At 46.1% G+C, this 71,389-nt stretch overlaps 2 protein-coding genes across 2 annotated transcripts in view; both read left to right on the top strand.

The window, feature by feature from the left end:
* The first annotated feature begins 14,829 nt into the window (after positions 1–14,829).
* LOC309516618 (uncharacterized protein) lies at positions 14,830–50,613 on the top strand. The gene is made up of 16 exons (XM_082195378.1): positions 14,830–15,640; positions 17,609–17,691; positions 17,847–18,003; positions 19,623–19,784; positions 19,906–20,031; positions 21,244–21,464; positions 22,848–22,882; positions 24,386–24,478; positions 37,381–37,982; positions 42,894–42,976; positions 43,754–43,910; positions 44,715–44,876; positions 45,003–45,128; positions 46,846–47,066; positions 47,408–47,448; positions 50,220–50,613. Exons 1-16 carry the CDS (start codon positions 15,134–15,136, stop codon positions 50,315–50,317), a joined length of 2,874 nt encoding a protein of 957 aa, XP_082051504.1. The 5' UTR covers positions 14,830–15,133; the 3' UTR covers positions 50,318–50,613.
* Positions 50,614–63,467: 12,854 nt separating this feature from the next.
* The window catches only part of LOC309517779 (keratin, type I cytoskeletal 19-like), a 10,044-nt gene continuing 2,122 nt past the window's right edge, over positions 63,468–71,389 (top strand). Inside the window, exons 1-6 of the mRNA XM_082197289.1 lie at positions 63,468–64,267; positions 65,206–65,288; positions 65,944–66,100; positions 67,341–67,502; positions 68,263–68,388; positions 69,741–69,967. Coding sequence (XP_082053415.1) covers positions 63,524–64,267; positions 65,206–65,288; positions 65,944–66,100; positions 67,341–67,502; positions 68,263–68,388; positions 69,741–69,967 — 1,499 coding nt within the window. The 5' untranslated portion in view covers positions 63,468–63,523. The remainder of the gene's footprint in view (positions 64,268–65,205; positions 65,289–65,943; positions 66,101–67,340; positions 67,503–68,262; positions 68,389–69,740; positions 69,968–71,389) is intronic.

Genomic DNA, 71,389 nt, shown 5'->3' with positions numbered 1-71,389 from the left:
ATCGCGGCGCTTAGGAAGCACTCCTCAGGCGTTGGCTTTGCCTTCTTACGAAGGTTAATTCCGAATGCATGGGAGGGTGTGGGTCACGTGACCCTGTTCTGGCTGCCTTTTCTGCACCGTGCAGCAGCAGCTTGGCGCCACCTCTGGGTAGGGACTGGTACTGTATGCATGGGCTCGCATCTACGTTCCCGTCAAGGATAGCAGAAGACAGGGCAAAAACGTGGAAAGCAAACAGAGATGCACAGCAAGGCGGATAAACAGCAGGTAAACTCTTAGCTGGCACACTAAAGCAAATACCTTATTTTTCCGTGTATAACACGCTCCCATGTATAAGATGACCCCTATTTTGGGGGACCACAACAAAAAATTTAGGGGGGGAAAAATTTGCCCAAAGTTGTTGAGCTTCTTTTGGGGGAAGATTGCCCAGAGCTGTTGAGCTTTCCCCCTTTTTTTGGGGGGGGGGCACCACACCAATCGCTCTATAGCCTGCACACCACTGCAAATCGCGCACATTGCCACGGCCACCAATTGCTCACCACCAAAACCCCACCTGCCCACTTGATGCAACTGCAGCCGATTGCATGCAAGCCTCGCAACTGCCATTGATCGACCGTCCAATTGCCACAGCTGCAGCCAATCGTCAGCAGGCCCTGCTGCAGCAACCAATCACATGCTCATTTGCCACTGCCAATCTCCTGCTGGCTGCTGCAACCAATCGCCTGTCCCCCCTCTGCTATCTGTGTATAAGATGTCCCACAATTTTTGCCTATTATTTCTAAGGAAAATATATCGTCTTATACACGGAAAAATACAGTACTTTTAGGCACAGCAAGCAGCTAGAATCCTAGGGACAGGACATTGCATTCATGCATAGAAGGGATGGGAAATCACAGATCCAGAGGCCAAGTACACCGCCCTGGCTGTTGTGACTCTCCCCAAGCTGCACTCCTCTACTCAGGCCACATCTCTCACCCATCGGCCTGTATGCCCTCCTTTTTCTTGGCCAGGATGGAATGCATCCTTGAGCTGTGGTAAAGCTTCTCGTTTGCCTGGATAGAGGACTGAGAGGGGTGTCTGAATGTGTGCGGAAACTGGCCGACGGCCACAAAGGTGGAATTCGCATCTGTTCCTCTGCCCACATTTGCCTCTGGCCCTGGCCACCACAAGCATGCGGCCCCTGGGAGATTGCCCAGATGGGAATGATGCCCTCAAGCTGAAAAAGATCTCTGGTTTTCCCCCTGTCCCATTGATTGACACAGATGCAACAATGCTCAGAGTGCCAACATTGTTACAGTGGTAGTGAATCCTATGGACCAGCCTTCCCTCCAGATGCTCATGGACTCTCATCAGCACCAGCCAGCATTTACCATCTCCAACCAGGGAAGCAAGAGCATAGCCAGCTCAGACCCTCCAAGTGTCCCTATTTTCCGGGGACAGTTCCATATTTACAGAAGCCGTGCCGGTTTCTGATCTGATCCTGGAATGTCCCACTTTTCCTGAGGAGGCCCCTATTTTCATTGGAGAAATACTAGAGGGTATAGTAGGATGTCTCTGTATCTGATCCAGTATATGCAGAGTCTGTTCCACTCTAGTTCATTGGTATTCAGGCCTGGCTTCTCTTTTGGATGCTAGGGCTTTCCTTGTCACCATTATGCCTGTAAGTAGGATCGCCACCTGTACTGTATAATACGGGATTGTCCCATATTTCAATGTAAAATGGTACATCCCATATTGATTCAATACAGGACACAGTTTGCCCTGCGTTTCTGCTCCTCCCCATCTCTCTCTCTCTCTCTCTCTCTCTCTCTCTCTCTCTCTCTCTCTCTCTCTCCAAATGCCTGTGTGAAAGGGTAGAAAAAAAGTCATGTTTTTAAGCTCTGGGTAGCAAAGCACAGACAGATTTGCAAACTTGTGTGTGTGTGTGTGTGTGTGTGTGTACCTGTGTGTCTGACAAAATCCAGAAAGGCCATCCTGTTAGGTGCCAATAGATTGTAATGGATTGCTTTGAAGTCATTTCAGCACCAGATGAAAAAGAAATTTGGCTCCTAACCCTACACCCCGCCGCATCCTGTATTTTGCAAGAACCAAGATGGCGCCCCAAGATGGTAAGTGTTCCCTAGGAAGCTGGGCGGGGCATTTATTATTTATTTGTTAAATTATCTCCACTTTTCTTCCAACGTAGTACTCAAGGCTGTGTACATGAGGTCCTCTGGTGGTGTTCCCACATCCAGATGCTGACCAGACCCAAATCTACTCAGCGTTAGTGAGATGGCTGCATCATATACCCTCAGCAATATTTGCCAACGACTTGGGAAATCAGCAGAGAAGAAACAGATGTGGCCAAATGTACAACTCCCTGGATCTGAGCATGTGGCAGGCTGGAGTTCAAATTCATGCTCAGCCATGGAACTGGTCTTCAGTCACTTGCATTCTCTCTCACTCTCGTAGCTTTCCCATCTGTAAAATGGGCACAGAAAGGGACACCCTCTACTGAGACCATTGGCCCATCTAGTTTAGAACTGTTTAAATATTCTTACCTGCAGACAGTCTTGAGGGTTTCAGACAAGCGTCCTTAAATATTCATTAGCATTCATTTTGTTACAATTTTTTAAAGCTGAATCACAAATTTGGAGAAGTGTGTGATCTTGTGTTTCAATCCACACATTAGTAGGTGGGGTGTGGATCAGATCAACTGGACCTGACAAATAAATTATTCAAGCACCCCTATATTTAGGCACAACAAATGGCAAACACTTATTCTGAAAATGGCATGTCAAGTCATATTTAGAGATATTGATAGGTAGCGCCCAGGACATGATCTGAACCTACAATCCCAGGATGCATATTAAGAACACACTCTGAACCAGCATATGTATGTCAAGAAAATTGCCAGGGATGTTAATTGCTCCAGTAATTGCAACCTTGTAGGGTGATTAGATCTTATTGACTTCAAAGTGACTTCAAAACACTTCACTGTGTGCGGTCTTTCCACTGTTTCAGCAGGCGCCCGAGATCGTGTGAAATCGTCTCACCGATTTCACTTATGTGGAAACGTTCATGCACAGCTTCTCTGCCGCCAGGTGAGGGCACCTTTGATACACTTTTGGAAGATGCACCTCACCTACAGGTGAGTAGGCAGACAGACAACAGGCACGGCTTGAGCTTCCTGCCTGCTTCTTTTGCTCTGACAGGTGATGACGGGTACCAGCTCAATCTCATCCGTAGCATAAAGGCGCACACAGGACCGCAGCATGCCTGAGGAGGTCTGCCTCGGATGGGAGAATGGGCTGAGAAACCCACGGGAGTAGTTGGAAAGAAGACCAGAGCCCTCCCCCAAAATAAAAGTACCGTATTTTTTGCTCTATAAGACTCACTTTTTCCCTCCTAAAAAGTAAGGGTAAATGTGTGTACGTCTTATGGAGCGAATCCAGGCTGCGCAGCTATCACTGAAGCCAGAACAGCAAGAGGGATCGCTGCTTTCACTGCGCAGTGATCCCTCTTGCTGTTCTGGCTTCTGAGATTCAGAATATATTTTTTCTTCTTTTCCTCCTCCAAAAACTAGGTGCATCTTGTGGTCTGGTGCGTCTTATAGAGCGAAAAATACGGTATATTTTTGTTTTCGAAAAATTCCAAAACAACAAATTTGCAAAGCTTGTTTCTACCAGTAGAAAGCCTTCCTTTGGAATGAGAAAAGATTTGCCCTTGTTCTCTCCACCTTTCCAAGCAGTGTGCTTTCAGTGGCTATGGGAGGGATTGTTTGGGAAAGAGCTCGTGCTTTACTGTCTTGGGAACAGCCACGCCTCGCTCATTTCAGGGCTGCCCGCCTCAGTTTCTCCTCTGGAGGTGCTTCAGGCCATCCATCCATCAGGTCACAGGGACTGATTGCAGGTGGAACTTTCTGACAGATACTCACACAAAGCAGAGCAAAGACGGCTGTCTCCTTCTCTGGGACTGGAACACACACCGTGTCTGCCAGTGCTGGCGTGTGACTGATGCAACCGAGCTGTGCTTCAGTGAAATCTGACACAAAGGAGGGATGACGTGTGCCGCATGTGATTATGCGCCCCCTTTTCGTGAGACACATACCATGCAGTTCTGGGAGAAGGCCAGCTTTGCAATGCGCATTCTCTTCTGGACCACAGAAAACCTCTGGGGCAGATATGCATTGTCTAGCAGGGTGGGGTTCAGCACCCGATGGCAGAACGGAACGCCGAGGTCTGCGGGTTCAGAAAGGCAGAGCGAAATATGCAAAGCTAGAGACAGACGGATTACCAAACACAGAGCCGGTCAAAACTGGGAAACTTCATTGGGAGCAGCAGCAGACAGAGCTTGTGAAACCAAGGAGGCTGCTGAGTACATAATGCAAAATGACTCAAATGAGGAAACTGCACACAGCAGGTTGAGAGTGTCAAAGGAGCCCAGCTGAATCAGGCCAAAGGCCCATGGAGTCCAGTGTTCTGTTCGCAGAGTGGCCTACCGGATGCCCAGATGAAGCCCACAAATAAATCTTGAGGGCACCAGCCAGGGAGCCAGTGTGGTGTAGTGGTTAAGAGCGGTAGTCTCATAATCTGGGGAACCGGGTTCGTGTCTTTGCTCCTCCACATGCAGCTGCTGGGTGACCTTGGGCTAGTCACACTTCTCTGAAGTCTCTCAGCCCCACTCACCTCACAGAGTGTTTGTTGTGGGGGAGGAAGGGAAAGGAGAATGTTAGCCGCTTTGAGACTCCTTTGGGTAGTGATAAAGCGGGATATCAAATCCAAACTCTTCTTCTTCTCCCAAGCCAGTGGCAGAGGAAGGGGGTGCGAGGGGTGCGGACTGCCCTGGGTGCCATCCCTGAGGGGGTGGCCAAAATATGAGTTTTAAAAAATAATAATTAAAAAACTGGGCAGACGAAACTTTTTAGTTCAGTCAACAAATGTAGATGAATGTCAAACAGCTGGCAGTGGGCGCCACACTGCGGGGGCTGGCACTTACATGGTGCCTGCAGTGTGCCCAAGCCACACGTCTCTCCTGGGAGTGACGTGGTGGCTTGGGCACCTGCAGGTTCCGCGCTGCCTGAAACGGCAGTGTGGGGATTGCGTCTGCCCACCTCCTCTCCCTCAGCTGCCCTACAGCCGAGGGAAAGGTGGTGGGGAGGCTCCACGCAGCGCACCCTGCCTTGCCTCTCCCCACCCCCATGCACTGCTCACCCCGCCCCAGGCTGCAGGACGTGTGGGCCGCATCAGGCACCCAAGCAGCTAGCTAAGCTGCTGTTCCCAGCAACTGGTATTCAGAGACATGCTGGCATCCCACACCCTTCAACATTTCTCGGATGAAAATAGGAACGTCCTATTCCACAATAAAGGGATGCGGGTGGCACTGTGGGTTAAACCACAGAGCCTAGGACTTGCCGATCAGAAGGTCTGCGGTTCGAATCCCTGCGATGGGGTGAGCTCCCATTGCTCGGTCCCTGCTCCTGCCAACCTAGCAGTTCAAAAGCATGTCAAAGTGCAAGTAGATAAGTAGGTACCACTCCGGCGGGAAGGTAAACAGCGTTTCCGTGCACTGCTCTGGTTCACCAGAAGGGGCTTAATCATGCTGGCCACATGACCTGGAAGCTGTACGCCGGCTCCCTCGGCCAATAAAGCGAGATGAGCACCGCGACCCCAGAGTCGGCCACGACTGGACCTAATGGTCAGTGGTCCCTTTACCTTTTTATTCCACAATAATATATAATATAAGAATGATGATGATTATGATTTTATTTATACCCGCCTATCTGACTGGGTTGCCCCAGCCACTCTGGGTGGCTTCCAACATATATAAAAACACAACAAAACATTAAGCATTAAAAAAACACTTCCCTATACAGGGCTGCCTTCAGATGTCTTCCATAGGTTGTAGAGTTACTAATCTCATTGGCTTGGGGGTTGCATAACTCCATACCCTCCAACATTTCTCCGAAGAAAGTAGAGATGTCCTAAGTCAAAGCGGGACATTCCAGGATCAAATCAGAACCTGGGATGGCTTCTGTAAATCCGGGACTGTCCCTGGAAACTAGGGACACTCGGAGGGTCCGCCATCCTGACACTCGGAGTAGAACATAGTCATCATGCCTGCTAGCCGTGGATAACCTTGTCATCCATGAATTTGTCTAATCCTCTTTTATTTTTATTTTTTATAATAATTTTAAATAAGTTTTCAATTTGACATTTCAAAATAAACATCTTACAAACTTTATTATATCCAGTGACTTCCCTTCTTCTTCTTCCATGGTTCATTTTACATATCATACATTCCTGCATATTTTACTATAAACATTCAAATCAGTTCCCCACTTTTACATCCATCAGAAATTATTTACTCTGTTGAATTTATCTTAAAGCTGCCAGCATTTTCAGCTATACAGTGGTACCTCAGGTTACATAGGCTTCAGGTTACATACGCTTCAGGTTACAGACTCCGCTAACGCAGAAATAGTACCTTGGGTTAAGAACTTTGCTTCAGGATGAGAACAGAAATTGTGCTCTGGCAGCGCGGCAGCAGCAGGAGGCCCCATTCGCTAAAGTGGTGCTTCAGGTTAAGAACAGTTTCAAGTTAAGAACGGACCTCCGGAATGAATTAAGTACTTAACCCAAGGTACCACTATATACAGTTATTTTCCACATATTCAATAAATGTTTTCCACTCTTCTTCTAATATATGTTCTTCTTGCTCTCTTATTCTATGTGTTAAATCTGCAAGTTCTGCAGATTCTGTCAACTTAAGTTGGCAGTCCTCTTTAGTTGGGACCTCACTCACTTTCCATTTTGGGGCTAACAAAACACAGGCTGCAGTTGTTGCATACATAAACAACCTTTTTTGAAACCTAGGAATTTCTGTCTGGGTTATTCCCAACAAAAAGGACTCTGGGTTTCTTTTGGGGGGAAAGTTGAGCGCCACAACCCCAGAATTGTTCACGACTGGACTTAACAGTCAGGGGTCCTTTACCTTTTTAATTTTAAACATTTTCCCCCAATTCATTATAAATCATTTCCTAATATACTTCTACATTTTTACATGTCCACCACATGTGAAAAAGGTTCCCTCTGCTTCTTTACACTTCCATCACATTTCTGATTCTGTTTTATAAATCATAGCCAACCTACTCAGAGTTAGGTATCATCTATGAATCATTTTCAAATAATTCTCTTTCAATGAGTAACATGCAGTAAATTTCAGGTCTCTTTTCCAAAGTTTCTCCCAGAGGTTAAAGTCTATTTGTTGTTGTTTAGTCGTTTAGTTGTGTCCGACTCTTTGTGACCCCATGGACCAGAGCACGCCAGGCACTCCTGTCTTCCAAACTTAATGCATATGTAGAAGGAGTCTGCTGGATCAGGCCAATGGTAACAGCAGCCTGTTTTAACAATGGCCACCCAGAAGCCTGTCCAGGAGGACGTCCCCTCCTCCGATGTCCAGAAACTGGTCTTGAGAAGCATTGCTGGCAGCGACTGTGGAGGCAGAGCCCAGCCACCATGGCTAGTAGCCACTGGTAGCCTTGCCTTCCATGAATTTGTCTAATCTTCTTTAACACCATCTGAGGGCCTCCTGAAGAAGCAAATTCCATAGTTTTAACTATGCTTTGCATGAAGAAGGGTTTTCTTTTGTCTATTCTGAATCTTCCAGTGTTCAGCATCACTGGATGTCCATGAATATCTATATCTATGTGTGTGCATGTATGTATGTGTACACACACACACACACACACACACACACACACTCATTACTTACTCATATTGAAATACTGTCCCTCTTAGATTCAAACTTAGATTCACCAAATGTTTAGGGGTATGCATACCCCTGTGTACCCCCAGGAAAAAAGCACTGAATTTTCTGTTTTACAATTTTGAATGCTCATTAAAACATCCTTAAAATATCAGTGATTTCTTTTCTTCTCTTTCCATGGTTCGTTTTGCATATCATAAATCCCTGTATATTTTACATGAACCAAACCATTCAATATTCCTTTATTATAACCATAAAAACTTATTCACGCTGTTGAATTTACCTTAACGCTGCCAACGTTTTCAAGTGTACACAATTCCCACCCCCCATATATTCAATAAACATTTTCCCAGTCTTCTTTAAACGTATGTCCTTCTTGTTCTCTTATTCTATACGTTAGGTCCGCAAGCTGCGCATATTCCATCAGCTTAAGTTGCCATTCTTAAGTCACTCATTTTCCATTTTTAGGCTAACAAAATGCAGGCTGCAGTAGTGGCATACATAAATTGGGTGTCTGTGAATTCTGATGTTATGAGAAGTGGAGAAAAACATTCCTCTGGTCACTTTCTCCATGCCACACGTGGTTTCGAACACCTCTTTATTATGTTGCCTCTCGTTTTCCTTTCCTCTAAGCTGAAGGTTCCCAAATGCTGCAAGCTTTCCTCCTAGGGAAGTCTCTCCACGATCATCTTCTGGTTGCCCTTGCCTATTGTTTTCGAGGTGAGCCAACCAGAACTGCACACGGTATTCCAAATGGGTTGCACCATATATTTGCATAAGGCAGGGGTGGCCAACTCCCAAGAGACTGCGATCTACTCACAGAGTTAAAAAGTGGCAGCAGTCTACCCCCTTTTTGGGGGTTCAGGTCAAAGTTGTTGAGCTTTTTTTGGGAGGAGGAAAGCACCTTTTTGGGGGTGCAGGGCTAAACTGTTGAGCTTTTTTAGGGGAGCCAGTGATCTTCCTCAGATGTCCAGTGATCTACCAGTAGATCTAGATCGCGATCTACCTGTTGGACGTCCCTGGTATAAGGGAATCCCGTGTGAAGTGGAAGGAAGCTCACAGTATATCAATGATCTGGTTTCCTAAAAGCAGGTGTCCACCATTTGGAAGCCCCAGCTTAGGCCCAAGATTTGGAGGGGGGGGAGCTAGTGCCACAGTTTGCGTGCGATATCGTGTGCACGTCACACATTAGTGACACCACAAGCACGGCATGCATGGTGTACGCATCGTCTGGAGGAGGCCTAGCCCAGCGCTGTGCAGCCTCAGTGGCCACCGTTCCACCTCTCTCATGCTCGGGAGGAGCCTGCCACTGATGCTGCACTGCTTTTGGCTTGGTGCTCAGCCTCCTCCGCCCCCTCAATATTGCAGGAGGCTGAGCCCCTCACTCAACAATATTGAGAGGGCTGAAGACACCTCAGCCCTAAGGAGTTTGTGCCTCTGCCACCAGTTAACGTGACTGCAGAGGTGGGAGGGTACATTTGCTGGGGTGGAGTGGCAGGTGAAAGGGGGTGCTTAACCAATTACTAAACCTACTAATTCCACCACCCCCAAATTCCTCGCCTCTGTCATTTTTGCCCCTGATTTTGCTGACTTTGTGTGATTCAATTACATGCCCCCAAATTCAGGTTGCTGAACCACAGCTGCTTGGGATGTCTTGTGCAACACATCCGCTTCTCGCAAAAGACCAGATATTTTGCAACAAGGACGGTGACGGGAAAACGGATTGCGAAGTGTGGGGTGAGATTTGCTCGAGGCAACGCTGTCTAGCCTCCCTGCAAACAGGGAGATCTATTGAATGCTCAGGAAAGAGGTTGTCTGGAAGTGTCCTTGGATCTTGTTGGAGGATGAATTCAGAAGGAAAATGAAGGCGTTTGTAGGGAAGACTTGGTCTTAGGGCTATCCTAAGATATTTTGCTGGCCTGGGGTTCAAACCAAGGGCTCAGCTATATTAGGTTTTTTTTTTCTTTTAAAATGTTTTAAATGCACTACAACACTGTGTCACCAGAGGGCACTTTAGAATTCTATCCTTCGGCGACATGATTTCCCATAATGAGATTTACAACGCGTTTTCCTGAAACGTTTTTTTGATGTGTCTAGATCCAGCCCAAACTGTACCCTTGCCTTCTCCACCTCCAATCAAGATAGTAAATAATTTGCGCAAAGAAGATCCTAGGTCCAATCTCTGACATCTTCAGGTAGGGCAAGGAGAGGGCCAGCCTGAAACCCTGGAGAGCTGCTGCCAGTAAATATACGTGATACTCGCCTTGGTGAACAATGGTCAGACTCAGAATAAGGTTGCTCCCTACCTTTCTAAGGCTGGGCAATTTGTTTTGGCACATGAGGCAGAAAACCCCCAAACTCCTCTCCTTGGCAGTAAAAAAACAAACCCCACCATGATAAGAAACAAACCAGAATTTGCTGCCCTTTTGTGACACCAAATCAGCTGCCCAAGGTCACTGCCTCACTCTGCCTAATGGTAGTGTCAGCCTTGGATGGGAAAAGAGTTAAGCACTGCCATCATGCTTGCTGATTCTCCCCTGCAAATGCAAGAAGGTCTTCAAGGACAACAAAGAGGGAGCCTGTCTAGCTTTTCTAGGGCGGGAGTTCCGAAGTCTGGGAGCAGCCACCAAGAAGGCCCCGTCCCATGTTCTCACGGTGGCAGGACCGAGAAAAGGGCCTCCCCCTTGGTTGGCCAAGTGTGTCGGGAGGGGGTTAGCAAATAGGTTGGCATACTTGGTCAGAGGAGCCAGCAGAAAAATACGGTATATATCCAGCCTTTTCAGCCTGAGGCCCACAAGGCAGCTAAAATAACATGTAGTAGAAAAGAATACATAAAACAAAGATTAGGAACAAATACAAAACAAAACACAGGATAAATATGCAATTTATAAAGTGCTAATTATTATTTTTTTTTTTAAAAAAATCCATCTACTGATGGCTCTTGCCAGGAGAAATCCTGGCACAGTTACCTAGTAAAAATAAAGATAATAAAACCATAATGAAAGAGAGAGAGACACCACAAACCAAAAGTATAAGTTATGGTTGGCAATGCTGCCCTGAGGCTATTCACCCAACAGAAGCCACGTAATTCCTTAAGAAAAGGCGCCAAGGTGAATAGGATGCCAGGAGTCAAGTCAGGGCAAGTTTTATTGATCCCCGAGTACACAGAATTGTTTCCACCTTTCTGAAGGGCTGTGAAAAGAAAAGGAGAGGAAAAAAAGAAATAATTAGAGCTTGGTTAAGAGCCAAAGCTGGCAACGCGTGGGAAACGCAGGAGCGAAGAAACAGAACGCGCCAGTCACAGTGTGACAACGTGCATTTGGCACGCAGTCCCCTTGCGCATGATGTGGCAATGACTGCCAGTGCTCTCTGGCTCTGATGCAAATGCTGTCCGGACTGGAGGGTGGAAGGCAGGCAGGTATCCAGGGAAATAGCCCTCCCTCAGAGACAGGGGTCGTCATTTCAGATTTGTGTGTGTAGGGGATGCAGTAGGGATGTGGGTGGCGCTGTGGGTTAAACCACAGAGCCTAGGACTTGCTGATCAGAAGGTTGGTGGTTCGAATCCCCGCGACGGGGTGAGCTCCCGTTGCTCGGTCCCTCCTCCTGCCAACCTAGCAGTTCAAAAACATGTCAAAGTGCAAGTAGATAAATGGGTACCGCTCCGGCGGGAAGGTAAACGGTGTCTCCATGCGCTGCTCTGGTTTGCCAGAAGGGGCTTAGTCATGCTGGCCACATGACCCGGAAGCTGTATGCCGGCTCCCTCGGCCAATAAAGCAAGATGAGCGCTGCAACCCCAGAGTCGGCCACAACTGGACCTAATGGTCAGGGGTCCCTTTACCTTTACCTTTAGGGGATGCAGTAAAGTCCATAGGTCTGCATTCCAAGCGGCATTTGCCTTCAGAATTCACTGCCAGAAGGTGTGGCAATGGGTGTAGGCCCAGGAGGGGTCTTGATTTGGCCCACCAGGCTGTTTTCTCTCTAGCCACGCTCAACTGCCCTATGCCTGATGTCATCCATGCTGTCAGGTGCAAGGCAGGTGAAGATGCCTCTCTCTGCAAAAAGCAGAGGGCCTGTAAATTCCAGAGCTTTTGCCTGCATGGTTTTATTTCAAAGGTGCAGGATGCCTATCTGTTAAAAGGAACCATGGGGAATTTGGGGGAAGTCAGGATCTGGCTTGCTGACTGGAAAAGGTTTGACAGCCCCCAGTGACACATTTTCACAAAGGATAGGCTGTTAACCATGAGAGTTAAATGGGACCCCTCTGTTTGGGGACACTCCCTGAAGTGTGAGGAGGAAGAGGGTGGTGATAAGATGAGCTTCTTTTGGCTCAGCCAGGTTCCTGCTTCCTTTTGCTCCTCACTTCCTCTCTGAGCACGAAACCCCAAAAACTCCTTCTGGGTGAGCAGACGCAAGAAAGGGCTCCTTCGCTTTTCCTTCTTGAGCAGAACAGGGAGTTTCAGCAAGTGTGTAGGTTGCCAGCAGCTGTGACTTGCATGACAAACCATCCCTGCTTGAAAACCCCTCTTTCATGACTCTACTAAAGTTGCAAGCGACCTCTCCTCTTTTCCACCTGGCCACCCTAATTATTAATATGTTGTTGTTGTTGTTTAGTCATTTAGTCGTGTCCGACTCTTCGTGACCCCATGGACCAGAGCACGCCAGGCACTCCTGTCTTCCACTGCCTCCCGCAGTTTGGTCAAACTCATGCTGGTAGCTTCGAGAACACTGTCCAACCATCTCGTCCTCTGTCGTCCCCTTCTCCTTGTGCCCTCCATCTTTCCCAACATCAGGGTCTTTTCTAGGGAGTCTTCTCTTCTCATGAGGTGGCCAAAGTATTGGAGCCTCAGCTTCAGGATCTGTCCTTCCTTTGAGCCCTCGGGGCTGATTTCCTTAAGAATGGATAGGTTTGATCTTCTTGCAGTCCATGGGACTCTCAAGAGTCTCCTCCAGCACCAGAATTCAAAGCATCAATTCTTTGGCGATCAGCCTTCTTTATGGTCCAGCTCTCACTTCCATATATCACTAAATTATTAATATAAGGGTTTGTTTGTTTGTTTTGGTTCCTGGCTGCATAGAGCAGATTCACTGCTGCCATCTTTCTCAAGCCCATATATTTGGAAGTAAATTTGGGAGGAATATAAAACAGTGTTTCTCAACCTTTTTCCGACCATGGTCCCACCTTGTTTCCTTCCTGTGCCCCCTCCTCCTACCAATAGAAAGGTAGCTATTTTGTATTTTGTTTATAAATAGAACATTTTTTTATATATTTGTAATAATTATACAAATTATATAATTTCACCTGTGGCTGCCTTGGAATATCCTGGGGGCCCCCAGGGGGCCATATGCCCCCCAGATGAGAAACACTGATCTAAAGAACTTCCACATAGGTTGGGGTAGGGGAAACTGTTAGTCCTCCAGATGTTGTTACAATTCCCACCACACTCCTTGGCTATTTGCTGTGTAGGTTGTGCCTGATGCAGACCCCTCAACTGTCCCAGAAATACCGTGAAATCTGGGTTATTTTCCTTATGAGAGAACAGTGGCTATTTTGGGCACTGTGATCTTGTGTGATTCTGTGCCACGACTCCCCCAGAAAAATGACTTTTTTTGCAGTGCGGAATTATGCGAGATCATGGCACCCAAAATGGCCACCATGTTTTTGCAAGAAAAAATGGGAAGATGGCACCCTGGAAGATGGTATTCTGCTTTTTGCCTTTGATGTTTTGGAGGGAGCACAAGCCTGGAGGTCTGCAGGTTCCCCACCTCTGGTATAAATCAGTGTGGGATGAAATTGTAGTGACAAATACCCACTTTTGCCACAAAATGCCACAGGGCTTTCAAAATGGAGATTTGCAACCAAATACTTTTGTCACCTGATCTAAGGTTAAACACTCATGGTTTAGCTAGCAGAAAACAACAACAGTTAATTATCAACTCATCAAGGAGTTCAGGGACCACTTTGTATACTCCAGTGGAATTTCCTTATGTTAAAGCCTTCAGTACATTTAGGCATTCCCCATTTCAGTGGGGCATAGGAGTTCACCCTACAGTTCTGACCAGCTCATAACAAATTACAGTGCCTAGAAATCTTTGGAGAGGGAGATGTGCTTCGAATGTGCTTTAAAGGTGTAGTGTGTACACAGCCTTAGGAAGAGCACAAAAGTTGCAGACTGGAGAAAAACAGAAACTTCATACTGGTTGTTTATTTTTTTAAAAAAACAAGCTCTCCCCAAAACCTTTTTATGCCCTTGAAATGCACTCTTTGTCCTGAAAATGTCCATGGGTACAAATTCATTCCAGTGCAATTAGGAAGTGGGGGGCCTAGATTACTGGGTGTGACTTTTTCCAGTTAGGTGTGTGTGTGTCTCCTTGCACAAGGGCACAGCAGGCTTAGCTCTTGCTGTCACTGTGGCACCCTGCAGTTGTCAGAAGGAGGTGAACAAGGCTGTGAACTGCCTGACTTTCTAATTGTGACTCAGCTGCACCAGAAATGAGAGCCTGGTGTGATCATGATTGGAATAACTTGGAACATGTGGCATTTTGAAGCTCCCATGAACTTGAACAATAGTCCCAGGCCTTCCCTTGTTTCGTTTCTTTCTTTAAGACGTAAGAACTGCTTAACAATCAGAAACTCCATGGATGTAGTTTCCTTTCCCTGCATCTTTGTTCAATCAAAGGACATCACATACTGTGATATTGGTGAGAATTCCCTTCTGGTGCTGGGATCAAAGCTCCCACGGGTATCGACTGACAAATCTCCCACCGCACATCCATGCAATGTGAACCTGCAATCTTCTGTGTAGGACTTTTTCCTTCATTTCTTGCACTCCCTGAAGCAGCCCCTGGCCAGAACTTTCAGGTTTGTGTCTCCTGCCAGAAACAGATGTGCAAGGCATTTAGAGCTTGGACTCCTGTATGAATATCCCTTTGTTTTGTAATGATTTCCCCCCTCTCCCTCAGATTTCCAGCTCTCAAGGGCTCATTGTTTCTACCTGGGCACGCTGTTCGTTCAGGGAAATGAGGTGGCAATCTTACACCGTACCCTTGAGCAATAGTCCTCCTGTTTTCTGAATCACACTACCTGGGAACAGAAGTGGAAACACAAAACCGCCCTTTGTAGGGCAAGGTGTATCTGCTGGAATGTGACACACGCATGAATAGACCTGGGGAGACAAACGATGAGCGTGGATGTTGGCTTTTGATGTCTGTGATGACGAAAGCCCTGGGGAATGCAAAGCAGAGAGAAGTAGGGCTTTTCCAAAGCAACGCCCCCCTCCAACCTTGGAGATAAAAGGAGCATGGGGTATGAGAGAGCCGTTAGTTCCCTCGGCTGTTTAGAAAGCAGCAAGAACATCTCTCTGGGCTTGAGTGTCTCCATTTCCTGGCAACCATGACCACCACCTACAGGCAATACACCTCTTCCTCCTCGATGAAGGGGCCTTCTTTTGCTGGGGGATCCTCCCGGCTTTCCTCCGTCCATATGGGCGGAGGATACAGAGCCCCGAGCATCCATGGCGGAGCTGGTGGCGTCTCCATCTCTTCCTCTCGCTATGTCTCTGGGGTAGGCAGTGCCCTTGGTGGTGGCTATGGGGGCAGCTTCTGCAGCAGCAGCGGCCTTGGTGGTGGGTTTGGTGGTGGGTTTGGTGGAGGCTATGGTGGAAGTTTCGGTGGAAGCGTTGTTGCTGGTGGTGGAGAAGGCCTTCTGGCCGGGGGTGAGAAGGAGACCATGCAGAACCTGAACGACCGCCTGGCTAACTACCTGGACAAGGTGCGGGCGCTGGAGGAAGCCAACACCGAGCTGGAGTTTAAGATCAAGGAATGGTACAAGAAGCAAGCACCTGGTCCAGACCGTGACTACAGCTCATATTTCAAGACCATTGAGGATCTGCGGAGCAAGGTATGGTGAAGTGACTCTAAGGGGGCTTCTTAGCCTAGATAGCTCAGTTGGTTAGAGCGTGGTGCTGATAACGCCAAGGTTGAGGGTTCGAGTCCCTTATGGGACAGCTGCAGATTCCTGCACTGCAGGGGGTTGGACTAGATGATCCCCAGGGTGCCTCCCAGCTCTACAATTCTAGGATGGAAAACCATAGCAAACTGGCTCTTAACAAGCCCATGAGGAAAGCCTGAAAGGTTTGGGGAGAACCCCCCCTTTTAAAAAAAATCTGCTTAGTACCCAGAGACCTCAAATCCAATTCTTTTAGTCTGTGTAACATGTAAGTAGGCATTAGGCAAAGGATTTTTAAAATCCAAGAACACTTAGCTGATGATGTCAGAATAATATTAACCACAATCAGAGAATACTATTAAAGGGAAGTTCCAGCATGAACCTGCTGAGCTAACATTGATCAGCACATTTGATGTCCCCCCCCCTTGAATTTAGACTTAATCAGAACTGTGTGTTTCTTTCCCACTATAACTGTTAAATTTGTAAAGCAAAGATTTTTAAGATAGTGCTTGCTAGTGCTGTGAACGGGTCACAGATCTTATCTTGCCGACGATTTGTCCTTGCATAGAAATGCCATTGAATTACCCGTCTCTTACATTTCATTGCCATTGGGTATTCCCCTCCTTCTTACATAGCTTTCTTTAGTTAAATGCTACCACAGGACTCTTGGCTGTGTAGCTGCAACTAGCCCAGTTATCGTCCAGAAATACCATTATCGCCACTACTGCACTACTATTGTGGTACTACTAGTGGTATACTACTTTCTTTTGTGCCTTAATTTAATTTTCATTTTCATTTATTGAGAAGACTGTGCATACAGCCTGCAAGCTTCAGCCTGGCAGGAGCCAGCTGCAGATTATTGCAGAGACTCCCTCTTCCAATTAACTTCCATCTCCAGGGCTCAGAGGTGGGAGGGAGTGCAGCGGAAGAATGGCCAGGGCCCACCTCTGTGACCTCACCAGGGGATGCCTCTAAGTCTAAGGTTTGGGCCCTGAGATCTCAGGGTCTGGGATGCTCCTAGTGTACACCCTGTCTGAAGATGTACACTTTCCCCCTACACAGGACCAAGGACCTATGTGAAGTAGCCCAAGGTCCAACACAACCTCCTAATTGGGAGGGATAATTATTAACTGTTGGGCTATGGAGGCTGTGGAGGAATGACATCAGCCAAACCAAAGCCTCTTCTGTAGTAAAATTAACTAGGATTTCCTTAGTGCGGGAAGTTAATTCATTTCGCCCACTTTGATCCCTTAAAACTGATCTCAGGACATTTTTTGTTCCTCAAGTCGAATCCAGAGGGTGACTAACCTGTTCTTCTCCAGATGTTGTGGGACTCTAATTCCTATCAGCCCCAGCCAGCAATGCCAGTGGCCAGGGCTAATATGGGGGACCCCCAACAGATTCTGGATAGCTGTAGGTTAGACCCTGTACTCTAAATGGTGTCCCCACTAATTAATACGGGGCACTATCTACTGGGATGTTCCCCGGTACAAGCCCTAGTAAAAATACATCTGGAATGCTGAAGGATGAAGATGTCACATTTAAATAATAATAATAATGATAATTTGGTGCATGCCATGCTTCTCCTGGAGAGCTCAGCTGGTTAGAGCACAGTGCTGATAATGCCAAGGTTGCAGGTTCGATCCCTGAATGGGACAGCTGAATATTCCTGCATTGCAGAGGGTTGGCCCAGATGGTCCTCAGAGTCCCTTCCAACTCTGCAATTCAGTGATTCCTCTACGATTTCCCACCCTTGAAATGGCTTTCTGTTAAGTAAATTAGAAAGAACGTCCCAGAGCTTTCACGTAGCACAAGGCTAGGTCCTGAATGAAATGCCCATTGAGGGTTCCCTAAAAATAAAATAAAACTTGCCCAGATTTTTTACCATATCAAACCACCCATTCCCTACTTCCCTTGCAGATCCTTGCTGCCAGTGTTCAGAATGCCAGCATCCTCCTGCAGATTGACAATGCGAAGTTGACCGCTGATGACTTCAGAACCAAGTAGGTTTAATTGTTAAAAAAACACACACAAAACTCAGTGGTTGGGTTGGTTTCACAGCCAGCACCATGGCTGGGAGCTGTATGATAAACATTTCCTGGGACAACCTCTTACCCCTTTCCCCTTCCCTCTTCCTCTCAATCCTTTGTGGATGCAGGTTTGAGACAGAGCAGGCCCTGCGCATGAGTGTTGAGTCTGACATCAATGGTCTGCGCAGAGTCTTGGATGATCTAACACTGTCCAGATCTGATCTGGAAATGCAGCTGGAAAATCTAAAGGAGGAATTGGCTTATCTGCACAAGAACCATGAGGAGGTAAGAATGCCCAATGGGCAACGTCACAGAGGGGTGCACATTTTTAAAGGAGAGGGAGAGGACACCAGCATTCAACTGGTTTATGTCTGATGAACCCAACGCACGTTCTTTTTGTCCAATGTGGTTGCACATGCTACAAGCATCTTCTGAATGGCCCAGCGCAACAGGCTGTGCCACAATGAAATGTCTTTGAAATATCATTGGAAAAATGGGCAGGAAACAGACCTTTTGGGCTGTGATCTAGATACTTACCAAACAATTCATGTAACCATAAACCTGGGCCCTATTTACCCATGACATACCTTTGATCACAGACGTCAAGTCTAGGAATGGACTCCATTGGAAAGCATTGCGTTTAAAGAGGTTCTGACTGTTCTGTCTGTAAAGGCCCATTCATAAGTGCAAGTCACTCTTAGATACTGCAGCCATCAAGTGTTGAAGATGCATGAATGAACCAGCCCTTAAAAGTCCATTGGAAAAGCGAACAGGTTGAGTTCTGCATGTCAAGTAGAGCTGTGAGAATCTAGCCTAGATCTGCTCCAGTGTGCCTTTTAGGGCAGAATTGGCCCTTGAAAACGATGTACAAGATTTCATAAACACATACTACTACTACTACTACTACTACTACTACTACTACTACTACAATATTAATAATCAGTGCTATTTTTCTAGAAAAAGAGGTGCCAGAGTTCACCATGAACGTCTGCCTTGTTCTCTTAGAATGGCAATGGCGCCCACCTGAGAGGCGCCAGAACTGAGCTCTGGCAAGCTCTGGCTGAAAAGAAATAATAATAATAATAATAATAATAATAATAATAATAATAATAATAATGGTCATCCAAATCAAAACCACACTGCACCCCCCCTTAAAACGGAGTAGTAGCAATGTCTACAATTGATTGCAACAATCGTGAGATAAAAACCAGCCTCTACAAAGCCAGACTGTGGCAATGGTTGGCCTCCAATCTAAACTCATTGTATCCAGAGCAACGTGCAGAAGAACTAAATCCTTGGGGCCATGGCTCAAAATAATTAATTGTGTGAGAATTAGGCTGTCAGGATCAAATGACCGCAGGCACCCGCTGATTCCCTTACCAGTCATTCTCTAGTACATCTTCAATTAGTTTACTGGCAAGTGTGGTAACTACCGTATTTTTCCGTGTGTAAGACTATATTTTCCCCTATTTTTTTCAGGTTTAAAATTGGTGGTTGTCTTATACACATATGGTGCATATGGGGGATTTCATTATTTGGAGTCCAAAAAAATAGGGGTCGTGTTATACACGGAAAAATATGGTACTGATCCGGGATAGCTAACTCTTGACAATATCAGCCTCATGCTTTCAGAAGCATGTAGGAAAATCCTTACATGAAACAGAAGCACATTATGAAAGACACTTTCATTAGGGTTTGCAATCTAAGTGCAATATAGGTTTAAAAACAACCTATATTTTTCAGATTGGTGGAATTTCCCCCAAAGAAGTTGCATCTGATTTATTTATAAGAATATTTCTAAATTGCCAATACTTAAAAAAAAAATGATAGTGGTGTACAATAAAATCAACAACATGATAGAATCTTTATTACGAATAACCTTGCTCCGTGTACCTCTGTCACAGGAAATGACTGTTCTCCGAAGCCAAATCCGTGGTGAGATCTCTGTGGAAATGGACGCTGCTCCTGGAGTGGATCTGACCAAGATCCTGGCGGAGATGCGTGAGCAGTACGAGACGTTGGCGGAGCAGAACCGGAAGGATGCTGAGCAGTGGTTCTTCAGCAAGGTGGGTCTTCCTTTGGGGTGAATGCACTTTCTTGGGGGGCGGGGGGAAAGAATCAAGAAAAGAATGTTGGGCGTTTTGATCGGTAGGGTCACTATGGTGCTGTTTCCCCATTTCCTTGTAGACCGAAGAGCTGAACCGCGAAGTTGCCATGAACACAGAGCAGCTGCACAGTGGCAAGTCGGAAATCACGGAACTGAGACGAACCCTCCAAGGCCTGGAAATAGAGCTGCAGTCCCAGCTTAGCACGGTACGGTGTTCAGGCAATCTTCTCCCTGCCCTTAATCAGGGAAACGGTTGCACAATGTCGCACCCCACCACCCCACCTGACTTGCTGGAAATTCCTAGAATGACTTTCTACCTTCTCTGAGGAAGCAAATATTAGAATTTGCTTCCAGAAGGTGTTGTAATGGCCATCAGCTTGGAGGGTGTAAACGAGGGTTAGACTAATTCATGGAGCTATCAATGGCTACAAGTCATGATGGCTGTAGTCTACCTCCACAGTGTCAGGGACTGACCTTTCCAGGGAGGAGGAAGAGGAAGACAGTATAGATTTTCAACAGGGGTTTGAAGGAAGTTGCAGCTCAGAGGCAGATGAGAGGAAAAGCTGGGAAATCATGGGAGAGCCAGGACAACGCCTGGCTGACACATTGTCATTAGAAAGCATTCCAGACCCTCCATCTCCCAGAGCCTGGTGAGCCTTTAAAGTAGGAGAGCAAAGAGCTCAAAGACAGAGGGCATGTAGCAGCACCTGTAGAAGTCATGAATGAGGAAGTGGGAGAGACAGGGATGGGGATGGAGATTAATTTGGGACAATGCCATTATCCAAGAGTCTGAGTTCTATAGCCTCTCTCTGTAAAGATTGAAATAAAAAAGGGACAGTAAGAAACTTTTCCTTGTCTTTATGCTTTCCTGGGCAACCAGCCGGGAGTCACTGACAACATCCTGACACGCAGTCAGAATGCTAGCTGCTGGGAGTCTCAAGGAGAGAGTGTGCTGTTGCATTCAGATTTTGCTTGTAGGCTTCCCCCAGGCATCTAGTTGGTCACTGGAAGAACAGGATTCTGGGCTAGATGGGCCACTGGCTTGACTCAGAAAGGCTCTTCTTATGTTCTTAATATGCATGGACCAAGAGCCCCTGTGTTTCCCTTCGATTAGGGAATCTGATTGCACAGGATTCCCAATTACGGGGAGGAATCCAGTGAAGGTCTATTAGGGTGAATGGGGTGCTGCCCCGTCAACATCAGTCTGTCCTCAACGAGCTGCCACCTGCCTGCCTTCTTGCTTCTGACCAGTCAGAGGGTGGCTGTGTCTGTCTTTGGCTCATTTGCGCCACCTACTGTTGGGCTCCCTTCCTTCTGTCCTACCAGCCACCGCTGGAGGACTCTAACATTAAAGGTTGCTGTGCAGGTTCCCTCAGAAGCTGACTCTCATTTCCTCTCTCTCAATTCTCTTCCCCCAGAAAGCAGCACTGGAAGGCAGCTTGGCAGAGACAGAGTCCCGCTACGGAGCTCAGCTCGCCCAGATCCAGGTTATGATCACCAGCGTGGAGGAGCAGCTGGGTGAGCTGAGGTGCGACATGGAGCGCCAGAACCACGAATACAAGATCCTCCTTGATACCAAGACCCGCCTGGAACAGGAGATCGCCACCTACCGCCGCCTGCTGGAGGGAGAGGAAGCCCAGTATGTATAAAGAGGAGGGCTGTTTTCTAATGTTGGATAAGGAGTCAATAGGCTGAAACAGGAGGATGTCAGGAGTGAGCTGGCAGTAAATCACACTGTGCAAGTTGGAGCTAACTCTTTGTTAGCAAGAACATGATCTGCACAGACTTGGTGGAGTGTCGGGCCTAATGAACCTGGCAGCTCATCCCTGGTAGGTCTTGCCCCATAGATCAGTTGCCGAGACTGAAAGTCCCCACCTTGTCACAGCCCACTCCTCTCCAGGGTTTCCCCCAAGCAATCGGAGACTGTGCCTAAGTGCAGCCAACCTTTCCTCTGCCCTTTTCACGCCTCTTCTGGTTCTGGGAGACCAGTGGGGAGGGAAGCTTGTCGCAGCAGGAGAAGACACCCATGCCTCTGCACCAGCTGGACTCATCTCTGCCTCTTGGCCTTCCTCATCCCATTCTCCTGCTTTAGTCTCTGCCTCTGATTCTGGAATTCTCTCTGTCACAGACTCTCCCAGCTCACTAAGCCCTGTTATCTCTTCAGTTTCCAACCCCTCCTCTTCCCAGTCTTTTTCCTCTGACCACTCAACAATGTCCCACCACCACTCCCCAGGCTCTGAGCCTTCTTCCCCTGGTGGGTCCCCAGCTGGTTCCTCCCAGCATTCCTTTGCATCCAAACCAGTCCATCACAGAGGATGTCTTTCAATTGCCAAGTAATTATTTAGGATTGCTGGCTGTTCTAGGCCTGTCCTCCCATCCCATTATTTCTGATGTATGTTAAGCACATCATGTGCCATTGGCACACTAGGTCCAGCTGTTGTGGGTGCTTTTGGTGCAATAGTGTCAACACACCATGCTACCCTTGAGCAACGTCTTGTGTTGGCTTGCAAACCTGGTACATTTCTAAAGGCACAGGAGTCCTATATCCAGTCCTCTGCCCCCATTGGCCCATTGCTGAATGTTATAAGGGCCTTTCACACATTACATCCAATGAGTGTACAACCTGCATACTTGTGAATACGAAGAGTTGTGCTTGCATGCTCATACAATTATTCACATGTGTCACCCAACTAGGATACACTCTGTGTACACAGCAGCTGATCTGTATGAATCAATACAGGTACACTTTCCCACACAAACACTCGTAGCTGTGTTTGCTGTAATGTGTGAAGAAGCCGATAGTATTGGGCCAGAGGAGAAAATGTAACAAATGGAAATGTTCCAGGGCTTCCTCTGGGGTTCCTTTATTTTAAAGCAATCACGAAATTAACTGGACACAAAGTTGTGTTGTTGTGCCTTTCCTTTTAGCGCATTGGATTACCATTTCTGCACCTGCTGCACTGCAGCTGAAAATGAACTCTACATGTTTCTCTAATCTAGTCTTGTTTTTCTCCCCTTGCAGCATTTCTTCCCAGTATTCATCGGCAATTTCTAGTGGTAAGGATCTGTTGCGCCATTGCTCTTCCTTTTGCTTTTCAGAAGTTCTCTTTGTTTTATAAAAGCTGAGAATATTGAAGCATGCAGACAGACAGACAGACAGACAGACAGACAGACAGACAGACAGGAGACGATACATTCATCAGTATGCTGTCAACAAATAGGCCTAGCCATTCAAGATGGTAGCTGCTTCTATATTTTACCATCCAGTAGGGATTGATCTAGTTAAGTTTGCTAAAGTCCAGTCTGTGATTTTGGCAGTTGCCATTCTTTGTGATTATAAGTGAGTATTTCATAAAAGGGTGCCATGTTTCAACAAAGCCGTCTACGTCATCTGTATTAGTCAATGCATGTAGTTACTTGATAACACAGGAAACTAATTGGATTAAGGCACTGGCCTTCAATGAATGAGCCATAGTCAACAGCCGGGTTGTAACTCAACCTGGATCGAGCTATGGGTTATCTTATAGGAACACAGGAAGCTGCCTTAGATTAAGTCAGACCATTAGTCCATCTAGCTCAGTATTGTCTACACTGACTGACAGCAGCTCTCCAAAGACTCAGACTGGGGTCTATCCCAGCCCTACTTGAAGATGCTGGGGCTTGGCTTTCAGTCCTTCTGAATGCAAAGCAGAAGTTCTGCCACTGAACTATGGTATTTTCCTTTTGAAGAGGAATGGTTGGAGATGCAGAATAGAAAAGAAAACTTGTAGTACAGCCCATAGTTAAGCCATGGAAAGATGTAGTGTTGGCCACCAACCTGAACAACTTTAAAAGGGGAATATACAAAGTCATGGAGGAGAAGGCTACCAATGGTTGTTAGGCATCAGAGCTTTATCGCCTTCAGTGTCAAAGGTGGTATGTCTCTGAATATCAGTTGCTGGCTGTTGTGGGTTTCCCAGAGGCATCTGGTTCAGCCCTGTAGATATAGGATGCTGCCTTAGACAGACCTCTAGTGTGATTCAGTAAAGTTATTCTTAAGCAGGTCATGCCAGTTAAGTCTTAAGGGGGTCGTGCCACTATTTTTTTCCTTTGTTTCATTTTTTTTTTTTTTAAAGAAGGGGCAAGCTGGAGAGGAGAAAGATGGAAGAGGGGATAGTGTGTGCATGTGTGTGTGTGTGTGTGTGTGTAGGAGAGAGGGAGAAGGGAAATGAGAAAGACACATACAGTATGAAATAAAAGTGGGTGCCACGTTACAAATAGAAAGTGGTTAGTCGGAGTTAAATATTGGCCCCAGGTCTGTAAAGGTTGAAGAAACGTTCTGCAGATGTTGATCAAAGCACAAGAAGCCCTTTAAATGCCAGTCCTGCAAAGCTTGCTCTGCATTCCCATGGTTTGGTAAAGCAACGCATTCTGAGGTTTCATGGGAGATGTTAAAATCCAGTTCCTTCTAACAGTGAGCTTTGGCTGATGTGTAGGACACAGAGAGGCAGGTCAGCAGATGGTGGAGGCTGAATCACTTTCCTGCAAATAACATTCCCCCTCCCTTCTGTCTCCTTGTAGGACCCTCAACCACCCGCCAAGTCCGCACAATTGTCGAGGAGGTCCAAGACGGAAAAGTGATCTCATCTCGTGAACAGGTCCACGTCTCTGGCCGTTAAGTCTGCACCTTGAACACATCAGCCTTTCCTTGTCATTTGAGATACTGCTCTGATTTTTCCTTTCCTGCTTGTCTTCTTACCAGCCGCAATTTGAGTTCTTGTATGGCTGCATACCCAAGGCTCTAATAAAGTGTGTTCATTCCAGCAAATCAGGAGTTTTCTGTGGTCAGTTCAAGAGAATGGCTTCATTGCTCTTAACCCAACAAACTTCAGCCTTCCTAGATGGAAAGAAGACATGCCTTTTCAAAATAATTTCATAGATAGAAAGATAGAAAGATAGATGGATAGATAGATGATAGATATGTGTGATTAGACTTGATTGTTTGAGTCTCAATATTGCAGTATCAAAGCGCATCTCATTTAGAAGGACCAAACTTTCCAAAACATTGTTTCCCATGATGCTCTCAGTGCCCGAATATGCAGTGTGGGAGAGGTCCTTGTGAAAACATCTTAAGCTGCCTCCCAATAGCCTAGGAGCACAGCAGGACAATAGTGAGCTAGATAAACTAATGGTCTAACTTGGTATAAGTCATTGGTTTGTCTTGCTCTATATTGTCTATATTAGGCTCCCCCAACTTGGTGTCCTTCCAATGTTTTGGACTACAATTCCCATCATCCTCATCCATTGGCCATGCTAGCTGGGGATGATAGCAGTTGCTGTCCCCCAAAAATCTGGAGGGCCGCAGGTTGGGGGGCTACCAGAAAATTTCAAGGGCTTTAGGAAGGAGCTGTTCCCAGCCCTATCTGAACCAGAGACCTTCTGTGTGCAAAGGAGTTGCTTCACCACTAAACTTCAGGCCTTCTCTCTAACGGAAATCAATGGGCTTAAAATGGCTGGGGAATCTTTGCCTTTCCAGGAATACAACTCCCATCATCCCTGATCATTTGCCACGCTGGCTGTGGTTGTTGGGAAATGTGGTTCAGCAGCATCTGGAGGGCCAAAGTTTCACCACCCATGGCTGGAAAATGCACTTAGACCAGGCCTCCAGACCACACATGCCCCCTTGCCCCCACAATTGAGAGGACCTGGGGCTGTGTGGCATCATCACACTGTACATGCATGCCCTGAGGCATGCACGCATAATGTCAACATGCCGCGGGGCATGGGCGCACATCGCAAGCACATTGCGGAGCATGCTGACATCACTTGTGCACACTGTGAGGCATTCTGACAAGTCTTGCGGACGCCCCATGGCCTGCATATGTGGCCGCTGCAGAATTTTGAGGGGCCCCTGACTCCTTCATTGAACATTTTGGGGGAGCTCTGCCCCCCCACTCTGCACCAGTGCTCCAGACTCCTCCACCAATGAGGCTCCAATAATGTGCTAGCATGATCTGCCAAGAGGCCTCATAATCAGAAACAGAATTGAAGAGTCACATCCATTTTCACAACATTTCCCTAAGTGTTAATTTCCACATTATACAAGTATTTGAGCTTTGGCATGATGCAAAAGCTACTTCTGGAAATACAGTGGAATATATAGCACAAGTTTAGTACTCATTTTCACATTATTTGCAAACTGTTCCCCTCCTCTCGCCCTGGAAGCAAATAAATGGAAATGAGCACCAGACTTGCACTATAGTTCAGAAGAGGCTCAAATATAATGCAGAACTTAAGAGTTAGGGGAAAGTCCCCAAAACAGAATAAACTGCCTTGTGGATGCCGCCTGGAAGCAACAGCAGCAGCAAATACCGATCACATTTGCTGGATTGATTCCCTTCTTCTACACAGGAAGAATAAGCAAGCATTCACGACTTTGCTCTCATTTCTGTTTTCATCGGAATTCTCCAGCTTCCCATAGTAAGCCCATAAGTATGAGGAGGTAGCCAACATTCTAACACGATCACTGCTGCTGGATGTTGTGGTGCAGACAGATATTGCTTTTATTCACACGTCACTGTCCCCCTTTAGTCTACAGTGGTACCTCGGGTTACAGACGCTTCAGGTTACAGACGCTTCAGGTTACAGACTCTGCTAACCCAGAAATAGTACCTCGGGTTAAGAACTTTGCTTCAGGATGAGAACAGAAATCGTGTGGCAGCAGCAGGAGGCCCCATTAGCTAAAGTGGTGTCTCAGGTTAAGAACAGTTTCAGGTTAAGAATGGACCTCCAGAACGAATTAAGTTCTTAACCTGAGGTACCACTGTACACTCAAACTGGTATGTGTAGGTTGTTTCGATACAGTCTGTTCTCCTGATAGATGGCCCCTTTGCCTGCTCTCTGCAGATGCCGTGTTAAAAGCCTTGCTTGTACAGACTTGGTTCAGGGCTTAAATGAAACTCTGCTCTAGTTACTTGGTCAAAAACATGCCCCTGTGCTGTCTGCGGAAAAAGCCTGAAGTTTTCCTCTGCTGCAGTTGCTGGCTTTTCAATAATAATAATAATAATAAAAACTATGGAACTCACTTTCATAGGAGGTGGTGCTGGGCACCAATTCGGAAGGCTTTAATAGAGGATTGTACAGATTCATGGAGGATAAAGCTATCAATGATGGCTTCAAACCATAAGGGCTATGCTCAGCCTCAACAGCTGGTTTTGAAGACCAGCTGCTGGAAGCCACAGAAGGGGATAATGCTTTTGTGCTCAAATCCTGCTGGCAGGTTTCCCACAATCCTCTGGTTGGCCACTGTGAAAACAGGAGGCTGGTCTAGATGGGTTAAAAAGTCCAGTCAAAGGTGACTATGGGCAGGGCTGGATTTAGATGAAGAGAGGCCCTAGGCTGCTCTACTTGTGAGGCCCCTCCTCACCCCCCACCCTCACAACTAGAAGAAAATGGAAGAGTCTTATCGCATGGCGAGTTCCCAACCCCCCCCGGTGGAAGTAAAGACACATGACACAATTATTAAGGTTAATGGGCTAAAAATGGCCACAACTTTATTGGTTACAGGTAATGAGCAGTTTTGGCTTAGGCATTCGTCCTAACTATATCCAACTCCAGCCCATCTGCTTGAAGTCTGGGAAGGGTTAACCACCAGTAGGGGGAGTCCTGCTGATGCACATCAACTAGGAACTCCCCTGGGGTCACCGCTAGGGAGCGTGCCTTAGGCCCTAACCTCACTAGGCTTCGGACAGGGCAACGCCCCCCAGAATCCTTTAACGGACTACCCTTCAATATGTGGGGCAGGTGATGGCGCTACCTCCCCTCTTCCAACTACAGAACAATACCAATGCCTAGCCCCCAATACCCAGAAAGTTGTGACGATTTGCTACGAGGTAAGCGAAAACCAAGTGGCTGGTGCCAATTTGCCAAGTGGAACAATTCCTACCAGGCCCCACAACGGCGACCAACCAAGGTCCATAGCAAGGTCAAGGAATGAAAACCATATAGGGCGGGAGGGTGGGAAAAACAGGAACAGCTGGCGGGCGGCAAAGAGGGAGATCCCCGGCCACGTCCTGCCTTTATAGGGCAGGCCATGCCTCCAAGCCAGCCGATTGGCCAGCCAGGGGGTGATGCGGCTGGGAATCCTCCCAATCGCACGGGACTGGCCTCCACCCGTCGCGCATGTGGAGGGGCCGTGAAGCCCGCAACCCCACCTCCTCCTTAAGGCGGAAGTGGCCTAAACAAAGTTGAATGAAGCCAAGGATGATGACGGGTATTTAAAATTCTGCATAAAAAAATTCCTTCCAGTAGCACCTTAAAGACCAACAGAAGTTGCCAGATCCTTCTGTTTCAGTGTATCTGAAGAAGTGTGCATGCACACGAAAGCTCATACCAAGAACTAACTTAGTTGGTCTTTAAGGTGCTACTGGAAGGAATTTTTTTATTTTGACTATGGCAGACCAACACGGCTACCTATCTGTAACTAAAATTCTGCAATTCACAATTTCTCCTCTGAAGGACATAAGATAACTTTTGCAATAACTGAACTTTGTAAACCTTTTGTGGAATAGGCGGAGGCCTGGCCAGGACCACCAACCTTCTGATCGGCAAGCCCAAGAGGCTCAGTGGTTTAGACCACAGCACCACCATGGTCTAGATGGGCCACTGGCCTGATCCAGCACAGATCTTCTTATAATCTTAAATGAAGCTTGCACACAAATCCTTTCCCACATGAATTTACTCCTGATTCCCCAGTCCTTTTTTGGGGGGGGGGGAGGATGTAGATTCTGTTGTTGCTTCTGTTAAAGCATTGGAACTTGGAAACTTGTGTTGATCTCCGGCAAATCACCTCGCAATCTTCCACTAGATCCCAAGCTCCTTTCTGCATACACTTGCTGAAAGCAGAATTCCAGGAGGGTAGCCTTGGCAGTTAAAAGTGATTTCTATTGGGGATTAAACTAAGAACATGATCTCATTCCAACCTGGCTCACTCACCGTGCAGCAATTAACTTTTTGGAAGTGAGTTTTATAGGGTTTCAAACCACCAATTCTGATTTTTTAAAAAAACAACCCCAAAAAACTCAGCTTAAGGTTAATTATGGTGCTGAGCAGATGATCCTCACAATTATTTGTCCAAAAGGAGCCAACAAAATATTGTAAAGGCTTGCTGAGTTCCATCATTTCTCTGCGTCATTTTGAAGGAAGCCTCTAGGCTTTCTAAGGTGCCCTTGCCCAGCTGTTGGGGGAAGTTTTTACAAGCGGAAGCCTTTCCATGTCTCGCAGGTCTGTCGTCTTTTGTCTCCCTTTGAGGCAGCCTGTTCGCAAAACATGTTTGTTGCAGTTTCTGGGATGGAATTGTTAGGACCTGCCTTTGAAGACAGTAAAACAGTTGGCAGGACATTTAAGGGAATGCTGTTTCTGACACACCTTGCACTGCCCTGAGTGTGAGTGTGTGTGTGTGTGTGTGTGTACGTGCACGTGATCAAATCATGGGGGGTGAAATAGGACTTCTAGTGCAGTATCTGGAAGACTGCAAAGAATGCCATGACTTAGCCCCCCTCCAGATGTCCTTTCCATTATGCAGCCACAATGTTTTAGAATCATAGAGTTGTAGAGTTGGAAGGGAACCCCGGGGTCATCTAGTCCAACCCCCTACAATGCAGAAATCTTTCACCCAACACACGACCCTGGGATTACAGTCTTCCCTGCCTGGTGCCTCGCACCACTCTTCTGCATCCGGCCAGTCCATGACTCTTTGAACCTCCATAAACTGCTTTAAAATCACTTTAAGCCCACAATTGTTCTTTTGAAGCCTTACCTTGCCTGCTTTGTACTGGCACCAAATACAGTGGTACCTCGGGTTAAGAACTTAATTCGTTCCGGAGGTCCGTTCTTAACCTAAAACACCACTTTAGCTAATAGGGCCTCCTGCTGCTGCTGCACAATTTCTGTTCTGATCCTGAAGCAAAGTTCTTAACCCGAGGTACTATTTCTAGGTTAGCAGAGTCTGTAACCTGAAGTGTCTGTAACCTGAAGTGTCTGTAACCTGAAGCGTCTGTAACCCGAGGTACCACTGTAGGTCAAATGAAAAAGACTTGTGGGCCAAGTCTGGCCCACAGGCTGAAGGCTCCCCACCTTGTTTGAAAACATCTCCTGGTTTCCTCTTCTATGTCTCACCTCCTTCCTGGACTCTCAAGGGATTTGCTGAGACAGGAACTGGATCCATGAGAAATTCAGTTAAGCTGACAATGCGTGCTGAGCCAAATGCATCACCTATCCGACCTTAAATTAATCATTTGCTGAAGGCAATCTAGTGCCGCACCAACAGTCTGATGGAAATACAATGAGTACCCGAGTCTCAGGGCTGCTTTTCACTCAGGGCATCGTTCTTTTTGCTTCTGGGCTGTGCCACTTAAGACGGCATACAAGGTGGAGCTCATAGGATGGAACAACCCACCAATTTAAGGAAATAGCCCCTGCACATCAAAATCTAGCTATTGGGGGAGAAGGTTAGGTTCAACCCATCTCCCCAATACAGTCGTACCTTGGAAGTCAAACGGAATCTGTTCCAGAAGTCCGTTCGACTTCCAAAATGTTTGGAAACCAAAGCACACTTCTGATTGGCTGCAGGGTGGCTTTCAACAGAACATTAAAAAGCAGAAAAAACTTCAAACATTAAAAACATCCCTAAACAGGACAACTTTTGTTACAACTTTTTAGCACCTGCTCATTTTTGGAACTTGAAAGTTGGAGACAGCACAAAATAAGGTCTTAATCAGTGGTTGTCATGGACCGGCAGAGGAGTGGGAGGCAATAGCTGGGGAACCTCAAGGGAACCCCCAGGGGAAGAAGGCTCAGAGTCAGCGGTTTGGTGGTAGAATGACTATAAATGGCCAGAGGGAAAAGATGGAGCAAAGGGGCAGGAGGAGGTGTCAGAAGCTGAAGAGGTAACAGGGTTTAGTGAGCAGGAAGAGGCTGTGGCAGAGAGCAGTCCAGGCTCAGAGACAGAAGTGGAGGCTGGAGAGGAGGGGGCCAAGAGGCAGCAATGAGTCAGGCTGCTGAAGAAGCCAGGGAAACTATTCCTCCTGCTGTGACCTGTTCCCCTTCCTCCTGGTCTCGAAGAACACACAGAAAAATGAAGAGGGCAGACCAAAGAGAGACAGGACGAGGAAGCCTTAGGCTGCTGGACAGTGACCTGGGGGAGGAGTTTTAGAGAGCGGTTGGACGACGGGGGCCTTCAGTCCTTGCAACAGCCTCATTGGTGCAAGGCCTACTGCAAGAGTTGCTGCGATCACTAGGCCTGCACTGTTTTGGTTTCTTTGAACAAGGACTTCACGGATTATTCGGCCCTTTGCTGAATTTTGCAATACAGTTTGCAGCTTGGAAAAGGCACCAAACACCAAGATGATAAAAAAATATATAGCCAAAAGTGTGTGTGGGGGGGATTATAGAATATCTTAAAGACCACTGTAGATATTTAAAATGTTAGCAGGATTGTTATAACACTTATAATGTAATATGATTTAAGGTAAAAAAAGGAGATAAAATGGATTAGAAAAATGTAATTAGATACAGTGGGGGGAGTCTGGGGATCTAAATAATCCTAGATGTCTAGAAATTGAAAATGTTTTAAATGGATAATAATATTGGTGTTTTGTTTTTTTAAAATGAAAAATATTTTTTTTTAAATGAAAAGGCAGCAAACTGCATATTCAAGGATAAATATATATTTATAAAAGCATACATGAAATATCTGTCTAAATGTATTTTTAGTACAAAATATGTATTTAGAGTTTGAGCATGAATGTCCATGTGCATTCTTAAAAAAAAACCCCAAATACATAGATTACTGTGTAAACAGGACAGATTTATGAATGAATTGCATGTGAAACTGACCCGGACCTGAAATAGACTGATCTGCCCATCCCTGTTTTCCCCCTTTACCTTCTTGCAGAGCTCTGAGCTGGCAAATAGATGCTTAAGGTGGAGCACGGTTAGAGTCATAGCAATCCAACGGTATGATGTGTACTTTCATTGTGCATACATGCAATTGGCCGTTCCAGTGGAATGACATAACTGGATGTGGCTAATTCAGCAGTGGATTTGCACAACAAGCAGCAGCTTGCTACATCATTCATATCCACTGGGTAACCCCGGACTTGAAATTTGTGTGTATGAGATCATAGCCACTGCAGTTCACTTATTGTCAGGGGCTGGACTGAGGAGGAATGGTGGGGGCAGCCTCCCCGTTCTCCTGAACCTTCCTGAGAACAGGAGGACCGTATAGATTTAGAACAGTGGTTTGCAGAAGGACATAGTTCAGAGGCTGCAGAGGGGAGAAGCTGGGAAATATTGGGAGAGGAACAACAGGAAGAAAAAGTATCAGGGGAGAGACAGCTGACAGACTCAGTGTTCTTGGAAAGCATTCCTGACCCCCCCTCCCAGGACGAGGTGGGCATTGAGGGTATTAGAACAGAGAGCTCAGAGGCAGAAAGTCCAGATTAGCTGATGCAGGGGTGACACAGAATAGGGACAATGTAGAGCAACGCCACTACAGTGGTACCTCGGGTTACAGACGCTTCAGGTTACAGACTCTGCTAACCCAGAAATAGTACCTCGGGTTAAGAACTTTGCTTCAGGATGAGAACAGAAATCTCGCGGTGGTGGCAGCGGGAGGCCCCACTAGCTAAAGTGGTACCTCAGGTTAAGAACAGTTTCAGGTTAAGAACAGACCTCCAGAACGAATTAAGTTCTTAACCCGAGGTACCACTGTATAGAGAGACTGCATTTCTTTGTCTCTCGCTGTGATTATTGAATAAACTAACTGGTAAGAACTCTTCTTTGTTCTGCTTTTTTGCTGCCACCGTGGGAGGGATAGAATCCCCCAAAGCCTGACACTTGTGTAACATTTTAAAGACATTTTTACCCTCATGAAGCTGGACATATGAAGGCTCCTAGAACTTAAAATTAGTCATCAAGAAACTTAGTGATGCCGTGGCGAGAGGACCTGGGATCCTGCAACAGCTGCAACAATGCAAGGCATCCAAGCGCTTTCAGAGCTGTCTACAAAAGTAAGGCATTAGAGCCACTGGACACCGTCCTTTCAGCATGGAGATGGGTCATAGGTCAGTGTTAGAGCAAATGCATTGCATGTTGAATGTCCTAAGTTCTGTTCCGAAGGGCATCTCAAGGGAGGGCTGGGAGAGTGCCGTATGAAAATCCTAGAAAGCTGCTGTCATTCAGTGTCAACAGTATTGAGCTAGGCAGGCCAAGGGTCTGATATGTTGTCGCCTCTTTCTACATCTCTAGGTGTATAACTAGAGTGTCAAGAAGGAATAAAACAAAAGGTGTTTGCAAGCAAGTATGTCATGCAGTTCCATTTGCCAGAAAGCTAGATTTGTCTGTTTCTCATTGTCTAGGGCAATGATTCCCCCCCCATTTTTATTAAGTTTTCTGTTTTATAATTTAGAATATTCATTTAACCAAGATTCTCTTCTTCTCCTTCCATGGTTCATTCTGCATAACATCAATCCCTGCATATTTTAAATAAACCAAGCCATTCAAGTATTGCATTATTACATCCATCAAAACTTACGCTGTTGAATTTATCTTAATGCTGCCAACGTTTTCAAGTGTACACAGTTCCCCCCTTATATTCAATAAACATTTTCCAATCTTCTTTAAACATATGTTCTTGTTATCTTATTCTGTATGTTAGATCTGCAAGCTGCACATATTCTATCAGTTTAATTTGGGAACTCACTTGTTTTCCATTTTTGGGCTAACGAAACAGGGGCCACTAAGGCTGGGGGCATCCTCTGCCCAGGCCCCTGTGGGGTGGCAGGATGAGGCACCTCTCTTTGGGGCAGGGGGTGGGGCAGCTCAGAGACCAGGGATGGCAGCAGTGGCTGCCCAGAGGACTCCCAAGGAGAGGGGAGCAGAGAGGAAGATGAGGGAACACACTCCACAAGGGAGGGTGTTCAAAAAGGGGTGAGGGGCTACTGGCTCTGAAGGCAAGTGGTGACATAACTGGGCCCCTGAACCCCACAGGGGTGCCTCAGAAAGAAGGTAGTTGGTCAAGGGAGCCGTGGACTCAAAAAGGTTTAAAACCTCTGGTCTAGGGGATACTTGGTTACAAATGTAGGCTTACTGCTGTGCAGTGTGTGAAATGGCTCTCAGGAATATATTGGTATTGAAAGAAAGAAAGAAAGAAAGAAAGAAAGAAAGAAAGAAAGAGAGGGAGGGAGGGAGAAACATAAGACCAGTGCAATTTAATTTTTCTCTATTCTCTTCACACCCCTAGCTTTTGGTTTGTAAGCTCACTGGGGCTGAGACCTATTTACAGTGGTACCTCGGGTTAAGAACTTAATTCGTTCCGGAGGTCCATTCTTAACCTGAATCTGTTCTTAACCTGAGGTACCACTTTAGCTAATAGGGCCTCCTGCTGCCGCTGCACAATTTCTGTTCTCATCCTGAGGTAAAGTTCTTAACCTGAGGTACTATTTCTGGGTTAGCGGAGTCTGTAACCTGAAGCGTCTGTAACCTGAAGCACCTGTAACCCGAGGTACCACTGTATTGATCTGGGCCAAACTAATGCTGGGTGCTGTGGCATCTGGAGAACCAATGGCGGATTGATTTATGCAGAGTTCCACAACTCAGAAAGGGCTAAACAGGGATGGGCAACCTGTGCTCTCCAGATGTTGTTGGACTCTATGCCCCCCAAAGCCAGCATGGCCAATGGTCAGGGATGATGGAATTTGTAGTCCAGCAATATTTAGAAGGTTGCAGGGTGTCACCTCTCCAGAGCAAAATGGCAGGGGGAGAAATTTGACGTAGTTCACATTTAAAACTGAATTTATCAAATTTGCGCTTTCTGAACTAATATAAGAACCTAAACAGCCATCTTTCAAAATTTGCACTTATCCAAAGTCTGAGGTGTAGTTCTCCAACCTTTGTTCACAAATACGCAGCTATTGGGGGAAAGTGTGCATAAAAATGTGTAGATTAGTCAAAACAGTATATGAAATTTGCACTAAGATATATATTTGCTGCAAAAATTTAAGACTGGAAAAATGAGAACCAAGAGAACCAATACAGGGCCAGGGCGCAATTTGCAAGAAAGAGAGGGCAGATGGGAGGGTGCTTAACCCTTACCCTCCCAGTCATTCTTTTCTATACTCCTTTCAAATGACAAACACACATCTGGGAGCCCTAACTTTGCAGGCTTGTTGGGGGTGTGTGTCTTATATGAGGAGGGGGAGAACCAAGTACCATGAAGTCCCGACAGACTGGAGGAGGGCAAATGTTGTCCCTATTTTCAAAAAGGGGAAAAGAGAGGACCCAAATAATTACCGCCCAGTCAGTCTGACATCAATACCAGGGAAGATTCTGCAGCAGATCATTAAGCAAACAGTCTGTGAGCACCTAGAAAGGAATGCTGTGATCACCAATAGTCAGCATGGATTTTGGAAAAATAAGTCATGTCAGACTAACCTGATCTCGTTTTTTGACAGAATTACAAGCCTGGTAGATGAAGGGAGCGCAGTGGATGTAGCCTACCTTGATTTCAGCAAGGCATTTGACAAGGTGCCCCATGATATTCTTGTAAAGAAGCTGGTAAAATGTGGTCTTGACTATACTACCACTCAGTGGATTTGTAACTGGCTGACTGACCGAACCCAAAGGGTGCTCATCAATGGTTCCTCTTCATCCTGGAGAAGAGTGACTAGTGGGGTGCCACAGGGTTCTGTCTTGGGCCCGGTCTTATTCAACATCCTTATCAACGACTTGGATGATGGACTCAAGGGCATCCTGATCAAATTTGCAGATGACACCAAACTGGGAGGGGTGGCTAACACTCCAGAGGACAGGATCACACTTCAAAACGACCTTGACAGATTAGAGAACTGGGCCAAAACAAACAAGATGAATTTTAACAGGGAGAAATGTAAAGTATTGCACTTGGGCAAAAAAAATGAGAGGCACAAATACAAGATGGGTGACACCTGGCTTGAGAGCGGTACATGTGAAAAGGATCTAGGAGTCTTGGTTGACCACAAACTTGACATGAGCCAACAGTGTGACGCGGCAGCTAAAAAAGCCAATGCAATTCTGGGCTGCATCAATAGGAGTATAGCATCTAGATCAAGGGAAGTAATAGTGCCACTGTATTCTGCTCTGGTCAGACCTCACCTGGAGTACTGTGTCCAGTTCTGGGCACCACAGTTCAAGAAGGACACTGACAAACTGGAACGTGTCCAGAGGAGGGCAACCAAAATGGTCAAAGGCCTGGAAACGATGCCTTATGAGGAACGGCTAAGGGAGTTGGGCATGTTTAGCCTGGAGAAGAGGAGGTTAAGGGGTGATATGATAGCCATGTTCAAATATATAAAAGGATGTCACATAGAGGAGGGAGAAAGGTTGTTTTCTGCTGCTCCAGAGAAGCGGACACGGAGCAATGGATCCAAACTACAAGAAATAAGATTCCACCTAAACATTAGGAAGAATATACTGACAGTAAGAGCTGTTTGACAGTGGAATTTGCTGCCAAGGGGTGTGGTGGAGTCTCCTACTTTGGAGGTCTTTAAGCAGAGGCTTGACAACCATATGTCAGGAGTGCTCTGATGGTGTTTCCTGCTTGGCAGGGGGTTGGACTCGATGGCCCTTGTGGTCTCTTCCAACTCTATGATTCTATGATTCTATGAACTCCTTGGGAAAAAAAGGTGGGTTAGAAATGATGATTATGTTCCATTAGAGCAGTGTTTCTCAAATGTGGGTCTCCAGCTGTTTTGGACTACAATTCCCATCATCCCTGACCGTTGGTCTTATTAGCTAGGGATGATGGGAGTTGTAGTCCAAAAACAACTGGAGACCCAAGTCTGGAAAACCCTGCAGTAGAGGTTCTGGGGGTGTCCTCTGTTGATGCTTGCATGTAACTAAACCTCTGCAACATGGACGCTGTGATGGAAGATAAGCTTTGTTTGCTGTCTGGCCCTGAGATTTTCAGTTCCCGGCCAAGCGAATTCTTGCCAGCAGACCTATCCTTCCACTTGGTCATTGGTTATACGCTCTTAAGAGTCTTTGGCTGAACCCTGCTTTAGAGACAGAGTCCACACACTCCACATTCCAGAAGGTGCTGAAGGATATGGGTGCTTAGGAAAGACTCAGCAGTGGGAGCCAAGAAAAACACGAGAAAGGCAGAATGCCCTGACTTTTCAGAAAGACATCAGGGCGGAGTCTCCAAATACTTTATTCTTTCTTACTTGCATTCCATAGCCTTCCTGGTACAGAAACCCTTTAAAAAAATATATATAGCCTTGGGTGGAAGAGCCACCTTGGCTGAGTAACAGCTGACAATTTCTTTTCGGAAACAAAAGAAGGAACAGTTCAATAAAAAGAAAAGTCCGCCCTCTGGAATGTGACATAGGCATGAATAAACGCAGGGAGGAAAAGGATTGTTTGGGAAGTTGGCTTGGATGCCCGGGGTGATGAAACCTTCAGGGAATGGAAAAGAGAGGAGAGCAACCCCCACCCACCCACGCCACTCCTTGTGGCAACGCCTCCGTCTCAGATATAAGAGGAGAATACAGACAAGGAGCTGCTAGCTCTCTCCAGCCTTTTAGAACGTAGTCAGAACATTTCTCTTGGGTGTCTCCAATTCCTGGAAGCCATGACCACCACCTACAGGCAATACACCTCTTCCTCCTCGATGAAGGGGCCTTCTTTTGCTGGGGGATCCTCCCGGCTTTCCTCCGTCCATCTGGGCGGCGGATACAGAGCCCCGAGCATCCATGGCGGAGCTGGTGGCGTCTCCATCTCTTCCTCTCGCTATGTCTCTGGGGTAGGCAGTGCCCTCGGTGGTGGCTATGGGGTAGGCAGTGCCCTTGGTGGTGGTTATGGGGGCAGCTTCTGCAGCAGCAGCTTTGGTGGTGGGTTTGGTGGAGGCTATGGTGGAAGCTTTGTCGCTGGTGGTGGTGATGTCCTTCTGGGTGGAGGCGAGAAGGAAACCATGCAGAACCTGAACGACCGCCTGGCTAACTACCTGGACAAGGTGCGGGCACTGGAGGAAGCCAACACCGATCTGGAGGTCAAGATCAAGGAGTGGCACATGAAGCAGGGACCAGGTCCAGAGCGTGACTACAGCCCATACTTCAGGACCATCGAGGATCTGCGGAGCAAGGTAAATGGCAAACCAGAGAGCCTTTGGAACCATTGAATTGTAGAGTTGGGGTGTCTAGAGCAATGCAGTGGTGTAAAAACAGTTAAGAAAAGAAGAGTAAGGTAGCTGAAAAAAGAATGGATGCTCAAGGGATCCTTGAGCCCAGCAATAAGGGCTTCCCAGGCTGTCGGATTGCAAACCTCAGCATTGCTATTAAGGCATTTGAACCCTTTTCACTGGTTTCTGGCTTAAGCCTGTATGTATGTGTAGCTGTTACAGAGCCCAGAATGACTTGCGACAATGCAGCTGTGACCATTCGCCTTGCACATAAGAAGAATAGCTATCTGCGATTCCTGTATGAAACTGGGGTGCGATGGAGAGTTTGGTGCTTACTGTGGGAAGTGTGGGTTCAGTTCTCAAGAGTGCTCACATTTTAGGGCTTCTCACAGATTATGTGGCCAAGTGTGTCATCAACCAGATGCTTCTTAGGAAGCTGCAACAAATCCTTATCCTGTCGTCTGCCCCATATAATGCTCATGTTTCCATATATATCCTTCTCTCATTTACACACTACATTTTTTAAAAAATTAGTGCATGCTTTGTATCTTAAGGGTACAAATAGACTCTTACTCAGAGGTGTGGATCTCCTGAACTTTAGCTATGTTGTGCAACTGAGATGTGTTACCTAAGTTAGATAGTGGTATAAGCCCTCTAAATGTAGGGCACAGAGGAATGTAGGAAGATGCCTTATACCAAGTCAGACCATTGGTCCATCTAGTTCACTATTGTCTTCACTGACTGGCAGTGACACTCTACAGGATTTTGGGAGGGAGTCTTTCACAGCCCTACCTGGAGATGTTGGTGATTGAACCTGGGACCTTCTGCATGCAAAGCAGATGCTCTACCCACTGAGCTACGGCCCTTCCCCATTTTCCTGCTCATCATGGGGAGGGGCAAGAAGGTCATCCTGATTTCTGGTCCACCAGGGAGACATTTGTAGAGCCAAGTCAAATGAACCAACAGCTGAGAGGTTTCCTCCAGAACACATAATATCTGATCGTTTTGATTAAGATTCTGATTAAAACAACAACCCCATATAACCTTCAGGGAGATGAAAGTTCACAGAACGACCGAGCTGGAAGAGGTCTTGTAGGCCATCTAGTCCAACCCCCTTCTTGATGCAGGAAATCAAGTTAGAGCATCACCAACAGATGCCTGTCCTCCAACCTCTGCTTCAAGCCTACCCACCCCTAAGTCCAGGGCACCAATGAGGTGACCTTCCAAATGTGGTTGGACTCCAACTCCCATCATCCTGACCAAGCACCATGTTGGCTAGGTGGGGGAATGGATGGGAGCTGGAGTCCAGCAATGTCCAGAGGACACAGTGTTGGCTATCCCTGTCCTGGGTAAACAGTACCATAGTCTAAGTGCTTGTAACTTCAAGAGGTTTCTCCTAAAGGTCAACTGAGATCTATGCTCTTGTGGCATAAAACCATCAGATCTAGTTCTTCCTTTTAAAGAAGCAGACAACTTCTTCTTCTTCTTCTTCTTCTTCTTCTTCTTCTTCTTCTTCTTCGCCCTTATCTATGTAACAACCCATTAGGTACTTGAAGTACTGCTCAGCTGCTTTAGAAAAAACCAGCTGTAAGACAGGTGCACACCTGACATGTAAAGTACACCCAACATCCATTTAAAACACATGGCTTTCCCCAAAGAATTCTGGGAACTGTAGTTTCTCCATGATTCCTAGTTCCCTTAACAATTCCCAGGATTCCTTGGGGCAAGTTGGGTGTGCTTTACATCTCTGTTGTGGACCCACAGTTTCTAAAACCCTTGGTCTCTAATTATTTTAAGAGTGAAGGGTGTGGACTGATGGAGGGATGGAACTGGATTAATTTCCAGTTGAGCTAATCCCCAGGAGGATGACAACCTCAAGATCAAGAGAAAGCTATCAGCTAGAGCGCATGGCTGCAGGGCACCGGTGGCTCCACTTCAGGTGCACCCAAAAGAATACAAGGGCCGTGAGTGATGTCTGTGCTGACAGGACCCCGGGCTTGTGGATGCGCGGCGGATATGACTTGCGTTCCAAGTATGCGCTCCCTCTGCCAAGCTGCTCAGATAATGGAGGGGCTGGAAGCACCCCGGGGCAGGGAGAGGAGAGCTCTCTGACGCAGCTCACCCTTTTGTCTAGCGTCGCAGTGACAGGGCGATGAGAAGGCGCAGGAGCAACGGTTTTTCACTGGACCGAAACGAGAGATTAGGAGAGCTCTTTGAAGAGCAAACTGGCTAAATAAAACAAATGCAAGTCTGCTCATTTCCACCTTCCACAACGACCCTGTCAAGTAAGCTGCATTTCACCAGGGGGTCCAGGTGCAAAAGGAGGCAGGCTGATCCTGCACCTTTAATGTGACGACGACAACAACAACAACAACAACAATTTATTATTTGTACCCCGCCCATCTGGCTGGGTTTCCCCAGCCACTCTGGGCGGCTTCCACAAAGACCAAAAATACACTAATATGTCACACATTAAAAACTTCCCTGAACAGGGCTGCCTTAAGATGTCTTCTGAATGTCAGGTAGTTGTTTATCTCTTTGACATCTAGTGGGAAGGTGTTCCACAGGGCGGGCGCCACTACCACGAAGGCCCTTTGCCTGGTTCCCTGTAGCTTTGCTTCTCGCAATGAGGGAACCGCCAGAAGGCCCTCAGCGCTGGACCTCAGTGTCTGGGCAGAATGATGGGGGTGAAGACGCTCCTTCAGGTATACTGATGAGAGTGGGGAGCCAGGGTGGCACGCTGGCTTGGACCAGGACCTGGGAGACCAGGGTTCAAATTCCCACTTGGCAATGAAGCTTGGACCAGTCACTGCCTTTCAGCCAAATCTACCTCACAGGGATGTTGTGGGGATTATGTGAAGAGGGGAACCATGTGCACTACCTTGAGTTCCTTGGAGGGGAAAAAAAGGTGGATATAAACACAATAAAATAGATGATGTGTGGAACTTCAGCAGTTCTGTGCTGCCATGCCAGCTACACCAGCTGAGACCCCCCTCTACTGCATGAGTATCCTGCCCCCTTTCTATCTTCCCACCCTGCATTTTACAGATGAGGAGCTGTCAGCAGAATGTTATACGCTTCTACTCAGAAGTACATCCCATTGAGTTCAGTGGCACTTACCCTTGTGTAAATGAGTATCCGAATGCAGCCTGAGTTTGAAAGATGTCTCACCTAAACAATTGTAATAGAGGAGGAACCTTTTGTAAAAAAGATGTAATGCAGCAGAAAAGATATAATTCAGTAGAAAAGGTTTGTGGAAAAACACTGTGGAGAAGTCAACTGAGGGTGGGAATTAACTCAGGAAACAATGTAATTATTTGATTTGAGGGGCATTGTGAAAATTTTTGTGTGTGTCTATCTATCATCTATCTATCTATCTATCTATCTATCTATCTATCTATCTATCTATCATCTATCATCTATCTCTATCTATCTATCTATCTATCTATCATCTATCTATCTATCTATCTATCTATCTATCTATCTATCTATCATCTATCTATCTATCATCGATCTATCTATCATCTATCTATCTATCTATCTATCTATCTATCTATCTATCTATCTATCTATCTATCTATATCTATCTATCTATCATCTATCATCTATCTATCTATCTATCTATCTATCTATCTATCTATCTATCTATCTATCATCTATCTATCTATCTATCTATCATCTATCTATCTATCATCTATCTATCTATCTATCTATCTATCTATCATCTATCTATCTATCTATCTATCTATCTATCTATCATCTATATCTATCTATCTATCTATCTATCTATCTATCTATCTATCTATCTATCTATCTATCTATCTATCATCTATCTATCTATCTATCTATCTATCTATCTATCTATCATCTATCTATCTATCTATCTATCTATAGCTATCTATCTATCTATCTATCTATCTATCTATCTATCTATCTATCTATCATCATCATCTTCTATCATCTATCATCTAATCTATCTATGCCTTGAGGCTTCTGAGTTTGCTCATGGATCACCAGAAATCTCTATCCATTGCTTGATCTACTGATGTCCTTCCTTGAAAATGGCACCTAATGAGGAGCAACCAATGGATAACAACATCAGAGAACAAGTCCCTTCCTTGCTTGGCAGCAGACTTTGCCAATCTGGCAATTTCCAGGCATCATGACTCTGCTATCTAGGGCTGATGGGAGTTGTAGTTCAAAACAGTTGTCAAGCAGCAGGTTGGCAAAGGCTGCTTTCCAGTTTCCTCATGTTTATCATAATCCATTTGGGTAATAATAATAATAATAATAGTAATTATTCTTTACACCCCACCCATCTGGCTGGGTTTCCCCAGCCACTCTGGGTGGCTCCCAACAGAATAATAATAATAATAATAATAATAATAATAAGGCAATAAAACATCAAACATTAAAAACTTCCCTAAACAGGGCTGCCTTCAAAAAGTCAGATAGTTGTTTATTTCCTTGACATCTGATGGGAAGGTGTTCCACAGGAATGAGTAGGGATTGCTATTAATATGGTCAACCCAATAGTGGCAGTGATGGGTAGAGTAAGCCTGATGGATAGATCATAGAATCATAGAATTGTAGAGTTGGACGGGACCCTGAAGACCATCCAGTCCAACCCCCTGCAATACAGCTGTGCTATATGCAGATAGAACCTGCAAACTTGACATTATCAGCACCCCACTCCAGCCAGCTGAGCTATCCAGGCGGACCTGATGCATATTACCTTGGTGCCATGAACTGCCATTCTAACTTCCACCCTAGGCATCACTTAATGCCTGCTCTTGTCCTGTATACTTAAGAGACTACATAATTCAGACAAGCCTCTTTAAGACTTCTCTTTAAGACTACTTGTTCTTTCCCCAGATATTAGCCGCCACTGTTGACAATGCTGGCATCGTCCTGCAGATTGACAATGCCCGCCTGGCAGCCGATGACTTCAGAACCAAGTAAGTTGTGCTTCCGCAGAATATGTATGAACCATGAGCAGGTGGAACAAACATTTCATTTGGAGAAGGGTCTCCAATCTACGGCTCCCTGGACTGATGAAGTTGCTTCAGCCATATTAAGCACGGGTGCTAGGATTCAAATAGGCCGACAGCTTCCACGGCAGTTCTAAAAGCCACTAAACAAGTTGGAGCAAGGAAAGAAAAATTAGGTTTAGAAACACAGAGTTTGGTCCAGAACACAAGCAAGGTGTAATTAGCAGGCTGGATTAGGAAGCCAACAAACGAGGCTGGATAATCTGACATCTCATATACCAAGAAACTTAACTGAAGGCCTGTCATGAGCAACTAGTCTGAAAAAGCAAATACTGTATTTTTCTGTGTATAAGACGTCCCCTATTTTGGGGGACTAAATTTAAAGAAAATGAGGGGAGATGGCCCAAAGTTGTTGAGCAGGGCTGTTGCTGGGGGTTGGCAAAGTGGGCAGCCGCTCCCCCATGCCACTGTAGGCGGGAAACGCTCCCTACAGTGCATGCCTCCCACAGCGGCATGGGGGGGGAGTTGCATGCCCGCCAACCAGCTGGCTGGTGGCGCACAGCTTTCCCCCCATGCCACTATCTGTGCCTTGGACAACCCCAGTTTTTTGACATATTTTTGAGCCGAAAAACCTCATCTAATACATGGAAAAATACAGTAAGCAAAACTATGTGGAACAAAACAAAACAAAACAATATGAAAAGGGGATATCTTAATTTAATCTGTCCTTTTTTCTGCTTCCAGGTTTGAGACAGAGCAAGCTATGCGCATGAATGTGGAGGCTGACATCAATGGGCTGCGCAGAGTCTTGGATGAGCTGACCCTGGCCAGGGCAGACCTGGAGATGCAGATTGAGAACCTGAAGGAGGAGCTGGCTTATCTCAGGAAGAACCATGAAGAGGTGAGAGGCAAAGCTGCCATGAACCTGTATCGCATGGCCAGTGGCAAGTAAAGCATCCTACACTTGCTGCCTGCAGTCCCATAACCAACCAGTCATGTGCCTGTACTGCCATGCTCAAGATCTGGTATGTGGAGTACCGGGACAAACCCACATTTAGGGTGGCTTGTGACGGTATGCAGAAAGTCTTATTCATAGCAGTTGAGCAGCTGGTCAAAGCCTGCTTGCTAGCCACCGAGACAGATCCTGTCTTCAAAGGACCATGGCTTTATTCAGTGGTGGAGTATATGCTTTGCATTCAAAAGGTCCCCTGCTAAACCCAGGAGAGCTGATTCCAGTTGTTTTGGGAGAGATGGACAACTTGGACAAGTAGGCTAATCTGCCATAAGGCACATATCTATGTGGTTTTGGACTCCCATGTCACAGCTGGAACAGATAAGCAAATAAACATTCTTTCTTTTTTATTAAGAATGTTCAGAATACATTACAATAAAAAACAAATGATCTAAACAATTTTTTAAAAAAGAAAGTAAAAATAGAATGCAGAGTCCTCTCTCACAGGTAGGTCTTAACTCTTGTCCCATACAGAAAAAGGTGAACCCTCTCAGCTCTCACCTGGGACCTTCCTTTTCTTCTCCCAACCTCCCACCCTGGGAGAACTTCCCTTCCCTGCATCTCACACAGGGTCCTTCACCAACCATTCATCACCTTCATCTGCATGCAGTTCCCTCCTTAACCCAGAGTAGAGGACAAAAAACAAAACCAAAACAAAGCTAATAAACTTTCCATGTTTTCCTCACTTTCCAGGAAATGGCTGTCCTCCGAAGCCAGATGGGTGGTGAGATCTCCGTGGAAATGGACGCTGCTCCTGGAGTGGACCTGACCAAGATCCTGGCAGAGATGCGTGAGCAGTATGAGCACCTGGCAGAGAAGAACCGCAAGGATGCTGAGCAGTGGTTCTTCAGCAAGGTGGGACTTCCTCTCAGGATGAAGGGGCTTTCTGGAGGGGGAGAAAAAGAGTGCCACAGGTTCTCAAGTGGATACTCGGTGCTCTGAGTTTCATGTGAGCAGCACGTCTTCTCCTTTTCCTTGCAGACCGAAGAGCTGAACCGCGAAGTTGCCATCCACACAGAGCAGCTGCAGAGCGGCAAGTCGGAGATCACAGAACTGAGGCGGAGCGTCCAAAGCTTGGAGATAGAGTTGCAGACTCAACTCAGCACGGTAAGGGGGCACGTGGAACTGGGGAGGATGATGAATCTCTGAATGTCCCCTTGGCTCTATCTCAGTGACACAGTCCAAGAAGTAGGAGCTTTTCATTTGAATGATTTGCGGTGCGTTTCTGGCCATTGTGTAACATTGCCCACTTCCCCTCTTTTGGACAATATCATTAGTGTGTCCTTACACAGAGTGCAACTTTGCTTTTGACTGCTCCTTAATAGCTCAAGAAAAAAAAAAAGGTAGTTAAGAGCACAGAGACACACAGGGCTCAAAAGTGAACTGTGCTTAAATCCCATTGAACTCAATGGGATAGGTTGGTGGTGACAAATGGTGCAATCTTATATATGTCTATTGAGCTCGTTGAATTAGGTAGGACTTACTTCCGGCGAAGTGTGCAGCCTATATACACTACACTGTATCAGATTGCAGTCTTTGCGTTCTTTGGGTGAGAAAGTCAGAGGTGTGGCACTGAGAAGCGATGGAGCGAGTCGCCCTGCTGCTCTTGTCTCATAGCCTAGAGGCTCTGCAGAAGTTTAATATGGGATGATTAAAATGTGGTTTCATGGCTAGTTTGTCAGACTAGGACCAGGGAGACCAGATCCCCATGCGGTCATGAAGTTCACTAGGTGACCTTGGACCAGTCACCATCTCTTATCCCACTGTATTTCATGAGGATGAAATGTGTGCCTGTGTGAGTGAGTGAGTGAGTGAGTGAAGCTACTTTAAGCTTCTTGGGTGAAATATGAATGCAACAACAAGTTGTGTATCTATTTCCAGAGTGGTAGCTGGGTAACTCTTGTGCAAAAAAACAACAACCTAGATTCTTGTGGCACCTTAAAGACTAACAAATTTTTATCACGGCATAAGCATTTGTGGGCTGCTTTGAGGCTTCCCACATGCATCTGGTTGGCCACTGTGAGAACAGGATGTTGGAACAGAGAGAGCTTTGGCCTGATCCAGCACGCTCCATAACCCAAAGCTATTTGCTGATTGGACACCTGCATTTATCTAAGGACTTTGGATGTTATTCCTGATTTGACAAATCTGACAATGTTGGTTTCTGTCACTTTCTCAGTTTTCCAATCTTTAATCCAGTTCTCCACATCTCAGTAGTAATGTGCAAGGGTTTTAGAATTTTGCCTGAATTCTTTCTGATAAACACATTTTTATATAGACACTCCCTTTTTTTGCAAGCAACATCCCTCAACATAATGAATTTTATGGAAATTTCCTCTAATATATGCATATTATTTGGTTAGGAAGCTGCACCACAAAATCTAGAAAAGTGCAAATTTTGAAGGATAGTTGTGTTTTGGTTTGCAAACCAAAATCAATTTCCCTCCATCCCTCCTTGAAATATTTCATGAAACCTGTTAAGTTGTGGGTGAACATATCAGACGACACAGCGATTCTTCAAACAGCTCTTGTTTATTCACAGGCCAGAACAGAACTGAACTGAAGGGTTCAGTCAGCCTGCTTATATAGAGCTCCATTACAACGTAACTGTAACAATTTTCTAAAACTATCCAATCACTGAACGTAACTTTCGATCCCTGATTTGCATAACTATCTACAGTATTCCCCTGCTGGCCCAGGGTGAGAACCTCAGTACATAACAAAACCAGCGTGCAGCCCACTACTGTCATTGTTATATACCTGATAATCTTCCAAAGTTCTCAAAGCAATGAATGTGACCCTCCTCTCAATTCTCTTCCTCCAGAAAGCAGCACTGGAAGCCACCCTGGCAGATACAGAGTCTCGCTATGGCTCCCAGCTCGCCCAGATCCAGGTTATGATCAGCAGCATGGAGGAGCAACTGGCTGAGCTGAGGTGTGACATGGAGCGCCAGAACCACGAATACAAGATCCTTCTCGATGTCAAGACCCGCCTGGAACAGGAGATCGCCACCTATCGCCGTCTGTTGGAGGGAGAGGAAGCCCAGTATGTATAAAGATGGGCTGGGATGGCTGTGCTGAGGAGGGATAGCAAGAAGGGAGTTCTAAAACAGCTCACATGGAGCAAAACAGGGAGGTTCCTTCAATATCTTAAAAGCAATTTTATCCAGATTTTGGTGGTGCTGGCATTAATAGATCCATTCATTATTCGATTATCTAATCAACGAACAACACTGTAATTGGTACGCAGCCCTGTTTCCATATTTAAGATGCATTTTTAGGATTTCCTTTTTTTTTTGTATTATCACACTGGCATTTCATAATGTATTCTAGAAAAGCAGTCTGCATTTCTAACTTGGCGATGTTTCTTTCCTCCTTTTCTTACAGCATCAGTTCCCAGTACAACGCAGCTGTGTCCGCAAGAGATGGTAAGAATGCATGCCAACTAAAAAAAGTTCAGTTCTCAGATTATGGGGGAAATATAGTGGAGCCTTTCAAGAGGCCCTGACTTGTCCCATTTTTAGCCAAACCCAGTAGCCTTCTAAAAACAGTAGCTGAAGGACCACCACAAATGGTAAGGAGATAATCTGAACACTAAGACCCTTCATCTTTTGTGATGTTAACTGCTGCCACTGCTAAGTGAGTCAGGATGAAACTATCTCTGCACATCAAAGAATGCTGTTCACCAGCATCACCATCTTGGATTGCAGTGTTACTATCACCCTTGGCTAGAATCCTGAGCAGATTTCAGGCTGTTCAGAAAAATATTATGATGCTTTCCTAAATGCACTTACTGGGAGTAAAGCTGTGCACACATTATACATTTAAAGCACATTTGAAAATCATTTTTCCCCTCAAAAAGGTCTGGGCACCTTAGTTTACCCCCATAGAATTGCAATCCCTAGCAACCACAGTGCCCAGAATTCTTTGAGGAGAAAATGTGCTTCAAATGTGCTTCAAAGGTATAATGTGTGTGCAGCCATAGTCACACTGAACTCACTGAACTCTGAGCAAACATGCCTAGGACTGCGCTGCTAATGACACCCCAGCCCACACAATTCCTGTTTCCCCCAACAATTCCAAGTAGATAAGAGGAAAGTAGATGAGGTATTCATCTCTGCTATTCTGACAGCCTTCCTTGTTCCTTCCCTCAAGGCCTGATTGGCTCCCAGTTCAGCCTCCCAGTTGGCTGAGGACCCTATATAAGCTTCTCGGGTCCTCTCACCTCCTGATCATTCCGTTTTTGATTTTTTTTTTTTTAATAAAATTTTTATTGGGTTTTCACATTTTATATAGACAAAGACAAAAACACAAAAAACATAAAAACAAACAAACAGAAAAGTAAAACAACAAACATATATAGTTTCCAGAAAAAACTTATTTTCTAACCCTGGTCATTGACTTCCCCCCACCCCCTCCCTTGCATCCCTATTCCCAAATTTGTATCAGCAAATTGGCATTTCCTTATCCATCTTAATATTAGTCCTTTATATATATAAAAAAGCAAAATTAAATTTATTCTAAGTTGGACCTCAGTTCCCTTCCAACGATTTCCCATTTTGTCTTAAATAATAATCTTGTTAGCTAAATCCCATAGTCTTAAGTGTTGTTGAAACTAGATTCTTCCCTCCCTCCCTTCCCCGGTTTGTGTCCCTTCCGAAAACATGTCCAAAATAGCAATTATTAGCCCGGATTCCTTACGTCCGAGGCTCTCAAATCTCTTTCAGTCCCTCTCCGCCGGCCTAGTTGGCAATCCTTTATGTCGGTCTTCAGGTCTCGAAAGAGTTCTTTCACAGTCAGTCCAAAATCTCTTCCCATATTTTCAAGCAACTGCTGAGGAATTTCCACAAGGCATGAATTTTGAACATAATCAAAGTCAGAGTCTATGTGGAGGCCCCAATTATATTTCTTTATTTTAAATTCCTTGATTTCATAAATTCCCAGGGCCTCCACTTTCATCTTCTGGATCTTTCGTAGATTTGTAGTAGGTTCAGTCCAATAGTCTCCTTGTTTATATTCCACAGATGTCAGCTTCTGGACAATATTTTCCCATTTCAGTTCTTCTCTTTCTTGTTTTGTCTTCTCCTCTTCTTTGGTTATCATTTCCGGCTCAGCTGTGGATTCTTTCTCAGCCAGGTTCTCATTACATTGAACAGAACTACTTGTTTCAGGATTCAAGGTCATCAATTGTTCACTCATAGCCGTAGTCTGTTCCTGTAAGATTCCAACCAAATAAAACATCCTTTCGATTTCTCCCAGTATCTTTCCATCCACAGCCATTGTAATTCCACAGATTTCCCCCTAGAGGGAATCTGGTTACTTAGTGTTCTTTTCTCCAACAGTCCTCTGTCTTATTATTGATTCTTTGTTTCCAACAATTTTAGTTCAATTGTAACTCCTTTTAATCCAGAGGGGTCTTAAGTAGCAATTTTTCTACTATTAACAGTCCGTTTGACAGCTTTGACAGCTGTCAAACTCTGCTCTTCTTATACCAGCTCCAAAGTAGGACACTCCCGGGCCCGGGAGGGGGGGGTTGCTTACAACAGAAATATACCCCTTCCAACACTCCTCTCTCCTGCTCAAAAAAAAAAATCTTTTCCAAATCTTGGAAGTTACTGTCTTTTTAAACTCACCCTTTACAGGGTAGGCACTCCAGCTTAGTTCTTTTATCGTTGCTCTGGATCATCTGCAAGGGGGGGGGGTGCGGACTTCCTTTTAACACATCCCCCGATCGTCTCAAATTCAATAGGTAAAATTCTTAGAATCCAAATTCAATTAACTCACGGGTTCTTTTTCCCAGCCGAATTTCAAGGAAGGAAGTCAGCGCTCTCCGGTCATGGCTCGCGGCTTCGCTCAGCAGAGGTAGCGATGGACTCTCGGTGCCACGCCACCCCCCGTATCCCCTCCGCAGCCTTTAAAAAGGCTCTTTGCGAATCAGGGGGGGCGCTTAAGGCACCCACCGAGTCTTCAGTCCGCAGGCTTTCGTGCCTGCGGTTTTAAGGGTCCCCGTGTCGCCGGCACGGCAAAGACCCGTCCCCCGCTGAGCCGATTCCCTCCGGAGCTCGGAGGGAATCCGCCATTCCCAGATCGCGCCAACCCCGGAAGTCCTGATCATTCCGTTTTTGAGATGGAGTTATCTGGTGAAGTTATGAAACATCTGAAGGGGAAATAAACCCTCTCTCCAATTCTTCTCTTGCAGTGACAAAGACCTCACGTCAAGTCCGCATGATTGTCGAGGAGGTTGAAGATGGAAAGGTCGTCTCTTCTCGTGAGCAGGTCAAACAGTCCAGCTATTGAAAAGAACCTGCCATCAATAGTGCCCCAAGATTATAGTTCTGTGGATACAGCTGAGAGAGTTTAACATCACAGAATCTTCATGCGTGTTGCAGTATGCCTTCCTTTTTTATTATTAAAAAAAATAGTTATCAGCAAGTTCTCCAAATTAACAAAAACAACACACATTTTCTGTTATGTATGTGTGTGCATCTACATGAAACCTTTGCATAAGGAAGAAAAAGCACACTGTTAGGTGACCTTTACAGTCAACTGCCTTGCTTGCTAATAGCTAATAAAGCATTATTTCCTATAAAACATGAGATCGTTTCATGGTTTTATATTTAGGGTTCTCAAAAATGTAATCATTGTGGGATTCCATGAGAAAGGATAAAATTGGGAAAGAACCAGTGTTTTTTATTGTAGAAAAAAACCAGACTTCAATACTTATTTTGGGGGTGCAAAGATCTGTCTTTATTCGAAGCAATTTACACACAGGTCCTGCTATCCAAACACAATTTCTCAGGAAATTGTTTGTTAGGTGAGTGTTTGTATAATGACTTGATGATTTCCATTGGTTCCTATTGGAATTTTTTTAATGCATTCCCAACCAAGGAATTTTGATCTGCAAATGATGAAAAAACCTGGGGAAACCCAGGGAAACCATCTGAAACCTTGCAGAGGGCAAAAAAGTAAGGGGGGGGGAATGCTCTCATATTTGTGCAATCTCTCCTTCTCCCTCCCTGCTCCTTCTCATCATGGTTTTTGATGAAATGAAAGCCGCAGGCCAGCTAAACACACAAAAAAGTAAGGCTTGTTTAAGGCTGATAATCTGTTTACAGTACTATGTGAAGGTCTAGATGTTTGGGTATCTGAATCTGCAGTGTGCATAGCGAGGTTTGAGTACTAATTGCTCATGTTTGGATAAGTGAATTTTCATATACTGAGCATTTGGATAGCAGGACCTGTGTGTATTGCTGAAAGGAGCAGGTAGAAAACCCAGCAGAGAGTCCCTCAGCTTAGGTTGGTTCCTCTAAAGAAATCAGGCATTTTTACACAGGTTCATAGGGCTGCAGATATGGAATTTAGCCAGGCTATTTCCCAGAAAACAAAGGCGTTACTTCAGCTTTTTAGCTTCCAGCTCACCTTGCAGTTTTGCTCTTTTAGTTACATTCCAAGAATTTTCTTGTAATAACATTTGAGACCTGGGCTTTTTGGCTTTGACTCTTTTTCTTCTACATCTTTTTCTATTTACCGTTTCATCCACAGAAAGAGAGTCCAATCCTCAAAGGGAGCTTAATGAATATCCTCCAGCCACATTCTCAGTTATCAGCTTACCCTTTCATTCTTCTCTGTCTCCTCCCACCTCCTTCTGCAACTACTGTGTTTTGCTAAAGAACTTCTCAAAAACTCAAACTTGTGGTGAACAGGAAGGCAACACAGAACCACCTTTGGATTTTGTGGGGTCTTGTCTGAGCAAAATACCCCCAGTGGGACTACCTGCTCCTTGATTCTCTCCCAGCTACCCATTTCTTTGCTCTCCCTCCTACCCCAGTATGTAGAACTGCCTGGAATGGATGACACAGCCCTAGTCACATGCTCAGAGAGGACAGGTGAACAGGCAGAAATAACAAGCAGAAGGGCCAGAAGGGAGGAGGTTGGGGACAAAAACAAGATTAGTTGGCTCTGCCTCACTGGCTAGCAGCTTGCTCTGGCTCCCCCTACTGTCAACCTCCCTGAATTCCACCCTACCAGTCCTAATGAGCACCACCCTTCACTTCAGCCATGGAACCTCTCCAGCTGTAACCAGGGTTGGGCAGCTTTAGGTGACAAAGAATGGCTACGGCTATATGGAGGACCAGTAATCTCCCCCTACACCCCTCCCCATTTCCATGTTTATTTACTTATTTAGAATATTTATATACTGCCCTTTGCACAAGAAACAGGTCTGCTTACAACAACATCAAATAGATAAAGATGATGATGATGATTTTCATTTCTACTCCACTTTACATTATTAAGAAAAAATTTCTCAAAGTGGTTTACAACACATTAAAACATCAAATAAAATAATGTAAAATACATACAATCCCTAAAATAGCACAATCCTTTAAAAAAGACCGCGTCAACAAACCACTGATCATGGATTGGCTGTGCTGCCTGGTGGTTGGCCTTCAGCACTTTTTTTGTCTGGTAGCAAGATTTGAACCAGGGTCTCCTCTATAATACAGTGACTGCACGTTAGCACTGACCCCCTGTTGGCGGAGGTGAGAACAGCAGGGAAATATTAGCATTGCCTCCTTAGACTCCTGATTGTCTGGGAGGATTCATGTGACAGTTTCCTGCCACTTTGGGTTGGCATAACTGGATGCTTCCATTGGCTGCTCAGTGCATTTTTTGTTTTTGCTGTGATAATTTGTCTTGCCACACCTTACTTCACCACCATGGGAGTTTTGCCAGAATCAGAATCCCAAGCTTCCCGATCAACATTCCTCAAATTCAACCGCACAAGTATTGCCAACAGCAGGCTAAGGACTTTTGAATGGCAGCTTGCTGAGCCAAATCGACTGACGGAGCCTTTTGATGAAAGCGAGCTACTTGCTTGTGTGTGCAACAATGTGGTGGTCAGGAGAAAGTGCAAGGGCATAAAAACGAGAACATCAAAACCCTGTGGTTAACCAGCATTTGTACTAAGCAATGCTTTGAAGGGTTGGAGTACTGCAAAGGAGCTTGAGCTTCATTAGAAATGGTGATTAAGGTGATGATGATTGCCTTGCTGGAGGTGAAACAGTGCCCTCGATATGAACAATGTAGACAGGTAAGCCTGGACATCAAAGGAAGGAACAAGGAATGAGGTGGTGGAGACAGAACTTTCCCCACAACACATAGCTCACATTACTGAAGATAACTGGGAAAAGTGCAGTAGAGGACAGTGAAATGGCAGAGCTGGAGGCCTCCAAGGTGCAGGAAGCAAGAGATGGGTAGCAGAAGGAGGATCTTTTAGAGTGGTCAGCAAAAATGGCCTCTCAAAACATGCTGGTGGGCAGAGAAAGTGTGCTGACCATTTCCACTGAATTTCTCCAGGGGGAGGAAAAAATCCACCAAAAAATGGGGAAGTCAGGGATTTTTTGTGTGACAGGACTCCCTAGTATGGAGTATTGGAACTTTGGGCTGGCACCCACGCCACTTCTATAAATATATGAGAACTGGCACTTCATTTTTGAACAAAAAAGTGAGATTATTCAACTTGAATTGCTCTTCAAATTCACATTGTTTCAATGCGTTGCTTATTCCCCTGACTATTGCTTCTTGGTACAATTTTCCTTCTTCTTCTTCTTCTTCTTCTTCTTCTTCTTCTTCTTCTTCTTCTTCTTCTTCTTCTTCTTCTTCTTCTTCTCCCTCACTGCCCTTGACCTTAGTTGCCATCCACTCTGTAACATCATCAACAAAATCACATGGGTTGTCACAGCCAATACATCAGCAGTGAAGGAAGATGAGGTTGAGTACTATGAAGGGAAAGAACCATAAAGGGAAATAGCAATGGGGGAACAAAGGCAACCCAAAGACAACATCAGTGGTGCCAAAAAATGGAAGGCAGTTTTTGACAGTCGGGAAAAGAAACACTAAACAAGGTAAATCGTTTCAGTCTATGTCCTTGACAAAACTGAAGAACAGCAGAGAACAAGCCCAAGGCCAGTAAAATCGAAGTCTGCCTTTATTATCCTCCCTAATGAGGTGAATAGGTCCATGGTCCTGCAATCTATTAATTGCAACCATTGTGGAAAAGCCCATAGCCTTTGCATCTCATATGTAGCACCCTCCAGCCTGCGGAAAAACCCATTAAAAGTTCTCTCTTAAGGTCATGTTCTGTTATACACTTCATGCCAATCATGGCACTAACAAGAACTCATAAAAAGGAAACAATTACTGAATGAAATGTCACCAAGTAAAACTGCCCTGACTCAGCTGGCTTCATCCCGATGCCGTGGGGCAGTTAACAGTGATAGAGCAGCCCCCTTCAGGCCTTCAAAAAGAATTCATGGAGCTCAAACTGAGCAGGAGGTGAACACACCAGGCACCCCCATTTAACTCACCCAACTGTCCCATGTTGATCAGTCACAGTCCACAGGGACTTCCACCACCCAGGAGGGTGATTGGCCAAACAAGGAGAGGTCAGACATTGCTGGTTGTCCAGGCAGAGGAGCAAGGCAAAGGTTAGCCCCTTGGAGGGAGATTAAGGTCTGGGTTCAGCACCACAGATAGCTCTCTGAGAGCTGAGGCCAACCGTCCAAGTTGCCTCAACAAAGACCTGGCTGAGTTGTAATAGCAGCACAAGGGAGCCTTTGACTGGAGGCCCCACCCAGTGAGTAAATAGCCTCCTGACTATTTAAAGGGCCCTTCCTCTTAGCTCCTTTTGGGGTAATGGACTTTCCAGCTGTGGTATTGCTTGATCCCCTGAGGGGGTCTGTAGACCAACCATCAACATCTGCTAGCAGTGTTTCCTTCAGTCTCAGAGAAGGGGATGCAGGCTCCAGGGATAACAGTCCCAAACAGGAAAGACCTGGGGGTGGGTTCTCCTCCCCCTCCTCCCCCTCCTTCTCAGAACCGCAGTTACCAGAGGAGAGGTGGTCCAAAGCCGTGACAGAAGGAGGCTCTTAAGGGCACACAACTGAAAGCCTTCTTGCTCAATGGTGGGGGCAGAATGGGTACAACCAAGTGCCTGTGGGAACATGGGGTAGAGGCTGGCAAGTTCATCCCTCCCTAGTTTGAGCATCCCCCCACTTTTTTTGAGTATTAGTAAGGGTGAACTTTAAAGGTAAAGGTAAAGGTACCCCTGCCCGAACGGGCCAGTCTTGACAGACTCTGGGGTTTGTGTGCCCATCTCACTCAAGAGGCCGGGGGCCAGCGCTGTCCGGAGACACTTCCGGGTCACGTGGCCAGCGTGACAAAGCTGCATCTGGCGAGCCAGCGCAGCACACGGAACGCCATTTACCTTCCCGCTGGTAAGCGGTACCTATTTATCTACTTGCACCCGGAGGTGCTTTCGAACTGCTAGGTTGGCAGGCGCTGGGACCGAATGACGGGAGCGCACCCCGCTGCGGGGATTCGAACTGCCGACCTTTCGATCGGCAAGCCCTAGGTGCTGAGGCTTTAACCCACAGCGCCACCCGCGTCCCAAGGGTGAACTTTAGGCAATCATTATTTTGCACACAATATCTTGAGATCTTATGGGGCCTCCCATTCCTGTTAGGCTTGCCAATAAGGCCTCTCTGCTCTCTGAACCATGAGGATCAGGTTAAAAGCTACCAGTGTCTTTGGAGCCAGAAACTCTGTTCATCAGAGACTAAAATCCTCCACCTAACACATTTTCTGAGTGGGTGAGCTTGAGATTAGAAAGCCAGCTGGACAAGAACTGCAAAACAATTAGAGGGTGTTTCCTCTGTCATCAGTGCATCAGCTATCCATGGGACAAGGGATGATAGTGACACAAAAATTGTGTACAATTGAGGTAGTTCCAGTGAGGGATAGGAGGGGCTGGAAGCTGCAAGCCTCTGATTCTCTGGAGCAGTGATGAGATCTGGAAATCCTAGGATGTTGCCATGCTACATCTGGGATGTTCTAAAAGATCAGATTAAGTGCAGAGCTGAAACAGGAATGAAGTGGTGCTTCCTGAACATTTTCACCCATGGCAAAACAAGCCCTGCGACTCAGCATTTTGTTTTATTTTTGCATTGCACCACAACTTGTGGAAACTGCTTCAAAGGAGGCAGATGGCCAGGATGAAAGGGTAAAGCGCTGCAGTTGCTAAGGCAACTAGGCTTAATCAAGAACATAAGGTGAAACAGATCCACGGCGGACAACCAGTGGCTTGTCCACACCAGAACAAAATGTGTATCTGCACTGGTCTGTCCCCCATCAATGTAGGAGAGAAACTCTTCCCATCTCACAGTTGTCCTAGATCTTTCCCCCTTTAAATGTGTCCCTGTCAGAGACCAGATTGAGGATTACAGCTCTGATGAGGAATGGTGGGAACCTCCCCCTCTTCCTGCTCCTGACCAGGATCCTGAAGCTGCCCAGGAACAGTGGAACAGTACAGTGGCACCTCTGGTGACAGATTTAATTTGTTTCAGGGTGCCGTGCGCACCCTGAAAATTCTGTAACTTGAGGTGCTGCTTCTGCGCATCATTTCCCTTTTCGATTCATTAACTTGCCCTTAAGCTGCAAAAAGCATCAACGTTGCAAGTTAATACCTTCTGTTCAAGATGGCTTGAGAAGTTGTTTTGATGACTTAGGAAGGCTCACCAGGGCAAAGCTCTGCTACTTCTTGTCTGCTGTGGTTCCAAAGACAAGCTATACTATCAAAACTGAAGAACAACTGAAGCAAGTGAACTGGCTCTTTCAAACGGGGATGGGGAACCTGTGGCCTTCCAGATGTTGCTGGAAACTGCCACCATCCCTGCCCACTGGCCATGCTGGCTGGGGCTCATGGGAGCTGGAGTCCAACAACATCTGGAAAGCCACAGCTTTCCCACCCCATGTTCAAGGGTTTGAAGCCAAACAACTAAGGGTTCATCCACACTTCCATTTGCCTTGCAGCTGTACCCTGGGAAAACCATGGTTTAGCACAGAATCAGAACAAACAGCAATCAGGTTTTGTGTGGATTGTTGTTTGTTCTGATTTAGCACTGAAGAGCAGGTTTTCTGGAGTGAAGCACCTGAGCAAAGTCAAAACTGCTTGGACTTGTGCCTAGAAAGCATGGGACAAGCTGAAAACCTCTCAGACCTGCACTTTCTAGGCATGGGGCAACTGGAAATATGGACAATCCCTCAGTCATAATCAGAGGAGATCCATTAGAATCAATGGAGTTAAGTTCATTGTTTTTGGTGGATTTGCTGTTGAGTATTACTAACAGTGTTGTGACAGCATTTTTGTTTCTCTCGTTTATCTAGAAAATCAATTATCAGAAAATCTATGTTAGTGCTGAACTAAAAATTCCTGATTCAGCAGGAAACCATGGGCAATGAGCTTTAGGAAGATAATTCTTCCAAAAAATTACACACCTCTTTTCCTGGACTCTGTTATTTAGCAAAGCAGTAATTAACGTTGATCTCTCATCAAGTCAGAAAACAAGAGACTGAGAAGGGCTTGTGTATCATAAATTCCATATCTCCTTTTAAGCATGTAGAAAGATAAGAAATGCTGCTTTTTATTCTTTGCGGAAGGAAAAGAAGAGGAGTATTTGTGTTATTCCTTGCTTGAGTTACAATGATTGCCATTGTGTTGAAGCGGCGATGCTCAAAAACATAACACACAAGGATAATAAAAGTGCTCTAAAATGAAGTGGAAGCGGGGAGGAGAGAAATTGTGATGAAACAAAGAAAGACTTCTTAGGGCATTGCCACAATTTCTGAGTGGGATTCAATCATATACTGGCAAATTCAGGCTGCACCATGAAAGTTAATTGTGAGCTCTTGCACAAGGAACCCTCTTCCCCCAAAGATCAGCCTTTCTGCAGCAAGGAAAGTGACAGGAAATGCACTGGAAAGTGTGGGATGAGACTTGTTTGACGCAGTGGCATCTAACTTCCCCACAAACAAATCAGAACAAATGTTCAATAAACAGTCAACGCCATCTAAACTCCCTGCAAACGGATCAAGTTCTATGCTCAGCAAGTTGTCTGGAAGTGTCTCGTGCTTTTTTTGTCAACCATTCTCTGCCACTCTGATGTACACTTCTCTTTTTCCCACTACTCCCCTTGAGAAAATTTTTAGTCTTACACCAGTCTTAAATAAGGGTCACCCCACCACATACTTTTTCTAGGTGGTTTTTATGAACACGGAGAGGCTCTGGGTTTAAGTTGAGCACCATGGAGGCAGTGGCGTAGCTAGCCGCCCGGGTGCCCGGTGTGGCGTGCGTGTCCTGCAGGCAGACACAAGCCCCACGCTGCTAAAATAAAGCAGTGTGGAGCTTGCAGGCAGTCCGCCCGCCGCCTCCCCCTCAGGAGAGATACATGGCTCAGGCATGCTGCAGTCCCCGCAGTGTGGCACCCAATGCCACCTGCCTCACCTAGCTACCAGTGGCATAGGAAGGGGGGTGCGGGGGGGTGCCGAAGTTATTTTTTCAAAAAAAGTGTTACGAGCCCATTTTTTAATACAGTGGTACCTTGGGTTACAGACGCTTCAGGTTACAGACTCTGCTAACCCAGAAATAGTACCTCGGGTTCAGTGGCGTAGCGTGGGGGGTGCCAGGGGTGCCGGCCGCACCGGGCGCAACATTTGGGGGGGCGCGTTTGGCCGGCCCTCCTTGAGGAAGCAGGAACCCCACTGTCCTCGGACCTCCTCCGAAGGCTGGCGGTGGGGCGGAGAGACCTTCTCCCCGCGCCAGCCTTCGGATGGCTGTCCTGAAGACTTGTGGTGGGAGCAGTGGCGTAGCGTGGGGGGTGCAGGGGGGCCTGCCACACCTGGCGCAACATCTGGGGGCGCGCGGAAGAGACTCGAGTGCTAAAATCCACGTGTTAGGGGGCGCAAATTACTTGCCTTGCCCCGGGTGCTGAGAACCCACGCTACGCCACTGCTCGGGTTAAGAACTTTACCTCAGGATGAGAACAGAAATTGTGTGCTGGCGGTGCAGCGGCAGCAGGAGGCCCCATTAGCTAAAGTGGTACCTCAGGTTATGAACAGTTTCTGGTTAAGAACAGACCTCCAGAATGTATTAAGTTCTTAACCTGAGGTCCCACCGTATATATTTTAAAAACACATATTTTTGCTATTTTGTCACTCCCCTCAGTGAGGGCCACCGCACCCCTCTTCCTTACACCACTGCACGGAGGATCCCAGAGAGCAGAAGGTCAGGGTGCTGAAAGCTGGAGAAGAACCAAAGAGACCACTAGGTCAGGCCAATGGCCCACCCAGTCCAGCATACTGTTCTTACAATAGCCAGCCAGATGCCTGTGGGAAGCCTTAAACCAGGATTTGAGCACAAGAGCATTCTCCGCCTCCTAGGTTTCCAGCAATTGGTTTTCAGAAGTGTTGCTGCCTCCAACTGTAGAGGCAGGACATGGCCTTTATGGCTAGTAGCCACTGAAAGCCCTCTCCTCCACGAAAACCTTGAGCTACTTCCTCCAGAACAATGTTTTTTCATATACCCTTTAGCACATTCCCATTCTTTTAATAAGTATATTGGTATGTAACGAATGAAACTTTGCAGGGTTAAAGAAAGAGAAAAATGGTGCAAAAAGTTTAAAGATAGAGGTAATCTACATTAGACATAACAATTTAGAAAGAGTAAAAATTTTGAGGTCTTAGAACAAAGGAAGGACGTCAGTATGAATATATGTATGTAATGCTTAGAATGATGATATGGTTTTGTTTGTAGATATGTGGTTTTTTGTTCTTTTTTCTCTTGTGTTTTTTTTTCTTGTTTGTACTGCTTTATTTTGGATTCAGTGTTTGTAATTTTTGTTGTAATTTTGCATTGAAAATATTATTATTATTTTAAAAAAGAAAACGTTGAGCTTCTTCCAAATGAGAGCAAGTGGAGGCTTATCTGTGGTGGTTTAGAGGTGCTGCGGGGTTCACTCGGACATATGGCGCCAAGCAGCTGTGGGACAGCTGGGAGGAGCATGTCCGGGAGGAAGCTTTTCTTCCCCTGGCAATTGTCCATTTCCCCCTTGTTCCAATGCAAACCCCACATTTTGAGAATCTCATCAACCAAAATGTCCCCTCCACAGCCAGGAACGTGTTGCAAACCAGGAAATGCCATGAAGTTAAGAGTTTCAGCCGGTTGAGGATGTGACCCGAGGGATTTTCGCTGAGGCACCCAGTTCCTTTGAAGCTGGCATTTAAGTTTTAATTTCCTTCTGCACCGGCTGGGGGGAAAGCGTAGAGAGGAGTATATTAAAAGGGATTTGGGATGGAAGTTTATCATTACTTGGAAATAAACCCCAGGCTTCTGGGCCATTTCTATGAGCAAGGCTTGAGGTAATTAACTCAGTTTACAGTAGCTTTAGCCTCAGATGAGTCAACCAGCTAAACCATCTGCCCAGGCAGTACCTGTGTGCTAGCTTTGGGGGTTTCCAACAGACACTGTCCTAATGAAGAAAGGTTAACAAACTGGTTGGTTGCACCTAAAACAATGGTGTGAACTCAGTTCTAATAAACAGAGGGCTTGTCCACACTTCTCTTTGCCCCATCGCTTCCCCTTGGGAAAAACCCGTTCTTTAACACTGAATCAGAGCAAAGGTCCATTGAGTTTTCATTTGCTCTGATTAAGCAGTAAAGAGGGTTTTTTCCCCCCACAGACAGTGATGGGGCAAATGGAAAACTGCTTGGACCCCTGCCTAGAAAGCATGGGGAAATAGGAAAACCTCTTGAACCAATGCTTTCTAAGCACAGGACAAGCCACCACTGGTAGAAGGTGTAAGCAAGGAGCGAAATACGCTTAGTGTTAATCTGGCTTTTTAAAAAGTCTGGCAGGGAATTTGTGCAGATGGAAAATCTGCTTTAAAACCCCCGCCTTGCTGATTCTCCCCACCTGCGATTCCAAGCAACAAGCTGTTTGCTAGGCATTCCTGTTCCTTTTCCAGCTGGAGAGTCTTTCAACAGTGTCTTCAACATGGGTGTAAATACTGTCTTTACTGTACCTTGGCAATATTGTAGTGGTTTTCTATTGTTACTTAAAGCAAATAATGAAAAAGTAATGACTGAACATTTTCTCTGACAATTTCTCTTCTAGAATACAGCAAGTTCCTGGGTGTTGTTGTTTGCTGAATCAAATCTGTCCCTGTTCATATTTGTCCAGCTTCATTACAAAGTGAGAAAAGACCAAAACGTCTTCCTAGGAAAAAGCATCTCTCAAGACTGGATTGTTCAAAAATTAGGTTTTATTTCTACTGAAAATGTTATCAGAATGCCAAAACCCCCCACAAAAAACCTTTAAAATGCCCAGTTCAGCTTAGAAGGCTCTGGTACCATTGGACTATGAGACACCAGATGTATGACTTCATCTAGTTCTCAAAATAAGGGCCCCGCCTGTGAACCCTAATTTCCTCCCACTCTAAAATATTTCTAAGTGAACGGAATAGCTGTTTATTCCTTGACTTTTGCCTTTCAGGTGGATGGGCAGCAGTGTTAGGAGGGTGGTGAGACTGGTGGAGCCCTCAATGTTCACTATTTAAACTCTTAGTGGTGTTGGGCCTGAAGTGCAGAAAGCGGGCGGCAAACTTAAGTCCGTATGGCAGACACTCCAATTTCATTAAGAGCAAACATTTGTCAGTACCACAAAGGACTCAGAAGATGTATAATCAGCAGCCCCTTTGGGCTATTATGCCAGTAGAGAGAATGAGATTTAATAACCAGAGTAATTAGCTAGCCCCAAATCCAGCAAGCAAATAAATAAGAGACACTTCTGAAGTCAAACATCGTTGGACAGGCAACACCCTTCTCGTGAAGTACCACAAGAAAAATGTTGACTGGGGAATTATTTTCTCGAGTGAGAAAATGGAGAAACGAAAAACGCAGTGAACTAGCAAGGCTAAAGCTAAGGTTGGGACTGAAATGGAAAATAATGCAGTCCCACTCAAGTTGTGGTGGGGGGCTTCTTTGAGAGGACATCGGGTAATGCCATAGCAACTTATTATACCACCCCCCAAACCCAGCAAAATGAATTTGCTTCACAAAATTATTTGCTGCACATATTGATGCTTAATATATACTGAAAAGTCACCAGATTGTTCAAAATTCAACTGACACTTGTATTTGCCAAAAGGCAATGATCCCACCTCGCCACCCCAGTTATAATAGCAGGCATCAATATTAAATTTCAGGCTGTAAAATGTAGAGCCTCTGTATTGTTATATGGACAAACTTAATTCAGGGCTGTTACACTAAATTTAAGCCAGGGTTGTTGACTGGTTAGAGCAGCATTAGCCAAACTAGTGACCTTTATTGGTTTAGTACTAAATCTCCCAGCAGCCCTAAGCAACATGAATAACGGTCAGTCCAAAAAACCTGGAGGGCATCAGTTTAGGGAAGGCTGCTCTAACCAAGCCACCACACTGGCTTAAATTTTGAGTAAAAAATTCACATTCAACCTTTGATTATTTGTGAATATTCATTCAGCATTTGAGTGATAATTTTCAGCTATACTGTATATTGAATTGGGAAACACAACTGTTTTCACGCTTAAAATGGGTCATGTTTCAATTCTACTAGAGTTGTCTGTGGAATATCCTTAGATTTTGATTTTTGGGTGGAAAATAGAAATGTGCTACTCCCCTCTTGCCCCTATTCAGTGACATTGTTCCTTCTTAGCTACAGGAGCTTTGGTACCAGCCACCCCCTCCCAGTCTCAGCTTCTTTCTCCTTCCTAAATGAGTCGTAAGAGTGACCCCCCTAGCAAAGCAGGAGTCCTTTGATGAATACAATGACACAACGATGTGACATATGCAAATCATATCTGACTACAGAATGAAGTTACTGGGGCAAATCAGGGAGGCTGAGAATGAGGACAATGCTTCTGGGACATAGGTGAGCCCAGCCGATCAAGGATCATGGAATGAATAGAGCGACACCACCAATACCACACAGTCAATCAAATTTGTCAACTTGATGACATCACTGAGGGCAGCAAACGAAATCCGTTTCAAACAAGATCAAGTCAGGCAGCTATTTCTCAAGAGGTGTCAACGTCGTCAGCGAAAAGGAGGCGCTTTTCAACACTCAATCAATCAAAGTTCGAAAACTGAGTTGTTTTGTCTCATCCTTAAATTGACGAGATTGCATTCCAGCTGTGGAACAAAATTAGGCTGGCTCAGGAAAGCCTCTTTTCATCCTGTAGGCAAAAGAGGCTATTATGTACTGCTGTGCCACAATCTGTTTGCCAAGTGCGTCTCACAAACAGCACAACATTTTACTCCTCGTTGGGTTTTTCCCCCTCCCAGAGAGCTGCTGACACGCGCAGCATCTTCTTCAGATCCCATTATATCTTTGCCTTTGGGAGATCTGTGGCACAGATAATTACAGTATCCAATGCTACGAGTTTAGAAGAAAGGGGGGAGGGGAACCACCTCACACACGAAGCAAAAAAGGAGCTCAACCAGTACTGGCGACACCCTCTGCAGAAAGTATAAATAGAGACCTGGTGGGGCCCGGAGCCTAGCAGTCTTACTTTACATCCAGCAGTGCCTCTTGCTTCCTGCTTAGCACTAGAGATCCTCCATCACCGTCACAATGAGCTGTAGCGCAAGGCACACCGTCTTAACAGCTGGAAGAAGCAGCAGCGGCAGCAGCTGCAACCTTGGTGGAGGGAGGGTGGGGGTCTCCTCAGTCTCCTCTGGACGGTACACTTCCTGTGGGCTAGGCAACGGGAGAGCCAACTTCTCTGGCCGGAGCCATGTCGGAGGAGGCTCCACTTGTGCCTACGGAGCAGGAAGAAGCCAGTTCTCAAGCGGAAGTTGCAGCGGGGCCTTTGTTGGTGGCGGACATCTTGGGGGAAGTGCCGGCTCTCATGCTGGGAGCGTTGCGGCTAGGAGCGGTGCGGTTGGTGGCGCTGGTGGTGGGCATGCTGGCATGGTTGGTGGCATGGGTAGTGTGGTTGGAGGTGTTCCTGCTGGCATGGTTGGTGGCATGGGTGGCGTGGTCGGAGGCCCCCATCCTGGTATGGTTGGTGCCATGGGTGGCGTGGTTGGAGGCGTTCCTGCCGGCATGGTTGGTGGCATGGGTGGTCCTACGGTAGTTGGCGGAATGGTCAACGAACCTTTCTGCGGAGGCATGTTCTCTAACCTTGATGGGAAAATGACCATGCAGAACCTCAACGACCGCCTGGCTAGTTACCTGGACAAAGTCCGGTGCTTGGAGGAGGAGAATGCTGAGCTCGAGTGTCGGATCCGGGAATTTTATGCCAAGCAAGGCCCGCTCTGCGAACCCAAGGACTACAGCCATTACCACCAGCAAATTGAAGATTATAAGAACCAGGTAGGGTGCCAATGGACAGCCAACTTTTAGTCATTCTTGCATGCTTTCCTTTGAACTGACTACAGACAGCAGGCCTTGGCTTAAGCTCAGAACTGAAATGACAGTGGTGTGAAGTCAGTTCATGAAAGACAAAGGACTGAAATTCTCTTAAGCTTGTTCTTGGAATTCCCAAACTCATTCAGTAGATACTCTGTCTCCTTAAAACTTGGTATTGCTATTTTTCAACGCTGAAAGGCTTGTTCAGATATGTGATGTGGACTGTACGAAACTGGAACTGCAATCAGCTAGACTTAAAAAAAAAAAATCCTACAAGATCATTATCTTCATTTCATATTGGTTTATCGCCTATGATGTTCCACTGCAATTTCTACTGCTATCATTCCAACTGTGGGGGAGCCTGTGTATAGTTTGGGTGGTTTGTGGTTGCAAGGATGGCATTTTGCTAGGCCCACAGTGCAGGAGCGGACTGTGTGGTAGGGCATCAGTGCTTACCTGACCTCCTGAAAGTGGAGTCGCTGCTGCTTACCTGGAAGGAGTGGAGGTGGGATGATGTGCTAGGGAGGTTGGGATGACACAAATGCACTGTCAGGAGTGTGGATTGGCTTTGTAGATGTGCTTCCATTGCAGTGACCTCCACACCGTGTCTCTCCTTTCCCTCCCCTTCCTGTCAATCAGCAGTAACTCATCTGTTGGGAGGTCAAGTAAGCACTGCTGCCTCACTACCCACTTGTGATCATGGTGGCTTGCTGACTTGTGGTTCACCTGTGTGTAGATATGGAACTGTTATGGACCAGTTGCACACAATGTCTGAAGACTGGCATGAAGATAGAGTAAGGCTGATAAACATCTGGCATGGATTGATGCACTCTGAATCTTAATACTAGATCTTCACATGCAGGGGTGGTAACTGGTCTCTTGTTAACTTTTTCTGTACCCAGCTCATTTGTACAAGTGTGGAGAACAACAAACTCCTGCTGTGCATTGATAACAGCAAGCTGACTGCTGATGACTTCAGAACCAAGTGAGTACTTCTCAGTAAACAAGGGCGCGTATGGAACAAATATGTGTGCGTTAGATGGGGTCCCATTATTCGAGTGAGGGAATATTCTCGGTGGCTCAGGTTATCTGCTGCTGGGACTGCCTGAAGATGGGGGTGTTTGTCCTTCCAGCCATCAGGGATTGGAAGTGTCTATTCTGCGGGAATACATGGTGTTCCTCAGAACTGGAGGCCATTTCTGCTCTAGGGTGGGGAGCCTTTGGCCTTTCAGAAGTTTCTGGGCTACAGATCCCCTCACCTCTCATTCTTAGCTATGCTAGCTAGGATTGATGGGAGTTGGAGTCCATCAACTTGTGGAAGTCCACAGTTTCTCCATTCCAGCTATAAGACACTTGAGAGGGACTGTAACACGTTTCCTGGGGCAGCAAAGCCAAGTCTTGACAATGTGATCAGCAAACAAAATCATCTTGTTTGTTGGATATTTCCCCGTGTTTCCTCTTTCTATGCTCCGTGGCATACAATCTCAAGTTGGAGATGCGTTTCCCACAATGTGGGAAAGCCTATCAGAGCTAGCAGCCCTCCTGAAGAGCTAGGCTGTAAGAGCAATGATCACAATTGGCCAAAATAATAATCCAGCAACGAATAATGGAATTCTCATGCTCTGCTCCTTGCGGCTTAGGTATGAGACGGAATGCTGCCTCCGTCAGAATGTGGAGGCCGACATCAATGGCCTGCATCAAATCCTGGATCAGCTGACTGCCTGCAGGTCTGACCTGGAAGTGCAGTGTGAGAACTTGCAGGATGAGCTGTGTTGCCTGAAGAAGAACCATGAGGAGGTGAGGGACACTGTCTTCTCCTTTAATGAAGTAAAAATGGAACATGTGGAATGATGCTTTCTTGATCCCAAGGGCATTTTTGAACATGGCACAGCTTTATAAAATGAGTAGATTGTATCTAAGACTTGGATAGCTGATGTGCTGGTCCAGGGGGGAGGTTACCGTGGGGCGAGGTCCAGGACCTGAGTCGAGGGTCGGCAAACAGTCCTCCACGGGTGAAGCGGGGTCCACAGCGAGGAGCCGGGCAAGGACAGGAACTCTGGGGGAACCGGACTGGGTGCTGGCCGAAACATCTCTTCAACGACGTTGCTCCCGCAACCTGGGACCGGGCTGACTGGCCTTTATCTTCTCTGAGGCCAGGGGCGGTCCCAGCCCTCAGGCCTCTCCTGGCCTTAAGGCGAGCACTCCTTCTGGGAGAAACCAGTTCCCTCCGCCTCTCTGCCCTGAGCTTCTGCCGTTCAGGAGAGGCTGAACAGGGTTACTGGACCCAGGGGGAGACTCACCTGTAGGCACTGAATCCTCAACCACCTCCGGAGCCAGAGTGGATTCACCTGGTGCCTGCTCCTGAGGACCCGGCACAGGTGCAGGCGCTTCAGATCCAAGGCCCTGCCCCAGCTCAGCCGGCCCTGGAGGCGGGGACTCCTGTGCAGGCTGGGATTCCTCCGGTTCAGCCTCTGAATCGGATTCCCAGGCCATCACAGCTGAGTGCATTTGCAGCCACTGAAGAAACTTTGATCTATTAAGTGGCAGAGCATCAGTCACTAGCAAAACTGCCCAGAGCCGGACTGGGCAAGCTATGACCCTTCAGTTGTTAGACTACAACTCCTATCATCCCCAGCTATCAGGACATGATGACAGGGGCTGATGGGAGTTGGAGTCCAATGGAAACTGGAGGGCCACAGCCTGACCACCTCTGGCCTAGGGACTCTTCCTTTCACTTGCATAGTTAACATATCACTACAATGCAGGAGCCTCTTTATATTAAGGGGTATTCAGTCACATGCATTTTGAAGCAGCACAGCCCCAGAATGGCACTGCCATTCACTGTTGGTCCAGAGAGGATCCATCTTGTCTTCTTGAGACAGATCTACTGCTTTGAGCCTTCATTGACTTCTATTATCATGATAGTTCTCATTAGAGAGTTCATTGGGGGTAGAATGGATAGTAGAAAATGGGAGGTGAGAATCTGCCATGGGGGTGGGCAGAGGTTTCATTTGGCTTGCAATCTTTTTTTTTGCAGGAAGTCACCTGCCTGAAGAGCCAGTCAACCGGAGATGTCAACGTGGAAGTCAATGCTTGCCCTGGACCGGATCTGAGGAAGATCCTGGAAGAGATGAGGTGCAAGTATGAGGCAATGATAGATGGCAACCGCAAGGAGGTTGAAGCATGGTATGGATCCAAGGTAAGCTGTACACCTCCAAGTCCATAATACATAAAGCAGAGGTACAACGGGGACTGTAGAGAATTCAAGTAAAATTGAAAAGTGCAATGGATACAGTCAGTGGTTAATTCCAAATATTTCAAGCCTGCTTGGATGTCAACCCCTAGACATGGAGAAGCTATTTACCCCTATTTCTAGTTGCATGTGGGCTGCTTGCTTAGTTACGCATTGGGGGAAAACCTACTCTGAATATGCTCAGAAGCACTCTCCTTTCATGATTTCTTACATTACTACAGATATTATGCATTCTCTATAGACTGCTCCACCATATCATGTTGGCCAAGCAGGTCTACTCTTAAGGGCAGGTGCTTTTTGGACAAATAGCCAGCATGGGAATCTCTGTCCAGATCAGGAGTCTAATTCAGGGATGGGGCTTAGGGTGTTGTAAAACCTCTCCTTACTCTGGGCCCAACCTGCATCAGGACCTCTGCATCTGCAACTGATGCTGCCAAAAAGAATCCCATTCATTGGGACACTTTCATGGGTACTTTCCCCTTTAGAAGTATTTAGAAGGAAGCCCCAGAAATACCCTCAGTGAGGAGAGACATAGGAAGCTGCTGTACACTTAGTCAGACCATCTGTCTTGTCTAGCTTAGCGCTGTCTTGCCTGACTGACAATGGCTCTTCTGAGACTTCAGGCTTTGACATGTCAGGGATCAAACATGGGACCTTTTGCGTGCAAAGCTGAGCATCATCCTTTCCCTAATTCCACACATTACAGATTGAGGAGGTGAATCGTGATGTCAGCACCAGCAGCCAGGAGATCGAAGAAAGCAACAACAAGGTCACGGAACTGAGACGCCAACTGCAAGCCCTGGAGATCGACTATGATGCCCAGTGCAGCCTGGTAAAAGAGAGAGCAAGAGTTTCCCTTGGCATCATTGAAGCTGCATGCTGTTGGGGTGGCAGAGTTCAATAAACTACAGCAGGCAGCAACATGCCTTCATGCAATGAACTGGCACAAGCCACGACTGGAGAAGGGCAATGAGAACAATGATGATGGGGAGCTGGTGTGCTCATCCCTGCTCTCCCCTCTTGGGTTTTACTCTAGACCTGTGGTTCTCAACCATAGCTGTCAACGTTTCCCTTTTTAAAAGGGAAATTCCCTTATTCCGAATAGGATTCCTTGCAAGAAAAGGGAAAGGTTGACAGCTATGCTCTCAACCTGTCGGTCCCCAGATGTTGTTGGACTACAACTCCCATCATCCCTGAGCCTTGCTAGCTAGGGGTGATGGGAGTTGTAGTTCAACAACATCTGGGGACCCACAGGTTGAGAAAGGCTGCTCTAGACTCTAGTTTCAGAATTCCTGGAGAAGGCTTTAATCCAGCTTCACCTACTCTTCCTCCACCCCTTTCCTTGCCATTGTGCTTTAGTGGCTGAGATTGAACAGGGCAACCCGATGCAAGCTTGCATCACCCTGTGCAAGGAAGCGTAGCCCCAACACTATGCTAATCATTGGGACATGCAGTGCATGTGGCTTTGCAAGCCCCAGTGATCAGCTGTGACATCAGGTGATTGACAGGTTGGCAGCCAGTTTCCTATGCCTGGGGAAAACCATGTTCACACCCCAGCTCACTTATGGATTTTTTCTTACAGTGTAAACCCAATGAAAAAACAAACAAACAAGGAAATATTTCTGATGCTAGTCTGTGTCCCTCCCTCCTGCCTCCCTTTTGCCAACTATAGCCCCATTCATGCCATACATTTAAAGCACTATGATTCCATTTTAAACAGCCATGGCTTCCCCCAAAGGATTCTGGGAGCTGTAGTTTGTTGTGAGTTCTGAGAATTGTTAGGAGACCACCGCTCCCCATTCCCCCCCCATAGTTCCCCTCCCCTCTGAAGAGGGGTTGATAGTTAAAGCACTGTGGCAACTGTGAGGGGTCTAGGGGTCTCTTAGCAACTCTCAGCACCCACAACAAACTACACTTCCCATAATTCTTAGGTATGATATTGCTTTAAATGTATAGTGCAGATGGGGCCTAAAAGCAACATCCATTCATTCCACTTATATCTTTCGCCCCAATGAGCTGAAAATGGTGTACACAGTTACCCCCTCATTTAATCCCCACAACAACCTTGCTGAGTGAAATTAACCCCTTTTTATTTTGTAGTAATTAACACAATGGTTATGCTTATCTTCCACAACTGTACTCCTTTTAAAAAAGAGAAATGGTGGGTTCTGTTTTGTTTCCCAGAGGGACACCCTGGAAGCCTCTCTGGCTGAAACGGAGCACCGCTACAACAACCACTTGGGCGAGCTTCAGGAGCGCATCTCCTGCCTGGAGCAGCAGCTGGCAGAGCTGCGCTCGGAAATGGAGTGCCAGAACCATGAATACACGGAGCTCCTCGATGTCAAAAGCCGGCTGGAGCAGGAAATTTCCACGTACCGCTGCTTGCTGGAGGGCGGGCAGCATGATATAGTGTAAGTAGCATGCAGAGATGTCAGTCACCTCCAGACCGTCAATGTTTTGCTGGTGGGATTCAAGCGCCTACTGGAAATGTGGTTTCGTGCAGTTGAAGCTGATTAACGCAGCTTAACAGATGCACTTTTCCAAAAGGGACTTTTTAAAGGATGGGGGAGTAATTCAGGCCAGCGTGCACTTACAGGCAAACCTACCCAATTCACACTTCTCAAAACTGAAACACAGGCATTTTTCGAAATTTGCACTTTGCTGATTCTGCAGTGCAATTCTTCAGTCAAGTAACAACAACAACAACAGCAAAAATTTATTATTTATACCCAGCCACTTTGGGCAGCTCCCAACAGAATACTAAAAACACGATAAAACATCAAACATTAAAAACGTCTCTAAACAGGACAGCTTTCAGATGTCTTCTAAAAGTCAGATAGTTGTTTATTTCCTTGACATCTGATGGGAGGGTGTTCCACAGGGTGGGCGCCACTACTGAGAAGGCCCTCTGCCTGGTTCCCTGTAGCTTCAATTCTTGCAGTGAGGGAACTGCCAGAAGGCCCTCGGAGCTGGACCTCCATGTCTGGGCTGAATGATGTGGGTGGAGATGCTCCTTCAGCTATACTGAATAATTTGTATAGAAATATGTTCTCTCTCTCGCACACACAAAATGCTAAGTGCTATTTTGGATGCTAGTTCTTTTGGATGTGGGAACTCAAGAGTCAAATCCTCGCTCTGCTCTGAAGCAGCTTGGGTAATCTTGGGTGAGCCGTTCCTTCTTAAAGCAAACCCAACTCACTGTTTTTTTTGTGTGTGTGAAGGCAAAAGCACTGCCCTAAACTCCTTGAAGGAACAGCAAGCACTTAACAAAGAGTCAAGGGTTAATCCGCACCACTTATAACCTGATTAGTTTCAGGGCATCTATGTCACCTCTATGAGAAGGATCATATTAGGGTGTGGAACAGATCACAGGTCCTCCTCTTTCGGCCCATCAATCTCTCCCCAGGCCTTTCCCACTTTCCTTGGCTTCCTTTCTCCCACTGCTGAGCTTAATCTATAATAAGATGAATAGCATGGGGAAAAAATCTTCCCCCTGCACTGCCCAATTATTTTCAGATTACAGCTCAGCTGTGAGGAAGAGGGAACATGACTAAGTCCAGCTGCCATGCTGCCTTTGGAGGAAGGGATTAAAGGATCACACTCTTTTTCAATGGACAGTTTGCTATGCTTTCATGCCGCACAGTGAAAAAGGGACCTCGTTTTTCAGTGCACAGCGTGGTATCGATTAGGGTTGCTGCCTTATTATTGAATATAGGATTTAGCATCAGGAATCCAAGTCATAGGAGATAATAAGGTGCAATCAAGTCCATAAGCTGCACAGTTCATTTTAGGACACGAATGTGCCCCTTCTCCAGGATACTCTTCAGATGCTA

The sequence above is a fragment of the Podarcis vaucheri genome, assembly GCF_965113315.1.
Source record: "Podarcis vaucheri genome assembly, chromosome: 13".
NCBI lineage: Eukaryota > Metazoa > Chordata > Lepidosauria > Squamata > Lacertidae > Podarcis > Podarcis vaucheri.
Note: the sequence above shows the minus strand (reverse complement) of the source record. Positions and strands in the feature narration are given on the sequence as shown.

What these genes read in the sequence shown, in the direction of transcription:
- LOC309516618 (XM_082195378.1), top strand. Translation starts at nt 15,134, where the DNA reads ATGACCACCACCTACAGGCAATACACCTCTTCCTCCTCGATGAAGGGG. An exon ending in GCTGATGACTTCAGAACCAA is followed by an intron (nt 17,692 to 17,846) that starts GTAGGTTTAATT and finishes TTGTGGATGCAG; the next exon opens with GTTTGAGACAGAGCAGGCCC. An exon ending in CTGGAGGGAGAGGAAGCCCA is followed by an intron (nt 21,465 to 22,847) that starts GTATGTATAAAG and finishes CTCCCCTTGCAG; the next exon opens with CATTTCTTCCCAGTATTCAT.